The sequence below is a fragment of the Lathyrus oleraceus genome, chromosome 6 (genome assembly GCF_024323335.1).
Source record: "Lathyrus oleraceus cultivar Zhongwan6 chromosome 6, CAAS_Psat_ZW6_1.0, whole genome shotgun sequence".
NCBI lineage: Eukaryota > Viridiplantae > Streptophyta > Magnoliopsida > Fabales > Fabaceae > Lathyrus > Lathyrus oleraceus.
The window spans coordinates 282,593,955-282,666,043 of NC_066584.1; the positions used below are offsets into that span (position 1 = coordinate 282,593,955).

The window sequence follows — 72,089 nt, forward strand, 5'->3', positions numbered from 1 at the left end:
TATCTGAGAGAAGAAATCGAACCCTGTTAGACATGGTCCGATCCATGATGAGTCACGCCGATCTTCCAAACTCCTTTTGGGGACATGCACTATTGACAGCAGCTTACACACTTAACCGTGTTCCATCCAAAAAGGTTGAGAAGACACCATATGAGATATGGAGTGGTAAGAAACCACATATGTCTTACATAAAGATTTGGGGTTGCGAGGTTTATGTGAAACGACAAATTTCAACTAAGCTTGAGCCCAAATCTGACAAATGCTTATTTGTGGGGTATCCTAAAGAAACAAGAGGGTATTACTTCTACAATCCTTTTGAGGGCAAAGTGTTTGTCGCTCGAACTGGAGTTTTCCTAGAAAAGGATTTTATTTCCAAAGGAACCAGTGGGAGGAAAGTAGAGCTTGAAGAAATTCAAGAATCACAAAGCATAGATACACCTATGGAGGAATTAGAGCAGGAAACACAAGAAGTTGTGGAAGAGCAACCTGCTCAAGTAGAACAAGACCAGCGTAGGTCAAGCAGGATACGTTAACTACCTGAGAGATATGGATATCTCATAACTGATCAAGGTGATGTATTACTCATGGATCAAGATGAGCCTGTGACCTACCAAGAGGCCATAACTGGTCCCGAGTCTGAGAAGTGGCTAGAAGCCATGAAATCTGAAATGGATTCCATGTAAACAAACCAAGTTTGGACCTTGGTAGAGCCTCCTGTAGGAGTTAACCCTATAGGATGCAAGTGGGTCTTCAAAAGGAAGACTGACATGGATGGTAAGGTATATACCTATAAGGCAAGACTGGTTGCAAAAGGATATAAACAAATTCATGGGATTGACTATGATAAACCTTTTCACCAGTTGCAATGCTTAAATCTGTTCGGATTTACTTGCTATCGTTGCATATCATGATTATGAAATATGGCAGATGGATGTCAAAACTGCTTTCCTTAATGGAAATCTTCTTGAGGATGTCTATATGACACAACCTGAAGGATTTGACATACCAGAGGAAGCCCAAAAGATATGTAAGTTACAAAGACCAATCTATGGATTGAAGCAAGCTTCCAGAAGCTGGAATCTTCGTTTTGATGAAACAGTAAAACAATATGGATTCATCAAGAACGAAGATGAGCCTTGTGTCTACAAGAAGGTTAGTGGGAGCATGATCGTTTTCCTGGTATTATATGTAGATGACATATTACTCATTGGAAACGATATCCCTACCCTACAACAAGTAAAGTCTTGGTTGGGGAAATGCTTTTCTATGAAGGACCTAGGTGAAGCAGCCTATATATTAGGAATCAGAATCTATAGAGATAGATCACAAAAACTGCTTGGCCTAAGTCAGAGTACATACATAGACAAAGTGTTGAGACGCTTTAATATGCATGATTCCAAGAAAGGATTCATACCTATGCAACATGGCCTGTGTCTATCAAAAACACAATCCCCTTTAACTAAGGAAGAAAGGGATCGCATGAATAAGATTCCATATGCATTTGCAATAGGATCTATCGTGTATGCCATGTTATGTACTCGACCAGATGTCTCGTATGCTTTAAGTGCAACGAGTAGGTACCAATCTGATCCTGGTGATGCTCACTGGGTAGCTGTCAAGAATATCCTTAAGTATTTAAGAAGGACTAAGGACTCATTCTTTATATATGGAGGTCAGGAAGAGTTGGTTGTAATTGGATACACCGATGCTAGCTTCCAGACAGATAAGGATGACTTTAGATCGCAATCTGGTTATGTGTTTAAACGGTGGCGCTGTGAGCTGGAAAAGTTCAAAGCAAGATACAGTTGTTGATTCTACAACCGAGGCCGAGTATATTGTTGCCTCAAGTGCAGCAAAGGAAGCTGTTTGGATCAAAAATCTCATTAGTGAACTTGGCATAGTTCCTAACATTGTGGATCCCATTGGTCTCTACTGTGATAACAATGGTGCTATCGCACAAGCCAAGGAGCCTAGATCTCACCAACGATCCAAACACATACTTAGGCGTTATCATCTCATTCAAGAGATAATAGATAGAGGAGATGTGAAAATATGCAGAGTACCTACACTTGACAATATTGCTGACCCACTGACAAAGCCTCTTGCGTAGCAGAAGCATGATGGCCATACTAGATCTATGGGTATTAAGGGTATGCCTGATTGGCTCTAGTGCTAGTGGGAGATTGTTGGTGTAAGCCCTAGAGGCCAATACTTTTGGTACTTGTATCGAATTATTTATTAATAATAAAAGGCTTTTTCTTTATTACGTTTGTTTAATAAAGTCCCTAGAATAGCTAGTCTGTTTAATGTATCAAGTATGACTTAATCATGAGATCACATTAAACATAAGGACACTATTCTTAAAGTATCCGTAGTCGAGCTTTAGTGTGAAGTGGGATAACATTAAAGCATTAAGACTATTATGTTTGTAGACTGATGATCACATCTCATGGATCATGGATAAAGAGTTATCAAGTCTTAAACATAGGTATGAATATTAGGAGTAATATTTATACCGGATTGACCCGCTATGAGAATACTATATAGAAAGTTATGCAAAGTGTCATAAGTTATTCTCATGGTGATAATGGTGTATACCACTCTTCGACCTGAAACCACTATGGACCCTAGATGTAGAGTCGAGTGCTTTATTACTGATCAAACGTTGTCCGTAACTGGATAACCATAAAGACAATTGATCGGTACTCCACGAAGCATGCTGAGGGACATGAGTGACCTAGATGGAATTTGCCCATTCTGTATAACAGGATAAATGTCTATGGGCCCAATATTGAACTGGACAAGGATGACACGGTCTATACCTTGTGTTCAATATAGACATAAGAGCAAAAGGGTAATTATACACATAAGTATTATCACAGAAGGAATTGTCAGATCACATGGCATTTTCGTGTCTTGGGTAGCAGTGATGTGTTGCTAGATACCGCTCACTGTTTATTATGTTAAATACATGATTTAATATAATTGCCAATGCCGCGAAAACCTACAGGGTCACACACAAAGGACAGATTGATGAGAGATAGAGTAACTAAGGAACACCGTAAGGTACGGTGCCCTTAAGTGAATTGTAGAACATCGTAAAGGTACGGTGTACTTAAGTAGAATACGAAATATGGTAAGGTACCACGAGCTTAAGTGATTTTGGGCATATTATAATATATGGGCCAAAATACACTTAAGTGGGCTTTTTAGCTTGAAGCCCACACAAGTGGTTCTATAAATAGAACCCTTGTGCAGAAGCATTCATGGCGGTTGCATTATTTTCGTTTTCTCTCTCTCTCTCTCTCTCTCTCTCTCTCTCTCACTCGAAGCCTTCATTCGTACCAGCTAACACTGAGATTGAAGGAATCCGGTGTGGACTGAGTAGAGACGTTGTCATCGTTCAACGTTCGTGATCGCTCCGTGGATTTACATCAAAGGTTTTGATCGTCATAAGAGATTTGCACCAAAGGTTTCAATCGTCACAAGAGGTAAATATTCTATCACTGATCATGACCATTCGTAAGGATCTTTAAAGGAGAAAATTTTAATTTCCGCTGTGTTTTGGATTGCAATTCTCCTTCAACAAGATGCATCTTCTTTTCGGTAGCCTAACCAATAAGAACTCCATAGTTAAACGTGCTTGACTTGGAGAAGTATTGGGATGGGTGACCTTCTGGGAAGTTTCCAGGAAAGCGTGTGAGTGAGGATAAAACATGCTAAAAAGGCCCGTGTTGGTTTGTGGGGTCAGTCGGTAATCCTGAAAGCAGTTTGAGGTGTTACATTTCGCCTTTGCAACATCTCATGAAGAGTTACAATCTCCGAATTCAAAATTCATGAAGAGTTATCTCATGCATTTATTAGCATTAACTCACTTCCACCATTTGTCATTTTGGAACACACTTGTATTTAATAAATTACAACAATTATAAGAGAAAATATGAGTTTTCTTCAAAACTCATTATATGGTAGCAGAAGAACACACCCCCACCTTGTTGATATCTCGGTATGTGAAGAATTAAAAATAAGTAACCTTGTCATTTAGCTCCTTAATCACCATATTCAACCATCATCTTTCTTAAAAAAAAACTCATACATAAACCACCATATATCTCCAAAACTCACTCTTGTTTTTCTCTAAGAATACACTCAAATAATCTTCCTCTCTACTACTACCAAGTAAAACTCATGTTCACATTTTATGTCAAACCATCTTAGTTTTCATGTGAAACAACAATCTTCTTCTTCATGTGAAGCACACCATAACACACCTCTCATCTCCTTATAACAACCTCACAACACCACCATTTCCTCACTTTTCTCCCACATAAATAAAACAACCACCACCTCACGGAAACTACAACTACTTTTCTCTCTTTCAGGAAAACTACAAACTTCCATTTTCATCATAAAAACTAAAACTTAAACCAACAACACAACAAGCTTCCATCCATTTTCAAAAAGTTCATACAAAAAGGCAAAGTAAAGAGAAGGAAGAGTAAATAACAAAATAAGAGTGTTATCTTCTTCTTGGTGACGAATACAAAAAAAAGTGAAAAAAGACACTGCTCATAATCGATGACCACTGTAACTCGTATGCGTCATTATCATCGTCAATAACTTATTTTACTTTCACACCCTTTTGTGTCACTTGTGTTGTTTTTGAATATTTACCAAGATCTCATTTTATGTATTATCATTTCAAAGGGGATGTGAAATATGTGATCAAAAGAGAGAGTATAAAAAATTGATGATTTTGTTTTTCTCTAAAAATAAATTGAGAGGGATTGAAACATGACAATGAGAGAGTTTCGACGAGAGAAAGAATGAGACTTTTAAGATTGGGGGCACCGTAGCCGCTGTCGGTGGATTGATCGACCGACCGCCCCTTATTTGCGTTTTGTCAACAAGATATTGAGATTGTAGAAATATTGCCTCTTTTTCTTCTTTCAAAAAAACTTGTTTCTGCATTAAAATGAGGGAGGATGTTTTCATGTGATTATTTTTATTTTTACTTTTTCTTTACCCAAGCCATGTGTCCAGTTTGGAGTGGAAGATTTTTTTGGATTTGTTGTTGTTCCGTTCCACTCTCCATCTGTATCTTTCATCTACTGTTAGGCTAGTTTTTTTTTTAATATTTTATTTTTGTTGAGTGTGTTATTTGAATGGGCCTTAGGCCCGTGAACTGGTCTAAATGTCATGCCCCATTATATTTTCACCCTTTAATTTCTTCTTTTGTTTTGCTTTATTAATTATGTAAGTTTTACTATGTTAGTTATTTAAATTAGTAATTATTTAATTAATTAAATGTTTAATCTCTCTCATTTTCAAAATAATCAGTTGATTAATTAAGTGTATAATTTGGTGAATCGATTTAAGGATCAATCTTTAAATTGATGACTTTTTTTTTGAACATTTAATTAATTAATTAATTAATTTCGATTGATGAATGGATAATTTGGTCGCTTGTTTAGGCGATCTCTTTGTGTTAAGTTAATTAGTTAATCTCTTTACCCCATATCCATTTTGCATCTTCTACGTGTTAGATAACTTTGTTGGTGTAAAAAAAATTTGACTGTTGCATTGACTTCATTGCATTGCGTCTTCGGAGTTAAAATCCAATTTAACTTACGAAAATCGCTTAGGCGCATAGATTTTGCTCGAATTCTTATAGAGTGATTAATACATGAGTCTACTTTAAGTTAGCTTAGAGCTAAATTCAGTTGCTTTCAATTTCGGTTAGTTTCCGGTCCTATGGCTTACTTTTGGGCCTTCTTACAGTGAACTCTTTTCTTTTTGCGTGCTTGCATTTACTTGTCTGCATTTCAATTACCCTTAAATCACTTCAAACCATTTTTATAATTAAATTGGAAGAAAAAGACTACCTAGGTGAAAGGTCCAGATGTAGTCCCGGATGCTAGGCCCAAGTTGTAAGAGCTTGCAAGCCATAAATGTTCGTCTTTTTCCTCCAAAACACTCCAATATTCAAATCTTTTCTCAATAAAATATGAAGAAAAAGATTACCCTGGATGGAATATCCAGTCGTAATCCCGAATATTAGGCCCAAGTTGTAAAAGCTTGTAAGCCATATGTATTCGTCTTCTCTTCAAAACGCTCCAATATTCAAATCATTTTCATAAGTGAGTTTGAAGAAAAAGATTGCCCTGGATGGAATATCCAGTCGTAATCTCGAATATTAGGCCCAAGTTGTAAGAGCTTGTAAGCCCTATGTATTCGTCTTCTCTTCAAAAAGTTTCAATATTCAAACCTTTTCTCAATAAAATCTGAAGAAAAAGATTACCTGATGAAATATCCAGTCGTAATCCCGAATATTAGGCCCAACTTGTAAGAGCCTGTAAGCCCTATATATTCGTCTTCTCCTTTTAAACACTTGTAAATATTCAGACTTCTTTTCTTAATAAAATTGGAAGAAAAAGACTACCTGGATGAAATATTCAATTGTAATCCCGAATATTAGGCCCAAGTTGTAAGAGCTTGCAAGCCATAAATATTTGTCTTCTCTTCAAAATACTTGTAAATATTCAAACTTCTTTTCTCAATAAAATTGGAAGAAAAAGATTACCTAGGTGAAAGGTCCAGACGTAATCCCGAGTATTAGATCCAAGTTGTAAGAGCTTGCAAGTCATAAATACTTGTCTTTCAAGCCCCAAAATACATCCAACCAATCAAACTCTCTTTTCTCGCTGCCGTGCGATTCATTCGAAAAGCCTTTATTATAAACAAAAGATATCTCGTCTTAAGATGATGTAAAGCAATGCTTCGTCCACAATTGTTGAGTTGAGATAAGTGACGTTTTTCCGAATATTGATTTGTAAATCCATTTTATGTGTAGTATACGTCCGCTCCTCATCTGTTTTGGGTAAAACAATGTTTCTCGTTGATTAATACAAGATAGCTTTCGCTAAAATCGACCAACAAACAAACATTTTTTTACCCAGAACTACGTAAGCCTTGAGTTCTCTATTGAGATACGTAGGAGCAGGATTGCGAAATCTTGTCAGGCCCATTAGGTTTAGTCCCCTTTGTTGCAAAAATCCAAAAAACATCTTCTCTTTTCTTTTGATCCTATTATTCTTTCCCTCATAATAATTTGAGAAGCCTAACATTTCAAGCTAACACTAACGAGCACAATTAACCTAATGGTTTCCATTGAGTACAACGAACGTGAGATGTGCTAATATCTTCCCCTTGCGTAATCGACTCCCAAACTCTGATTTGGTTGCGACGACCATAATCTTTGTCGTTCTTTCTTGGGTTTTATCGATATTTCCCTTTTCTTTTTTAAGAATAAATATATGTTTGATGACGACTCTGTTTAATTCATCATGCGAGCGTGCGATTGCGCTTCGCTTAAGCCGTGTTCTCATTTTTCAAGGTGCGACACATGTCTACTACAAACTCGACCATATGACTATAATCTCAATCAGAAGCATTATTTAGTTGAATATTTTATTTTAGATAATTCGTCTCTGTGGACGAAATATGTCGATGTTCTGAAGTTGTCTCATAATTAATTTGCACTTTCTTTATTTTTATCTAAATTTTAAAGAATATTATTTATATGTATCTTACAATTATTTTTTCTTATAAAGAAAAAATAATTGTAAACTAGTTTATATATCAACTATTCACACATTATTAAATATCATATAAATTTATATAATATATTTTTCTTTTTATTTATTATTAATTAATATTGTTGTTAAAAATATATATGGACTATATTTATCAAAAAAAATCATAATATATTATTATAATATAAATGTATTAATAATACGTGTCAAAAAAAATCTTAAAATAATTAAAACTTATTATATAAAATAAAAACTAATCAAAATCTACGCATCACAAGAATATCAATCTAGTTACATATCATTTCCCAACCTTCATCTTCAATAATGAGCCAATAAGTTCAAAAAATTACCCATAAAAACTTCTTTGTTGATCTTAGTGAGAAATACCATATGATGACAAAAAAAAACTGCTCATTTAACCCCTACGATCTCAAACCATCAAACCATGAAAATTTTAAGAGTCTTAAAAATCGAATTAACTGAGTCTTTGTATTCCCTCTAATTTCAACTCATACATTATTTTTTCCCTCATATGCTTATTACTTCTCACCTATGATTATGTACTCTAGAGAGGTTACTTTATGAATTAGTCCTTCCATTCTACAATAAATGATGTATTTGAAATAAAAAAAGTTCTAAAATAAATAATTTATTTTAATTTTTAATATATTTCTTTTCAATTTTACTTTATAATTAATATTGTATTATTTTTATAATTTCCAATATATGATAAGGATATTTTAATAAAAATATTATTCTCTTTTTTAATTATTCTTTTTTTTCATCTATAATCAACTCTATCACTTATTATGGAATATCCAAAGAGATTAAAGTGCATTGTGACCGAAAACTTTTTTTACACCATCATCCAATAGAATTATAACGATTTGCTCTGTCATATCAGTATTTTAAAATTAAATATGTGATTTGACGGGATGCATTTCTCTCATTAGGAGTATAAAAATATTCTACACTATCATATTCTTTTTTCCCATATCCAAAATTGGAATCACTCCTTTGATTTTTTATTTAATGTCAATCTAGACAATATTGTATAACGTGTTTATGAAAGATAATTTCTGCACAAGTGTATTTTTAAATTTCTATAGGGTTGGTAAAAATTATATAATTTATAATGAAGAACTCTCATTCAATTTATTTCAATATTGATTAATGCAATATGTAGAATATTTAATACTAACTCCTTCAATACTAACTAATATTATATATAAATTATACAATCAACTTCCGTCAAGTCACTTTATAATATTTTTTTATTTATAAATAATTTAATATTTTAAAATATTTTGATTATATATATATATATATATATATATATATATATATATATATAATATATATATATATATATATATTATATATATATATATATATATATATATATATATATATATATATATATATATATATATTATATATATATATATATATATATATATATATATATATATATATATATATATATATATATATATATAAAATACTTTTTTCAATAATATTACACTAGTATTAAAATCAAATACTCAACACATAAACAAAATCTAAATAAAATAAAAAATATTTGAAAGAAACAAATCTAAATAAATAAAATTATAAAAACTTATTTTATAATCATCAAATTATATAAAAAAATAAAATAAAAGACTATACGACACCGCATAACATAGTTCTTCTTTTCATGATTCAGTTCAATCCAGTTACACATCACTTCGTTAGATCTCAAACGAAAACAAACTTTCTCATTGTTTCGAAGCATCCAAACAAGATCTTTCACATCGTCGCTGATTCTCAGTGAGATCTCAACTTTTTATTTTACTCATCAATGAGTTACCGAAGGTTCGTTGATCCCTTATTTCTCTCGATTTTAATAGTTTACGTTTGTTTATACATTTTTGTGAATTGCAATGCACGAATTTGGCGGTTTTAGATTCATGTCATTTCCTGTTAGGTTGATTTCTCTGCATTTTGTTTCACTTTGACAATTTTGGTGATTGTGAATGTGCTTTTGGTTTGTGATTTGGTTATTTTTAGGTTTGGATGATTATTTGATTTGATTATAAGCTGATTTCGGCTTTAAATAAATTAATATAATCTATTGGGTCCGATTCTCAAATGTACTGAAATTCGATACGTGACCGAGTTCTATAATTTGACATGGTAGGAGGAGAAAGGGGGGGATTGTATCACTGGGAAAGATGTGAAATACTTGCTAACTGATAAATGCTAGTTTTACTGTTTCTGATTAATAAAGAGTGAAGCTTTAATAGGGTGGCAGCAATGTAGTAAAGCACGAGATCTTAAGTATGATTGGTTGGCTTGTGAAAGATTGTAAAACTCAGATTGTTAGCTCAGCACGTAAGATCCTAACGAAGAGAAAAAGGGTTATTTCATACATGTATATACACATACACGTACACAAAAACATCATCATCATAATCATAATACTGGCTCAAAAAATGACCTAGCAGTTTTTTTCTTTTTCTTTTTTACGATCTTGGCCACACAGGCAACGCAAACGATCTTTCTTTGATCGTAGCACTCTCAGGCATCCTTAGCATGTAAGACCTTATGATTTTACGGCCTAACACTCTATCTTGACTGCATTGGTGGCAAGACCGGTTTTTGAAAGTTGGAGATATTTGAGTTCAAAGAAAGGAAGGATAACATTCTGAAAAGTGAAATCTTATCATCTGGAGGAGTTTGTAGAGGAAAATTCATTTTATTTGCTTAATGATAGCTTAAATTGTATTTTTTTTTGCCATGTTATGAATGAGCTATGGTCTTGAGGCTATCAATGTTACTACTTACTACACCTTTTCATCAAATAGTAGATACCAAATATACATGTTTTATATAAAAGATATTAAATTATTCCACGAAATAAAATGTTTTTTTCTTTTTTTTCTTTTCCGGAGAGCAGAGAGCTTTCAGCGTGATGCAATTTTTTTAAATGTCTTGATGTTAGTTTCCTCAGTGCCTTTTTATTCAGTTTTTATCTTTAACTTGTTGCTGATGTTGACTCTAGATGTATTAAACGATAATAGAATTACATAAAAAAATGTTTCAAGTTGAAAATCAGGATAAACATTTGATGTCAAATTTCTTATTAGATACTTCATTAATCATGCTTTATGTCTTGTTTTTATATACTTGGCTATTCATTTTTTAAGTCTTGGTTTTATATCCTTAAACCTTTTTGCGTAGTTATTTAAATCTCATATTGTTACTGTTTTGTTTTCTGCAAACTTTGTTTATCTTGAGTCTTGACACATTTACAAAGGAATTATTGCTTAAGGGAATCTGTAGAATCTATTATCTGGAGGAGTTAGTAGAGGAAAATTCATTGGTCTAGTCTGTCAGTAACAGGTTATAGAAAATTGTATGTGCAAATATGGTGTGTGCTGTCATATGCCATGCAAAGAGTTTTATTTCCTAACTTTCAGGCCTATATGGAGTAAACTGCGAGATTATTTTTTTGTTTAGTAAATTTTACTTCACCACAAGAGAAACGTTTTAGTATTGCTACTGCATCTTACTTTTTTGTCCTAGTAAATCTGCCTGTTGCAAATCCAGAACTCACTTTATTCAAAATTCTTATAATGACTATTTCTATCATCATTATCATCAATAATTCATTGTGGTTTTTTAATTCAAGCCAGCATCAGCATGATTGACTATTGAAATTAGATAGCTTCTTTTCTTATACGGAATTCAAACCATTGATAACCTGTCTGCGTTAAAAGTGTACAGATGATTTTTACTATTTTTGCAATTGTCTTTGCCATCTTGTAGAAGTTTTCACTTTTTATTCTAGTTATTTTTTCCGAAAAATGGTGATCTCTTCTTCTATATAAACTCTTCATCTGCTTGATTTTCAAATACAGAGACAATAGGTCGTCCAGATCATCACTTTTAGATGGTCTTGATACTCTAGAGGAGGGTGGTTTAAGGGCTTCTTCTTCTTACTCACCTGAAATAAAAGAGCACGATAATGATACAGCCATGGATACTCTCCACGACAGAGTTTCTTTTCTAAAGCAAGTAAGATTTGTTTATTTAAATATAAATTCTCTTGTATATATCAATCAATTTCTTCTTTTAACATCGGACTTTATGAATTATTGCTTATTAAATCTACAATGCTCTTTTTTTGACGGTAATTGTATCTATAACATGAAATGTTCTGTTGGTGTTGGAATTATTATTGCCATGAGGAGGTCGAGACTTATAATATTTACTTAATCAACAGTTAACAGGTGATATACATGAGGAGGTCGAGAGTCATAACAGCATGCTCGATCGGGTGGTATGTAAATTACATATTTTGCCTGTTTCTGTGAAAAACTTTCTTTCCTATGTTCTGATTAGATTCCTTTGTAAATCAGGGTAACAAAATGGATGGATCAAGGGGTATGATGTTGGGAACCATGGATAGATTCAAGAAGGTAACATTTTTATCTTTTAATGCACCTCATTTTGTCTGCTTTTACTCATCACATTATTGGAAAAATGATTTAGTGTATAGAAACTGAATTCTGTAGGTTTTTGAGAAGAAATCGACAAGGAAAACATGCTCACTTGTGGGATATTTCACAGTTGGTTTCATATTCGTATACTATCTTATTAGGTAAAAATGATTCGATATTCTATTCACTTTTTGCTCTGACTTGACTGAAGTGAATATCAATAAAAACATAGGTTAGATTCGATGTTTACAATGCACTGATGCAAACTCACATGTGCTTTGCAGGATGCTTGGATATTTTACACTAGGATGAAGCCTGTTATGTTAAGCTAGCTAGAATATGGGATGGATGTTTCAAGTAAAATTTTGTTCTTGTGCTATAAAATGCTTGAACCATTGACTTGTGGTTTGAAAACTCAGTTGTGAATTGTGATATTTGAAACTTACTGCATATATGAAAGCTTAACAAAAGTATATTGTTTAATTCCTCTCCTGTCCTGGTCATGTATCATTTTTTTTTCCACAAGGGACACTACAGCTTTGAATTCGTTTATTATATAAATTTCTAGAAATATGAAATCGTATATTTATTGGGTGAGCATAATGAAACCAAGACTTACCAAATAGGATGCCAATTTTCATCCTTATGTTGTGATCCTCACTGCACCATTAAGAGACCAACGGGCAGGGAATTTTTTTTCTGCTGGGGAGAGTCTACCTGAGAGAAGTTTGGAGACAGAGATCATACCTCTTGCCCCTTAAGAAAATTTTTACTACCTCGTACCCCTAAAGTTATACTTATACCCATATATTTTTTTAAAATATCAATTTTATCCTTGTTTGTTTTTAATCAATTTACTGTTTCACTTTTAACTATTTAATTGAGACTTTTGAAAATTGCATCCTTCTATCGGAACAAATTGGAAAAGACTCCTAGAATGTATTTTTTTTTAATCAGAATACTTTGTGGAAGACATCTGGTTTAGTGTGAAACGTGTTCCGGAACACTTACTTGAAGAGTTCCGATTTAGTTTTTAAAAAGTACCGTTTCAGAAAATTCAACCTATGTGTTCTGGTTAACACATTAATATATATCAGAACTCTTTTCTAAAGATTTTCAGTGTGTTATTTATGTGTTTCAGAATTCTTTTATGAAATCTTCTTGTATGGATTGTTAATTTTTTTTGGACAATTTTTTATTGTGGAGGTAGGTAGATTATTTTCTAAGTATGTGTAGATACTTTTGGTGTTTTTTCAACTACTCAAAGATTTGGTATACGAGAAGTGGTGATAAGGTGGAATAAAGAGATTGAAATCCATAATAAAGTAATTGTTATTATCACACGTTCAGATATTGAAATAGGCAAGAGAGAGAAGTAACAAATTACTATTTGGTCGTAAACAGGAACTAACACCTCTCTTGGTTCATCACGATGGGGCGGGACCAAACGAGGATGCGAAACACAATAATACCACTTCAGGTATTCATCATCTATATCAGATGGAGTGGTGACCAATATTGTCGGACGAATCACAACAATAACGCTCTGATGGTAACCAATTCACTCAATATCAATATCATAACCCATCATACAATTAGGAGGTTGGGGTGGAGCATACTGCCTATTTCCCAAACTGACGTATATATTTGTTAGGCAAGTATGAAACAATTATGTTACCCCACTTCATACACCCCCTATACAGACATAACTCATCAAACTGACGTCATACTCTATGATCCTCGAATGGAAGCCATATGACTTCGGCAAGTGTCAGCTCGTCCAATATAGGCCGCAAGTCATCCATCTTCAGGACTCCTTGCTTATAGGATCATCTCATTGCTCGAGGAAGACCAAAATTATCATCTAGTTTTCAATTCTCTCATCTTTTTCCAACTGTTGGAAAGTACTCGTGAGTACATCACTGTTATAATATAAAAACATAATAAACAAAATAAATTAAATTAGTATACTAAATAAAATTAATTAACATATAATAAACAAAATTAAATGCAGCTGCTTATAGGATATCCATCGAGCTACTTGCAACTGAACACAGAAGCATCTCCGAGGTATCTGTAAAAGGTAACTAATGCAGCTGCTTCCCAACTTTATTCCGAACATCTCTCTAAGTCCGTAAATAGTAAGAGGTATCGTGCCTTGACAAGCGTAAAAGTATTGTCGGCAAAAATCGTTAAATCCACCGACATCAACAAATACGCTCTAGTCGCATATGCCTAGCTAGAAGCAGCTCTAGGCGCTATGAATAAATCGTATAACCACTCCAACTTATAGTAAGAACCCCTGCTGCTACGAACATGTGTTTGTTCCCCACTTTGTGATACTCATAAGTAATCAATAAGTTCAACAACAACCTCTTTAGTGACATCTTGAGGGCTCCAGAACACACCCCTGATGGGCAAGTGAAGCAGACAAGAGACGTCATTCAGAGTAATGCGCATCTCACCAAACGACATATGAAATGAAGATGTCTCAAGATGTCATCTCTCCACAAATATGGATACCAGGTTTGTGTCCATCTTCGTAAAACTGGTTCTCTGAAGTGAAGATAATCCAAACCTAGAAACCCAACTTTCCATCTGTTGTGGAAGAGCTTGTGGAACCCTCGATGTCAGCTTAAGCCCGTGTCCAACAACTTTCAACTCTTTCTTCAGACCTCTCTCCTGAAAACAATTAAAACACATATTATAAAACACAGTATAAAATATTCAAATATTATTCAATATCAAATATATGTCGTTTACTTACCTCACTGAATCATAAATGTCGAGCAACATGATGCTCGTACTTTACCAAAAGAGATGTATCGCACGACCCTCCTGGAAAGTCAATCAACTCTGCTGTGGATGTAGATGCACCCCGTCCTAAACTACAATCTGGAATCCTACTGTCCTTGCCTCATCTTCGAGCCACTATAAAAAAAATTAAAATTAAAAAAAAAAGAAGCACCGAAACACTTCTTAAATGAGTTCTGGTGTGAAAACCAAACCACAAATCTAGAACAATTTTAAGAAGATTTCTGGTGAAAATAATGCAAAACCGGAAGTCTTTTAAGAAGAGTTCCGATTTAAAGTTTGAAAATCGGAAGTCTTTTAAGAAGAGTTCCGGTTCAACATTTGAAAACTGGAGCGAACTGGAACACTTACTAAATGTGTTCCGGTATGTTAACTGTGAACTAGAAGACTTACTTTATGAGTTCCAGTTTGCAATGAAGAATGTGATGTTTCGGAAGTCTCGAAGCGAAAGTGAAGTAAACAATGGAAATTTCAAAAATATAGCTTATTTATATGAGGGCGTTTTGGTCCAAAAAGTTATAATGTAGGGGTATATGGATAATTGATGGGGTATTGTTGGATAGGATTTCGACACATATAAATGTTAGGAATTGGTCATAGGATTCAAATAAATATTTTGAAGAAGAATATATTGACTTCGACAACAGATTAATGAGAGTATTTCGACGAAGGAGGTTGTGCTCTAGGACTTAGAAATATTTTGGTCTAGACTGGAGTTCGACGAAGCTTACCTGGAGTAGCGTTCGATGCAGTATAATTCAAATTTGAGGTTGATAGCTATTTCTTGCCCTTATCCGTTTCTTGAAGACGCGTGGAGAGCTTTGAGCAGTGGAATTCATGTAAATCGAAGACGTGGCATCTTCTGGAGAAAAGCCCGTTGAATAACGGTTATTTTCAATATAATATAAGTATGAGACTTAGCCATTAGGAAAGAGGAGTTCAACCTTGTACAAAAACTCTAAATTTACTCAAAGTACCTGTGCGTGAGAAAGAGTGTTCCTGAGTGAAAATATACGTGTGAATAGCAGATTTTATACTTTTAACCAAGTCATTTAAGATTGTGTCATTTATATTTGCTACAATTTACTTTGAAGACAATTTTAATATTTAAGATTTCGTCATTTATTTTGAAGTCATTTATTTTGCAAGCCTTTACTTCTGCATTTTGTTAAAGAATTGCAACATTCCCTTTAATAACTTTGAAAACATTGTCGAAATGATCATAATTAACAAACCTAAAAACTAAATAACAACACATTTCCTAGGATTAATCTAGTCGATCCTGTAGGTAGCCAAATATATTGAAATTTGGAAGAGTAGCGCTTGTTTACCAATTTCGGCGGTAAACAAATTGGCACGCCCAATGAAACTGGTGTTGTTAGATATAATTTGTAAAAAATATTTAGAAGTTCTTCAATACTGGTTTCCTTTAACTTCGTTGCATGAGATTAAGGAGTGGTAAAATAACCACTAATAACAAAGCGATACAAAAAAGGGGATACGTAAGAAGGATGGCGAATCCGCCAAATAATAATGGAGAAACTATGACCGCAATATCTGTGTTAGAAACAATACCATCCACGGAGAGTACGACTGCCATATCGTCGAGTGCTCATAGTTGACCAATTTTATCTTCTGTGAGGACACAGGGTCAACAGATGACCCCTCATCCAGTAGGATCTATTGCATTCAGGCCCTATGTAATTGGATTTAAATGCATTTGAACGGTCGCAAACAACCATATGGCATGCCAACTTCGATGATGGAAAATTTGCACAACGCGACGTCAACATTGGCTGACCCATTGGTGAACACGTTCTCTCCCTTACAAGGGTCCGGGTCAGTTGTTAATAATACAGGTCGAATTAACCAACCCCCAGGGGTGGGATTTCCTACCCAACAAATGCCTAATTTTACTATAAACTCTACAGCAGATGGACGAAAGTAACCGTGAGATGATCCATATGCTTTCCCAACAAATGGGCACAATATTCAATCACTTGATTCAAAACACCACTAAAACAAACCAACAAATGGCGGCACAGATGATGCGAATTGCAAATTTCTTTGGAGTTTTACAAGCGCCTCGATAACTTCGAAGGGAACATGTATTGGAAAACCAAGGAGAAATCCTTGAAGAGGACCATACCATTAACTAAGCCCATTGAAATGCACCCCAGATAGACGTGGCAGATCAGGGGGTTGGAGTCGAACCCCCCAGGAACGAACAACAAGTGCTGGGAGAAAGGGAGCCAAGGGTGGTAATGGTCAATAGGAATTAAGACGCTGACGAGGTCATACATCAGGTTCGATATGATGGTATGGAAGGAAATAACAATTTGGTTCCCATGATCGAAAGGATTATGGCGCGAAATGGGGTGAATGTTGGCCTTTATAGGCCAAATTATAGTTCCACATTATCTGAGTATATCTTACAAACTGAATTTCCTAGGGGATTAAAAGTCCTAAAATTTATAAAATTTTGAGGAGATACTAGTGAATCGACTACCGAACATATGCCGAGATATCTAACCGAAGCAGGAGACCTTGCAAATAATGAAATTTTAAGGATTAAATACTTCTCTAGTCCGCTCACTAAAAATGCCTTCACATGGTTCACTACACTCCCAGCGAGTTCGATTCATGATTGGACTCGTCTAGAAAGATTGTTCCATGAACAATTTTACATGGGGCAATCGAAGATCATCCTGAAAGAATTGGCTAGTATTAAGCGTAAATTTTCTGAGCCAATTGACGACAATCTTAATAGGTTCCTTTTCCTAAAGACAAGGTGTTTCACATAGGTTCCTGAACATGAATTAGTCGAAATGGCCGCTGATGGTTTAGATTATTCCATTAGAAAGAAATTAGACACCAAATATTTGAGGGATATGACCCAGTTGGTCGATAGAGTTCGACAGGTAGAACGTTTGAAGACTGAAAAAGACATAGCAACTAAGAATAATAGGAGAGAAAGGGTTGTGTATGTCGACATAGATGAAGATGATCAGGAAACGTATAGTGATCCTTTAGGTTTCGACGAAAGCGAAATCGACTTGGCCGAACTAAAACAAGGGCCACCCTATTCTTGCACCTTCAAATGGGAAAAATTCCATCGAACCAGAAAAGAATGATAAATTCCCTAAGAAGACATACACCTTCGACGTCACCAAGTGTGACGAAATTTTTGACTTGCTAGTCAAAAATGGCCAAATGATAATGCCTTCTGATGCTAAAATACCTCCGTTAGAAAAACGAAAGAAATGAGGTTTCTGTAAATATCACAATTTTCTAGGCCATACAACCTCACAATGTTTTCTATTTAGGGGTTAGGTGAAAAATGCTATTAAGGACGGAAGTCTGAGATTTGGGGACAAGACGAAGTCCTAGATGAAGATCGACTCAGACCCCCTCCAGGTGGAAGATGCCCTATATACTGAACCGACCATTATTAACATGGTCGAAGCATCTGAAGGTTGTAACAAAAATACCAAGATGGTCGAAACCACTGAGGGTTTCAAGCAGGAGAATGACAAGACTGAGGCTACCGAGGGCCTTAGGATAAAAGCAGAGAAGCTGAAGATCATGATGACACCAATCTCGAAGTCAACATGGTCGTAATTCATGCAGAAAAATAAATCATCGTCAGAAACTCGTAATATAATAATAAACATAATTAAAAAAGAATGAATCCAACTAATTTTACCTCTCCTTCCCAGATATGTCTAGCAGTATGGTCCGAGTAAAGAGGAAGCAATGAAAACTCTAACGGACCCTCTCCAAATACCTGGAGTGACACTGACTTATCGGTCTAAGGTGGCACTGACTCAATAACTTTAGGTCCCTTCGATGCCTGGGATGGCACTAGTGCCTCATGTTCTCCAGTGACTCGGGCACATCTAGCGTTTGAATAGGTGGAACTTATCGCCTACGGGAAGATGGAGGCAGTGATATGTCACTAGGTGACATCAATCTCCTACGGAAGAAGAAGTTGAAGATATATGAGCCTCAAAAGCCGACGTCTCCGCATGAACCGGACTAGAGGGAACATGGGCCTCAAAAACCTAACTTTTTTCCCTTTGAACATATGCATGCCGTGCAATCCTCCCGTGTCTCAGTCTATCGTCTCTATCAGACATGATGTCTGTAAGTAAATCAGCCAAGTGCCACTGTCACTGAATTACTCTAGCAACCCTACAAGTAAGAAAAGAAAAAAAAGCAGACTGATAAATTACGGAGATGCATCTCCGGTTCTTGGGAGTCCAAACGTTGAAAAATTATGGAGATGCATCTCCAGAATTTTCTGCAACTTTTAACTTTGTCAATGGCGCTAATGCAGACCATCAAACCCCCAAAAATAATGCATTGATCGTCACTTTTAACTATCAAACAATCATTATGTATAAACTATCAAACATGTATAAACTATCTATTTCATAACCTAATCATCAACTTCTACATATTTATAAAAAAATTAAAAAAAGTTTAGAAAAATCCAATACTTACAAATTGTAATTTTACTTTAGTGTTGAATGAACTCTTTGATGTACTTGATGTTGATGGAAGAAGCTTTGAACTTCGTTGATTGATTTTTGAGAGAATATGAGTTGAGAGAGTTTGAGAAATGTTTAGATTAAGTCAGCATTCTATAAACTCATAACGCGTCTGAAGATGCATTTCTGAAATCTGAGGATAAAGTGTATGATTTCGTACCATATTATCATTTCTCTAATGTTTAACGTTTAACTTTTTAAAATCTAAAACACAGATTTGTTCATCGTTCAATTTTTTAAAATCTAAAACACAGATTTGTCATCTTAATGTTTAATGTTTAACATTCAATTTTTTAAAAGACAAAAAAAACAATGTATTTTCAAAAAATGAGTTATAAAATAACTAGTAATTAAAAAATTATATGCAAAGTAATAGTTCAAGAATAAGCATTTTCAAATAAAGTAGACAATAATTAGTTATAAACTTATAATAATCCTAAGATTGAGTATGACCGAAAGAAACATCAATAATAGTAAGCCCTAAACAGTCCAACCAAAGATATAACACCTATAAATGTTCTATAATTAGCTAAGTTATATGCAGTAAGTTTCAAAGATCACAATCGAATGGTGTATGAAAGCCTCTTGCCTCTTAGAGACTCAAAGAAAGAAGTATGAGTAGGTCTCTTGACTTCACTCTCTTCCACTGATACTAAGGACCACTCTCACCAACCAACATGCTAACCAAGCCTTAATAATCTACCTAGATAGACACATGAGACTTTATTATTATACAAGTGACACTACAATGAACAATCTGCCCATCCATTGATGTCGTATCGACTCGACCACCATTCCATTGTAGGTCACCCAACCCAAATAGGGGTCCAATATCCAAGCCAACAACATATTCCTATGAGTGCCTAAAATAATTACATAACTCCATGTAAAAATTAAATTGATGAAATATTAGACATTTGTCTAATATTAATCCTTCTCATCAGGTGATATTAACCAGTGCCATCGGAACACTGGTTACGAATTTTAAATATAAAAAATATATTATATGTTTAATGTATTGAATAAGTACAATTTTATTTAAAAAAGTTAATTATTTTTGTTTTTAATGTATTAAATATACATATATTTTTTTTAAAATAAATTATTTTTTAATCTCTTAAAGAATATTTAACTTATCTTTTTATCCTCTTAACGAGTGCCTCCGTATTATCTATGTAACATGTTTTTAGAAAACTATCTCAGTTAAGTCAAATCAACTATTTTATAAAATCTATTAAGTCAATTAAGTTGATAAAACTGTGCAAAGACATTAGAAAATTTGCGGCATCTCACTAGTTCACCTTTAAAAAGTGAATTCCAATCACTAAGTTATTTGATAAAAAAAACTACCTTATTGTTGGAATTACACCAAACCAATGGATAATTCCTAAGTCAATCTTGATGAACAAGATGATTGTGTTGCAATATCGGTGTCGCATCCTGCGAAAAATCAACCGGCGAGCCTAAAATAAAAAACACACAGAGCCGCCACTAAACGTTATTTATCCCAAGATAGGGAAAGGAAACGCTCAGAGAAACCTGGAAAGACATGGTCTCGCGACCAAGAGAATGGGTTCGGGAGTCGGTTACGCAAGGGGAAGGTATTAGCACCCCTCACGTCCGTCGTACTCGACGGGATCCACGTCCTAGAATAAAGAAAAGGTTGCTAAACATCACACACACACACGGGGAACGCAGGTAGGGTTAAGAGAAGGGAGCTCGATAAGGTATCGCACCTTAGGCCTACATATCTTGTCTGGAACAAGAATCAGAGCCACTGTAGTTCGGCTTACGCACGCCAAACAATACAAAACATACAAACAAGCAAGGGTGGCAAACATGGAGCCCGACAACCACTAGATGGAATTACGTCGGCATCCGAACCAAAACACGCTCAAAAGGGCAAACGTGGAGCCCGACAGCCAATCCTGGGCTTACGTCGGCATCCGAACCCAAACACACAGTCAAATAACAAGTAAACACACGCAAAAAAGAAAAAGGTTGCCCGGAGTGGTCTCGCACGACCACCTGCCTACATACCTCGTCTGGAACGAGGATCAGGGCGATGTAGTTCCCCTGAAAGGGACTAAATTGCTAACCAGAAACCGGGGAAAGATACACAACTAGGGAGCTGAGACTCGAGCCTAATGTTGTCATGCATCGTTAACCCTAAGTTCGGTTTTCTATCCTACTTGCATAAGCAAACTAACCTAACCAGGAAAGAAGCTAGCACACAAGCATACAATCATATATCATCAAACGAGAACAGGTATCTCAAACAAGCATGTCAATCAGATATCCACATAACACGCACTATAGCCAAACAAGGGGGCTCAATCAATCAGGTTTGACTGCCTAAGCAATCGTCTGTACAGGCTGTGTTTGCTCTTAACCTTGCCATTACGAGGCTAAGGTGAAGCAGATGAAAGGATGAAGTGAGGATCAGACCTCACAGCTCTTATCCCTAACCAGGGAGAGCTGACAAATGAGCATGGGTCCAGAATAGGGGAACCCTTCTATACTCGATGACTCTGACACAATGTGCACTGCACAAGATCTTGGGCTTTTGATCTCAATGCTACAACCATGTAATGGGAGCAAGGAGAAGACTCACTGAATAGTGGGGGACAGGTTGCTTGTCCCTACCTTCCACCAATTGCCTTCTTTGAAGGACTTTTCCTGCTTGGGCTTGAAAAATAAACATACACAAGCATTGCCTCTTAAGGAGGACTTCAGACAATTTGCCCGGCCCGGTAACAGCCGGGTCTCCAGACTACATGAAGTAAGAAGGTTATACCTCAAATGCAAGTTGCTTAAGCAAAGCAAAGCAATAGTTCACAAGGAACTGAGCAACTAAAGTACCTGGAAACAATCAAACTCAATCAGTAATCAATCAGACAAACTATACGGCAAACAATCAAACAGTTTAAACAATACAACACAAAGCAAGCTCAAGGCTTAAGCCCAAGCTCCAACACCTACAAAAAAATGTTATGTTAGTGTACAAACATCCACAACATCAATCAAAATTGGATTTGGATCATTCTCCATGTACATTATGCTTTTGATCCTGAAAAATCAAGCAAATATTAGCAACTAGACCACTAGGCCAAGCCTAGGGTCCAAAAGCAAGAAAAAAATTAAAACAGCAAGGTATCCACCATCCAACATCAAATTAACATCAAACAAGAGCAAACATCATTGGTCTCATGTTTATATCATCCATCAAGTTCAATTCATGCACAAAACAATCCATATTGGTTCAAATGAAGCACCAAATATACAAACAGAAGTATTGCATTCAAAGCCATGCCAAAACACATCAAAAAAATCTCAAATTAAATACACCTAAACAGGGGTCAATCAAGGTCTACCATGTCAAATTTGAGCTTAATTGGGCAAATGGAACCATGTCAATGAAAATCAACAAAAACAGACACAATTTCATGCTCCAATTCACACCATCAATGCATACATCCACTTCAAAAATTCATATCTCATTGAAAACAAAAAAGAAATGGATGAGACCAAAACAAGGAGGTCCTAAAATGTGTCTAGTTCATGCATATCAAATTTCATGGCCATACAATACAATGTGAGCATTTCCCAATCATTCTACCAACCTATGTCATATGAGCTTGCACAAATGATCTCCAGAAATGAAAAATCATGATCAAATAGAAAATGCAGTGAAAAATTCTACAAACATTCATACAACATCACGACATGCTAACTAACCATCATGCAAAATTTCAGCCAATTCTAACATGTATAGGTCACTCAAAAAAATCCTGCAAGTTGACATAATGAGGTGTGACACAAATTGTCACACCTAAGTTCCAGAATTTGCTGCTCTCTAACCAGGTATCCAAAATTCATGAAATTTACATATAAATAATCCTCAATGAGTCAAGAACCACCACAAAAATTTTCAAGAATTTATTCTACATTATGAGCATTTCATGATCAAATTACAAACATGTATCAAAATGTGACATACATCGGAAAACCCTAGGTCAAATAAAATATTCCCCAAGCACAACTTTGACCAATAGGTCAAAAAAAACCTACACAAACCAAGGAAGCTATAGAAAAAATTTCCATATTTTTTGGATTTTTTACTATTTTTTATGAATTTTTTAAGGTGTTGGTGAACATTTTTTAATAATTAAAATGAATTAACTTAAATTAACAAAAATGAAATTTCAGTGGCATTATGGTAATTTTTTTTGCGCGGCGGGAAACAGCAAATTTGAAAATTCAAATGGATTTCAAGATCAAACACGGTTTTCATCTCCTTCTTCGTCCAGAAATTGCCCAGATTTTCCAGAAACGGATGAACACGAAACATCAACCAAAACGAGTAAATGGATACTCGTTGGAAAGGTCTTTGAACCTAGATTACGAATCTCCACTTAATTTCTTCCAATTCTTCCTAGGTTCTACGGATCGAGCATGTTAGGGTTTCGAATCCAATGTTCAATTCAAGATATCTCATGCTACGGTTCACTACTTGCAAAACTAAACACATATCCATGATCTATGATGAACAGGCTTCACAACGCATATAATAATTGCACATTTCATGAGATTCGAAAAAACTCCAACCTGTAATGGCAGTGCTAAAACCAGCGTCCTTTGCTCTCAATTCCTTGAAACAGCAAGAGTAGAGGGATGAGGAAGATGATAAGTGGTGCTATCCGCAACTGCCTTTGCTCCTATCGTCCATAATTCGATTTTGCCATTGTTGAGGTAATTTTGGACAGTTGAGAATCCGAGCCTAATTCCTTCCAATGTGCCAAAACAGATGGTGTAGATGATGCAAGGGTTCCAAATCAAAAAGAATCACCAAAAACGGTTGAGAATTGAGGATGAAACTTGAGATTGAAGCTTGTTGTGTTCTTGAGGGTTTGGAGAGAATGTGAGAGATCTAGATCCAATCTTGGGAAAAGTGTTTTTCTGTTATGATTAGGCAAGGATTTAGAATATATATGTGTGCTTAATTGATCACTAATCATGTAATTAACCAATTTGGCATAATTAGTGATAATGTAATTTTTGCAAATGAGGGCAAAATAGCCAATTCACAATGACAGCACATGCCAGCTCAAAATTGGTTCCAACATGTCCAAAACACCATATGTGAAGTGTAGAAACAATTCCCATTGCAATTGGTTGCTTAAATCTCATTTTCACTATGTGTTTGCAAAATGTCCATTTTTGTCATTTCCATTTTTCAAGACAAAACTCAAACCTTGTGCATTAACCATGAAATGAATATTCAAACACACTTAAAATGCCATTCCTGAGGTGTTGGAAAAAGTCCTATTCAAAAATTCCCAATATTTTGACTTTTGGACAATTTTGCCCCTGGTCCAATTCAGCTGTCCAGTTGAAAAGTGACTTTTTGCCTTGGCCATTTTTGAACAAATCCAATGATGCACCCTCAAAGTACATGTCAAATGGAGTTTGTGCATATAAAGAACTTGCAATTTGGACAAAGTATGTGGTAGTTATGGCCTCCTGATTACGGGTTTTTTTGAAATTCACTGAGCCATATTTTGCAAACCGTACATTGGATTTTCAAGTTCTTGGACTTTTTGGAAAGGTGAGAACAAGATCTACATCTGTCATGTTGAACAATTTTTCATTTGAAGCTTCCTTGGACTTCTGTTTTTGAGGTCAAAACTTTCCACTTTTGGAAACTTCTATTACAAGTCAGTTGCTATTTTTGGCAGTTTTTGTCCTGACTTGATTTTCTTCATTCTTAAGCTTTGAGATGTCAAATATCACTTGTTCCAACATGAATGAAGTGTATCCAACTCATTTCCACCTCCACATCCATCAGATCAAGCACAGTTGACCACAGTTGACTTTTCATCTGATAGATGAATTTGGCAATGCATTGACCAATTTAAGCCCCAATCTCCAACTGAAATGGCTCAAGGGTGACACCCTAGCCTCAATAATCACCATATAATCACAAAATGATCCTCATCTCCATCTCAAACACCATCTCCTGATTAAACCCTGATTGGCCCAATACAACTGATTAGGGTTGACCAGTGGTCAAAACCCTAATCTCAAGGAATCTTCTTCAACCTCCTGATGACATCCAACCATGGTGATGATGATGTATCGATTCAATCAACATGAAGACCAATACCCTTGGGAGTCACAAAACCCTAATTCACAGCTCAATCCTCAGATGGCCCATGATCAATCAGTACAACCCTAGGCTTGCATTTTCTGACTTCCTCATCTTCTGATCAAGACTTGGGAAGATAGCTTGCACTATGTAACCACATGTTATGCAATATGAAATGCCTAATGTCCTAAAATGAAATACAAATATGTTGATGCTAGTCCCAAGAGAGGAGGGCAAATTTTGAGGTGTTACAGCTGCCCCTATTCAATCCACTGTGAACCTGTCGATACGAAATAGCCTCGGCTTTCGGATGATCAGGATGAAAAGTGATTGAATACCAAGAACAGACGAACAATTTGCACTCTGATGGGATAATAATTAACAACGCCTGTCAGCATCGGCGAAGAAACAAACTTTGAACAAAAATCCGTCTGGTACGGAGAAAATCGGTCTGAACACCGCACATCCCCTCGGGAGTATTATTCTTTCTTCTTATTCTTTTCTTGAACCCCGAAATTTTCTTTATCTTTTTTCATTTTCTTGAACCCCGAAACTTTCTCCGCGCAAACGATCCTCGGATCTCTGCATTTGAACCCCGGAACTTTTGATAATTCTTGGTCTGAAAACCCCTTCGGTCTGAACACCGGGACATCGGCCTGATCGCCACTTCGGTCTGGATACCGCCTCGGTCTGAACTCCGGGAAATTGGCCTGATCGCCACTTCGGTCTGGATACCGCCTCGGTCTGAACTCCGGAAAACTGGCCTGAATACCACAAGTACATCAACCTGATCGTCGGAAACTTCTTCGATCTGAGAATCGGAAACTGGGCCTGAATACCACAAGTACATCAACCTGATCGTCGGAAACTTCTTCGATCTGAGAATCGGAAACCGGGCCTGAATACCACAAGTACATCAACCTGATCGTCGGAAACTTCTTCGATCTGAGAATCGGAAACCGGGCCTGAATACCACAAGTACATCAACCTGATCGTCGGAAACTTCTTCGATCTGAGAATCGGAAACTGGGCCTGAACGCCACTTCGGTCTGGATACCACAAGTACATCAACCTGATCGTCGGAAACTTCTTCGATCTGAGAATCGGAAACTGGGCCTGAACGCCACTTCGGTCTGGATACCGCCTCGGTCTGAACTCCGGAAAACTGCTAATCGCGTAACGTCCTCTGATTTTATTTCCCTCTCCGCCCGACGGAAACATTTCCTCCAATATCGCACTACTGGGGAACATTGCTGATCTGACGTTCTGATGCTAGACTCCTCAGAATAACACCTTTATCTTTCAGCAAGACCACCCCTCAAACGGTAACCACGGTTTGGGACTAGCTTATGCTTGCAATGATGCATGATTGATTTTTCTGCGTAATGCTCCATAAACATGGAAATGCTACGCGATTATTTATTTTTCCTATGCAATATGCCATGTTATTTTTTCATGATGAATGCATAAAAAGAAATATCCCCCTCTGGGGAATCCTCTGGGGGACACGAGACTCTCTGCTGAGGCTCTCGTCACTGCTCCGATTTCCACCCTGCCGGGGAATAGTACTGCTGCTGGGAGAATGCCACCCTTGCTGGGGAATACCTCCTTTGCACCCAACCCTCTCGAGGACCTGCTGGGGCAGAAGAACCATCATCGCGCTCTGTGGGGATACCACAATCTCTTTGTCTTGCTGGGGATACACGTCCCAACTCTGCTTTGGGAACCCTCACCGATACTCCCGCTGAGGAAATGAGCAATCTTCAACCTACCGGGGATGACCATCCAGACCATGCTAGGAGAAACGACTGCTACTCCGCTGGGGATTACCCATGCAATCCATAGGTAGAATCGGCTCAGCTGGGGATGCAGAAACCCGTCCGCCACGGGAATTTGTTCAATCCTCCGGTAAGATGAACACTGCTGGAGATATATTTCTTTGGAAAAGACCCGCTCCACTCGGGGGTAGCAACCTTCAGACCTGACTGCTGAGGAAACACCATTATAAACCTGCCAGGTATAACCACACTGACTCGGCTGGGGAGCTAGTCCTACGATTCTGCTTGGGGACTTAGCTGGGAAATAAGAATTCCCGGACTCATCCGGACCTTTTCTGCTCCATCATCTTGTATTTCAAGCCGCTTCGTGCTCGACGAGAACGTACTCCTGGGAATTATACAGAAATTTCAATTTTCTGACTTTGAAGAGTCTTCTTGATTAATTTCAATGGTCGTCGGACGTCTCTCGTCGTCTCTCCACCGTTCCTCCTTCTTCCCTGATCGAACTCCGCGGGGAACTGCATACTTTCAAGTCTTCCGATTTTGAAGAGTCTTCTTGATTATCATCAAGGATCGTCGTACGCCTCAACGCCTTCGTCATTTTTCATACACTCGTCCCTGACCGGACTCTCTGGGGATTTCTCTTGTCAAAGCTTCCACATCACAACCTGCAAGTGAGTGAAAAGTATCTACAGTTCCTGCAAAACAGATCGTTAGATAAAACCGTGCCCCAGGCGCGTCAAGATTTCAACATTTGGGTCACTCAACCTTCCAAATAAGATTTCAAGCTTCAATCTTATAAACATGCATTGGAAGGAAACCTGTATGTTTTAAAAATGCAAGATTCTTTATCAAAAATATCTGGACGTTTTCGCAATCAAAGCGGTAATGAAAAACAAAAACAAAATTATTTGACTGAATATGCATTTTATTGATTGGAAAAGTGTGGCTCAAATGAGCAATACAAAAGGAAGCAATTCCTGAAAAGAGGTAATTGCGCTCAAAAGGAAAAATCTATCCTAATGGCAATGTGAAACCCGTGATCTCATCAAGTTCCAACTCGGTTACACCCCATATGTCCTCAGACTCTCCATGCTTTCTGCCTTCTGAACAAGACAACTCTGACTGATCCCTACCGGGTATTATCCATGATGCCTTAACCAAAGCGCAAACGATCATGCTAGACGCAGTTGTTCGTTTCAATCCCTCTTTTGCCTGGACCGCCCTTTCGGGTTTTCAGTCCACCGGGATACCCATTTTTGCCCAAGTCGCCTTCTCAGGTTTTCGACTTGCCGGGTGTACATTTTCTTCATTTTATATCCCTAACTTTTGCCCGAACCTTTTTTCTGTTTTTGGTTCGCCGGGATGCCCATTTTTGCCTGGACTATTTTGTTCTTTTCGTCCAGCGGGTCAATTATACGAAGTATTTTTTAACTGCGTCCGCATTCACAGGGGATGGAAAATCCTCGCCATCCATGGTCGTTAACAACAAGGCTCCGCCAGAGAAAACCTTCTTGACCACGAATGGACCTTCATAATTCGGTGTCCATTTGCCCCTACGATCGTTTTGAGGAGGAAGGATCCTTTTCAGCACCATATCACCTACGTGATACACCCGAGGTCGCACCTTCTTGTCAAAAGCACGCTTCATCCTCTGCTGGTACAACTGCCCATGACAGATGGCTGCTAGCCTCTTTTCCTCTATCAGGCTCAACTCTTCGTACCGGGTCCTTACCCATTCAGCCTCTTGCAATTTTACGTCCATCAGGACTCTCAAAGAGGGAATCTGAACCTCGACAGGTAGTACAACCTCCATCCCATATACCAACGAGAACGGAGTTGCCCCAGTAGATGTGCGTACCGACGTTCGATACCCATGCAATGCGAACGGCAACATCTCATGCCAATCCTTGTAGGTTACCACCATTTTCTGCACAATCTTCTTTATATTCTTGTTGGCTGCCTCAACCGCCCCATTCATCTTCGGACGATAGGGAGAAGAATTGTGATGCTCAATTTTGAATTCCCGGCACAACTCTGCCATCATCTTATTATTCAAATTAGAACCATTATCAGTAATGATTCTTTCGGGAACTCCATATCGGCAAATGATGTCTCTCTTGAGAAATCTAGCAACAACCTGCTTCGTCACATTCGTATAAGAGGCTGCTTCTACCCACTTGGTGAAGTAATCAATAGCCACTAATATGAATCTGTGCCCATTCGAAGCCGTAGGCTCTATCTTTCCAATCATATCAATGCCCCACATAGCAAACGGCCATGGAGACGACATTAAGCTCAACGGATTTGGAGGCACGTGCACCTTATCAGCATAAATCTGGCATTTATGACACTTCCGCACGAAATTAAAACATTGGGCCTCCATTGTCATCCAATAATAACCTGCTCTCAGCAGCTTCTTCACCATTGCATTCCCACTGGCATGGGTACCGAACGATCCCTCATGAACCTCTTTCATCAATTAGCTTGCTTCTGCATCATCAACACATCTGAGCAAGACCCAATCAAAATTCCGCTTATACAAAACCCCATCCTTATTCAGGTAGAACACCATGGCTAACCTCCGCAGAGTCTTTCTATCTTTCTTCGATGCTCCCTCAGGATACTCTTGAGTCTCTAGATAGCGCTTGATATCATAATACCACGGTTTCTCATCATCAGAGGCCGTATCAACAGCAAACACATAAGCCGGTCTATCCAGACGTCCCACTTCAACATGGGGGAACTGATTCCACCTCTGCACCTTAATCAAGGCGGCCAGAGTAGCCAAAGCATCTGCCAAAGGATTCTCCTCTCTAGGCACATGATGCAACTTCACCTCGGTGAAAAACGTCAACAATCTCCTCGTATAATCTCGATACGGAACCAAATGAGATTGATGCGTATACCATTTCCCGTTAACCTGATTTATCACCAGAGCTGAATCTCCATATATCACAAGGTTCTTGATTCTCAAATCAATAGCCTCCTCAATACCCAATATGCAAGCTTCATATTCAGCTACGTTGTTGGTACACTCAAATGTTAGCCGGGCAGCAAAAGGAATATGGGATCCTTTCGGCGTAACCAAAACAGCACCAACACCGCTTCCGTTCACGTTAACGGCCCCATCAAACATCAGAATCCATTCGGATTCAGGGTCAGGCCCCTCCTCCGGGATCGGTTCCTCGCAATCTTTCGATTTGAGAAACATGATGTCCTCATCAGGGAATTCAAACTTCATCGGTTGATAATCATCAATGGGTTGCTGGGCGAGGTAATCAGACAATACACTCCCCTTGATCGCTTTCTGAGAGGTGTACTGTATATCATATTCTGTCAAAATCATTTGCCACCTCGCAACCCGTCCGGTCAATGCTGGCTTCTCAAAAATGTACTTGATTGGATCCATCTTGGAAATCAATAAAGTGGTATGAACCAGCATGTACTGCCTTAGTCGGCGAGCAGCCCAGACCAAAGCACAGCAAGTTTTCTCGAGCAGTGAATATCTTGTTTCACAGTCGGTAAACTTTTTGCTAAGGTAGTATATGGCATGCTCTTTTCGACCAGACTCGTCATGCTGCCCCAATACACACCCCATAGACCCCTCGAGGACTGTCAGGTACAGAATTAACGGTCTCCCCTCCACAGGAGGCATCAGAATCGGAGGCTCCTGCAAATACTCTTTTATTTTTTCAAACGCCGCTTGGCAATCATCATTCCACCTAACCGTTTGATCTTTTCTCAACAATTTGAATATCGGTTCACACGTGGCTGTTAAGTGAGATATGAACCGTGAAATGTAGTTCAATCTACCTAAGAAACCACGAACCTCCTTCTCTGTTCTCGGTTCAGGCATTTCTTTTATTGCTTTCACTTTTGCAGGATCAACCTCGATTCCTTTTTCGCTCACAATGAACCCCAGCAATTTACCGGACCGCACTCCGAACGTGCACTTATTCGGATTCAACCTCAGTCTGAACTGTCTCAACCGGTCAAACAGCTTGGCCAGATCTACCAAATGCCCCTCTTCTGTTTGGGACTTTGCTATCATGTCATCAACATAGCATTCAATTTCATGATGAATCATATCATGAAACAAAGTCACCATGGCCCTCTGATAAGTGGCACCGGCGTTCTTGAGACCGAATGGCATTACCTTGTAACAAAAGGTGCCCCACGGTGTGATGAACGTTGTTTTCTCCATATCATCTGGCGACATTTTGATTTGATTATAGCCAGAAAAGCCATCCATGAAGGAAAACACCGAGAATTGAGCTGTATTATCTACCAACACATCAATGTGAGGTAATGGAAAATCATCCTTCGGACTAGCTCTGTTCAGATCTCGGTAGTCCACACACATTCTCACCTTCCCATCTTTCTTCGGGACTGGCACAATGTTCGCAACCCATGGCGGATAGTTAGTGACAGCAAGGAAACCAGCATCCCACTGCTTCTGCACTTCCTCTTTAATTTTCATCGCCATATCAGGTCGAGTTCTGCGCAACTTCTGCTTCACTGGAGGACAATCTGTTCTCAACGGTAGCTTGTGCACAACAATATCGGTATCCAACCCTGGCATATCTTGATAAGACCAGGCAAAGATGTCGACATATTCTTTCAACAATGCCACCATTCTGCTCTTGACACTTTCCTCCAAAGCAGCCCCGATTTTCACTTCCTTCTTAGCCTCGTCGGTACCCAGATTTACAACCTCTATCTGTTCTTCATGCGGTTGAATCACCTTCTCCTCTTGTTTTAACAATCTGGCTAATTCCCCTGGCAGTTCACAATCTTCTTCGTCTTCTTCTTCAGCAAGATAGATTGGATTGTCGAAGTCATACAAGGGTGTAACAGGATTGTTATCAATGAGATCCGGAGAGGAATCGCATCTGCATGAATGTTGATTCATGCACTGCTTTAGAACCGGTGTGAGAAATCGAAAAAGAAAAATGAAAACATTGCCATTTTTATTTCGTTTTTATTTTTTAAACTGCAAAAATAAATGAAAAACAGGGAACACCGCTTTTGACTAAAAAACATCCTTTTATTAATGATGCAAAATCTTACAAATTTATGAACATGAGGAGGCCCTTACAATGGACCATTACGTGTCGGGCAACACGTATGGTTTGCATGCAAATAAGAAAGAAAACAAGAAAAATATTACTCTTCGAGGAGAGTGACCCGGATGATTTCTTCGGCCTTCCAGTTGTGGATTTCCATCCCTGGTTCGCACGGCGTTATCCACCGGTCCATGTCACAGTCGCTGTCAGTATCTTCACCCATCATGCAGATGTGGTCCGGATCCAGCATTCCGGCACTCGTGAAAGTTACAGACGTACGACCCCCTCTTCCTCGTCCCAAGCCTCGGCCCGGTTGATATCCAACCCCAAAACGGTCTTTTTTCTCAGGGACCTCCATTATTCTGCCCCAGCCTGGAGCCTCTCCGCTTTTGACTACCTCAGCAGCCTGCTTATAAGAAGCGATGGACGGTTTCTCTTCCTCTTGCTTGGCGAACAGGGCATTCTCCACCTTAACAGTTTCAAATGACTGGCTAGGCGTCTCCCATATTTCGCCGTCCATCTCAACATATTTGAAAGAAGACAGGTGGCTGACAAAGATGTCCTCCTCTCCACAAACAGTAACGACCTGGCCTCCCCAAACATATTTCAGCTTTTGGTGCAAAGTCGACGTAACTGCTCCCGCAGCATGAATCCATGGGCGACCCAACAAGCAACTGTAAGCTGGTTGGATGTCCATAACATAGAAGGTTGACTTAAACACCTCCGGGCCAATCTTTACTGGTAACTCCACCTCCCCGAATACGGCTCGCTTTGACCCATCAAAAGCCCGCACAATTAAATCAGTCGGGGTCAAAATCAGCCCATCACAATTAAGCTTTGCCAGGGCCTTCTTAGGCAACACATTCAAAGAGGAGCCGGTATCAACCAGCACATGCGAAAGCACGGCTCCTTTGCATTCCATTGCAATGTGTAAAGCCCGGTTGTGATTCCTGCCGTCCACTGTCAGGTCCATATCCGTGAAACCCAGCCCATGGCTGGCATGAACATTAGATACCACGGTCTCCAGCTGATTGATGGTGATCTCTTGAGGAACATACGCCTTCTTCAAAATCTTCAATAAGGCCTCCCTATGCCCCTCTGAGCTCAGCAACAATGAAAGAATGGAGATTTTGGACGGAGTCTGCTGCAAATGATCCACCAACTTATACTCCGACTTCTTGATTATTCTCAGAAACTCTTCAGCTTCATCATTAAATTTGTTATCCGACCCCGCAGGCACCGGTGTCATCACAGGAGTACTACCGTTATCTGCCACAGCTTTACCCTTTGCCCTGGCTAAAGCCTCGGCCTTTTCTTTTTTCTCTTTTTCTTCCTCTCCCCTCCTCAATGCATCTGGAGCAAACAATCTTCCACTGCGCGTGAAACCGCTGGGACCGGCATTATCCACCCTTAGCACGGTGGTCTCGCTAGCAGTCTGTTCTTCAACCTTCTCACCGTTACAGTAGACCTCTCCCCCATAATGCCATGGCACGGCATCATCTTTGTCATATGGAATTGGCCCAGGTACCGTGATGGTAACTGGAGCCTCCTCCACCAGGTTAGACAAATCCACCGGATCATAGTATATAGTTATGGTGGAGACCTCTTCCTTCTTTCCTTCAGTCCTCTCGACCACAATCTCACCACCGTCCATCAGACCCTGGACATGCTTCCTCAGAAGCTCACAACCGTTCGTAGAAATAGTGCACTCAGCACACTCAAACCCACAGCCCGGGTAAACCCCATTCTTCAGCAACCGCCTCTTGACCTCAGCCAAAGGCGTCTTCAACTGATCGACCTCAGACAGCCCCACTCTATCTTCCCCAGAAATAGCATTTACTCCCCTCTGACCATGCGCAGGCATGGGATTTGCATTTACGTTGGGAGAAGGCGCAAAGTTGATTGCCTTGGAATCCACTAGGTCCTGGACTACGTGCTTAAAAGCTTTGCAGTCCTCAACATTATGCCCGGGCGCACCCGAGTGGAATTCGCACTTAGCATTTTCATTGTAACTGGGCGGCCTCTGATCAGGTCTCAAAGGCGCCAGCGTCCTCAGTTGCACCAGCCCGAGATCCAGAAGCTTCTTCAACAGAAACGAATAAGTCACCGGAGGCCTGTCGAATTGTCTATCATTTGCTCTGCCCCTGACCTGGTATCCAGCCCTCTGGGGCCTCTGTTGGAACGGTTGTCTTTGTTGCTGCTGTTGTTGTTGCGGTTGTGCTGACTGAGACTCAGCAGGAATTGTTACTGCAGCATTGTGCTGGAAGTAACGGTCCCTACTGGGTCCGCGCTGTGTATAAACTGCACTGGTGTCTCCTTCCTTCTTTCTCTGACCGTTATTACCGAACGATTTCTTCGTTCCTGAAGAAGACGCAGATGCACCACCCTGGATTTTACCCAGCTTCAACCAACTTTCGATTCTTTCTCCTGCCACCACAATGTCAGAGAAATTGGTGACAGGGCAACCCACCATTCTTTCTGCAAACGGCCCCTGCAGGGTCCCCATGAACAAATCGGACATCTCTCTGTCCACCAGAGGAGGTTGCACCCTTGCAGCCAGTTCTCTCCACCTCTGCGCATACTCCTTGAATCCTTCGTTATGCTTTTGAGACATACCCTGCAGTTGGGTACGACTCGGAGCCATATCAGCATTAAATTGGTATTGCTTAAAGAAAGCATCTCCCAAATCTTGCCAGCTTTTGATATCGGACGATCTCAACTTGGTGTACCATTCCAAGGAGCCTCCAGACAGGCTGTCCTGGAAAAAGTACATCCACAGTTTTTGATCCGCGGTGTATGCCGAGATTTTGCGGACAAATGCCTGGAGATGAGTTTCCGGGCAAGAACTGCCATTGTATTTGTCGAACGCAGGCGCCTTGAACTTCTGAGGAATGACAATCCCCTCCACCAATCCCATGTTGGACATGTTAACCACCCCTGGCGTGGCATAACTTTCAAGCACTTTTATCTTCTCAGCCAGCAGCTGGATTTCCTTGTTCTGTGGAGGAACGTTGTAAGGCACAAACGGCTCATTCTGTATCGAGAATTGATCCGCCTCTCTATCCTCTTCCTGATCATCATCAAAGCCATAAAACGGAGGCACAAAGTTGTCTTTCATATTCTGACTAGGCCCAGGTTGACCAGCAGCACCAGCATTATTCACCAGACCAACTGTTGTCCTCTTTCCACCATCACGAGATCCCTGCCCCTGGTTGGAGACTCCATCCAGGTTGACCCCACTGCTCACAGCAGAAACCCGCTCGAGTTTCTCAACCTTATCTGCGAGAGCCTTCTGACCAATGGCAAAACCTTGCATTATATTGATCAGTTCGTTCATTTTCTCCTTCAATTCCAGCATATCAGCACTGGGAAGCTCCATGAGTCTGGGAGTGTTTCTTCTTGTGTAATATCTGTGAGGGCGAGTTGAGTGCAGGGGTACTACTCTTCGAGCGCGAGCAATGGTTCCTGTTTACAAACAAGCACGTTAGTAATAGTCACCTGCAAAATAAAACACAAGTTATCATGATTAATGCATGTATGCAGTGTCTATCCATATGAAGGACACTTTGTCTCTCGACCCTGGCATCATCGAGACAAATAATAAGCCGACATTAACATTCTGATTAGCAGTGTTTGATTTTGTTGTGCAGATCGGAGATATGTGATTTAGCAAGAATACCCCCAACCATGTGTGTGCTTGTGTAAGTGCATACGGTAAAGCAAATAAAGCTTGTCACCCAATCACTGAATAGAAACCATCATTACATAACCAAAAAGTGCACAATCGGTGCAATAGTCATACATCAGATCAAATATCAAATACAATCCTCCAGAATAGAAAAGAAATACAGACAAAGTGAATTCCGTCAACAAGCCTGACGGTAATTCAACACAAATGAAAGATCTAGCTAGATGAGGGTCCCACAGATGGCCCTATCTCCTCTTCCATCCTCGCGAACTCTGCGGCGAACCTGAGCTCGGTATTCTCCTGCTGTAGTCTTCCAACTTCCTTCTGATGAATCTTCATCTGCCTGAAGTAGTGGTCTCTCTCAGCCATATAGTGATCTCTCTCTGCAATGATCTTTAGCTTCTCTGACTCCTTGACTTGCAGCTTTGCCTCCCACTCAGCAATGAGACCCCTGACTCTGTCATCTCTCTGATCCTTCACTATGATTTGCCTTCTCTTCTCATCTTCGATGACTTTTGATGCTCTGAACAGCTTCTCCTTTGTGATGTCATGTTCCCTGTTGGACGATGCTAAAGCTTGGCTGATCTTCCCATAGTAGGCTGTATCCATCTCGAAGCGTTTGGCCTCCAAAGCATGTCGCTTGTCTTGATCTTCCATCTTCACTTTGATTTCCTGATTAGCTGCCTGAAAATGAGCAACACTTCTCTCCAACTCCGCTTTCTCTGCAAGTAACTGATCTCTGGCCCTCTTCATCTCAAGGAACTCCTCCATGCTGACAGAAGAACTTGGACCCTCAATCCTAGGACACACTGAGTCACCTCCAGGGAACGGTAGAAATGTAGACTCAATCCTCTTCCGCAACCAATCCTCAAATAGTGGAAAATACCGGCAGTTGACTTTGCCGTAAGGAACCTTACCCCTCCTCTGGATATCTCGCCATTCGTCCAATACCTGCCTCAACTTGGTCTGGTTACCATCAATCGGGAAATAGAAGGACTCCTGAATCTCTCGCCCGAGAGGAGGACCCTCTATAGCAAACCCCATCTGTCTCCGGAGAAGCATCGGGTTGTAATTAATGCAACCCTGAACTCCCACTAAAGGCACATTAGGTAAACTCCCGCAACTGCAGATGAAGTCCCGACCAGCTAAACCATTATGAGTCCAAGCAATATCATCAGCCCGCAGACCCATCAATCGAAAGGACCACTTCACACTAGGATCAATCTGAACAAAGGCACCTCGGGAAGGCAAATATCCCATGAACCACCTAAAGAGTAGCTGAGAGCAGCATCTGACCAGACCACCACGCCTCTTCTCATTCCTGTTATGCACTGAGTAGTATACATCTCCAATCAGGGTAGGAATAGGGTTTCTCTGCATAAACAACCTGATAGCATTACGGTCCACGAAATTCTTCTGGTTAGGAAACAGAACAATCCCATAAATGCTCACAGCAATCAGAGCACAAACCGTCTTCCAGTTACCCACAGCAGCATGTTCCTTGGCATTAGCCTCCAAGAAACTCAAATGAAATCCAGGTAACTTTCCCTTCTCCTTCCAACCTTCCTTGACCATTTCCGGACTCAAATAAAGAGCACGTGAAATCCCAAGGACATCCGGCTCCGCCCTAGTGACATGAAAAGGAATCTGATCACGGATCTGAATACCCAGGATGCTGACATAATCCTCCATCAGAGGTCCCAACAGATAGTCTGGAAAAACGAAACACCTCAACCCAGGGTCATAGAACTGAAGAAGAGTGTGGATGGCGCTCCTGTCGCAGTCAGTGAGTCTGAAAACCATCTTCAGAATACCGCCGTATGACTCTCTAAACATTCCCACATGGTCAGGAGTAATCAATGCTATCATATCCTTGAGCACACCAATCTCTGGATCAAAGAAACTGTAAGCAATGTTGTTCTTCAAACCGGTCCTCATATTGGAGCAGAAAATCTCTCAACCAGAATCTCGATCAAAAGTGTCCCTGCATATGGGTAAACATGGGTTAGATGCAATTAATGCAAAATGTAATGATGCTGATGAATGAATGCAATGCGTTGCCATCCTCCAAGCCATCTGATCATTTGCACTGAATCTGGGCTCTGAACTGATCATAACCATCTGAGGAATGTACAATCCCAATTCTGACCCACGGGTTCCGAAATAAACGGAAGACAGATACATCATCATCACCATCATCACCAAACCATATCCGAGTAGACACATCACCCTTATCTGAATCGGCCCGGGGAACCTGAAATAAACGGATCCCCACTGATAAAATATCTCGGCCCGGGGAATCCGAAATAAACGGATCCCCACTGATAAGTCACGGACAGCACTCCGGCGTCACGACAATAAATGACCATAAATCCGACTTATAATTATGTCTCTGAATCACAGATCAAAAGTCACCATCTGGAGGCTATCTGAACAAACATCTGACAGAACAACCCTCCCCTCACAGGTAAGTTCTAATCAAGTCATCCTAAGGCGGATAATGGTCTCGACAATCGGGCGGAGATACTCAATGGGTTTGCCCTTGCGGGTGTGCCATTGTAGCTCCCTTAAGATCGTCTAAACCAAAGATCCGGGAAATGATCGGTCACCAGAGTCAACAACTCAAATGGAGTGACTCAAACAAAGCGGAATATCCACAGAGATGAGCACTATCAAGTGAGCCTCGTCCGGCTTGTGGCACATCACGCCGCCAGGCACATGTTGACTTAACATGAAAGAGGCAACGTGAGACCACACTAGTCCTAGGTGTATACTCGGGCCTGGGTTTTAGCCCCACTCAGAACACCCACCCCACACAACAGAACCACCTGCAGAGGACAGCAACAACATGATAGTATGATGCATGCAAACATTTAATGCAAATATATACACACTGGTTAGAATAATAAATGCAATAAATAACACAAACAAGCAACCTAAACTAATCCTAGAACGCTAGGAAGGACTCGCTTAGGGACGATGGACCAGCATAGGTCTACATCGCAAGTCCCCAGCAGAGTCGCCAGCTGTCGCATCCTGCGAAAAATCAACCGGCGAGCCTAAAATAAAAAACACACAGAGCCGCCACTAAACGTTATTTATCCCAAGATAGGGAAAGGAAACGCTCAGAGAAACCTGGAAAGACATGGTCTCGCGACCAAGAGAATGGGTTCGGGAGTCGGTTACGCAAGGGGAAGGTATTAGCACCCCTCACGTCCGTCGTACTCGACGGGATCCACGTCCTAGAATAAAGAAAAGGTTGCTAAACATCACACACACACACGGGGAACGCAGGTAGGGTTAAGAGAAGGGAGCTCGATAAGGTATCGCACCTTAGGCCTACATATCTTGTCTGGAACAAGAATCAGAGCCACTGTAGTTCGGCTTACGCACGCCAAACAATACAAAACATACAAACAAGCAAGGGTGGCAAACATGGAGCCCGACAACCACTAGATGGAATTACGTCGGCATCCGAACCAAAACACGCTCAAAAGGGCAAACGTGGAGCCCGACAGCCAATCCTGGGCTTACGTCGGCATCCGAACCCAAACACACAGTCAAATAACAAGTAAACACACGCAAAAAAGAAAAAGGTTGCCCGGAGTGGTCTCGCACGACCACCTGCCTACATACCTCGTCTGGAACGAGGATCAGGGCGATGTAGTTCCCCTGAAAGGGACTAAATTGCTAACCAGAAACCGGGGAAAGATACACAACTAGGGAGCTGAGACTCGAGCCTAATGTTGTCATGCATCGTTAACCCTAAGTTCGGTTTTCTATCCTACTTGCATAAGCAAACTAACCTAACCAGGAAAGAAGCTAGCACACAAGCATACAATCATATATCATCAAACGAGAACAGGTATCTCAAACAAGCATGTCAATCAGATATCCACATAACACGCACTATAGCCAAACAAGGGGGCTCAATCAATCAGGTTTGACTGCCTAAGCAATCGTCTGTACAGGCTGTGTTTGCTCTTAACCTTGCCATTACGAGGCTAAGGTGAAGCAGATGAAAGGATGAAGTGAGGATCAGACCTCACAGCTCTTATCCCTAACCAGGGAGAGCTGACAAATGAGCATGGGTCCAGAATAGGGGAACCCTTCTATACTCGATGACTCTGACACAATGTGCACTGCACAAGATCTTGGGCTTTTGATCTCAATGCTACAACCATGTAATGGGAGCAAGGAGAAGACTCACTGAATAGTGGGGGACAGGTTGCTTGTCCCTACCTTCCACCAATTGCCTTCTTTGAAGGACTTTTCCTGCTTGGGCTTGAAAAATAAACATACACAAGCATTGCCTCTTAAGGAGGACTTCAGACAATTTGCCCGGCCCGGTAACAGCCGGGTCTCCAGACTACATGAAGTAAGAAGGTTATACCTCAAATGCAAGTTGCTTAAGCAAAGCAAAGCAATAGTTCACAAGGAACTGAGCAACTAAAGTACCTGGAAACAATCAAACTCAATCAGTAATCAATCAGACAAACTATACGGCAAACAATCAAACAGTTTAAACAATACAACACAAAGCAAGCTCAAGGCTTAAGCCCAAGCTCCAACACCTACAAAAAAATGTTATGTTAGTGTACAAACATCCACAACATCAATCAAAATTGGATTTGGATCATTCTCCATGTACATTATGCTTTTGATCCTGAAAAATCAAGCAAATATTAGCAACTAGACCACTAGGCCAAGCCTAGGGTCCAAAAGCAAGAAAAAAATTAAAACAGCAAGGTATCCACCATCCAACATCAAATTAACATCAAACAAGAGCAAACATCATTGGTCTCATGTTTATATCATCCATCAAGTTCAATTCATGCACAAAACAATCCATATTGGTTCAAATGAAGCACCAAATATACAAACAGAAGTATTGCATTCAAAGCCATGCCAAAACACATCAAAAAAATCTCAAATTAAATACACCTAAACAGGGGTCAATCAAGGTCTACCATGTCAAATTTGAGCTTAATTGGGCAAATGGAACCATGTCAATGAAAATCAACAAAAACAGACACAATTTCATGCTCCAATTCACACCATCAATGCATACATCCACTTCAAAAATTCATATCTCATTGAAAACAAAAAAGAAATGGATGAGACCAAAACAAGGAGGTCCTAAAATGTGTCTAGTTCATGCATATCAAATTTCATGGCCATACAATACAATGTGAGCATTTCCCAATCATTCTACCAACCTATGTCATATGAGCTTGCACAAATGATCTCCAGAAATGAAAAATCATGATCAAATAGAAAATGCAGTGAAAAATTCTACAAACATTCATACAACATCACGACATGCTAACTAACCATCATGCAAAATTTCAGCCAATTCTAACATGTATAGGTCACTCAAAAAAATCCTGCAAGTTGACATAATGAGGTGTGACACAAATTGTCACACCTAAGTTCCAGAATTTGCTGCTCTCTAACCAGGTATCCAAAATTCATGAAATTTACATATAAATAATCCTCAATGAGTCAAGAACCACCACAAAAATTTTCAAGAATTTATTCTACATTATGAGCATTTCATGATCAAATTACAAACATGTATCAAAATGTGACATACATCGGAAAACCCTAGGTCAAATAAAATATTCCCCAAGCACAACTTTGACCAATAGGTCAAAAAAAACCTACACAAACCAAGGAAGCTATAGAAAAAATTTCCATATTTTTTGGATTTTTTACTATTTTTTATGAATTTTTTAAGGTGTTGGTGAACATTTTTTAATAATTAAAATGAATTAACTTAAATTAACAAAAATGAAATTTCAGTGGCATTATGGTAATTTTTTTTGCGCGGCGGGAAACAGCAAATTTGAAAATTCAAATGGATTTCAAGATCAAACACGGTTTTCATCTCCTTCTTCGTCCAGAAATTGCCCAGATTTTCCAGAAACGGATGAACACGAAACATCAACCAAAACGAGTAAATGGATACTCGTTGGAAAGGTCTTTGAACCTAGATTACGAATCTCCACTTAATTTCTTCCAATTCTTCCTAGGTTCTACGGATCGAGCATGTTAGGGTTTCGAATCCAATGTTCAATTCAAGATATCTCATGCTACGGTTCACTACTTGCAAAACTAAACACATATCCATGATCTATGATGAACAGGCTTCACAACGCATATAATAATTGCACATTTCATGAGATTCGAAAAAACTCCAACCTGTAATGGCAGTGCTAAAACCAGCGTCCTTTGCTCTCAATTCCTTGAAACAGCAAGAGTAGAGGGATGAGGAAGATGATAAGTGGTGCTATCCGCAACTGCCTTTGCTCCTATCGTCCATAATTCGATTTTGCCATTGTTGAGGTAATTTTGGACAGTTGAGAATCCGAGCCTAATTCCTTCCAATGTGCCAAAACAGATGGTGTAGATGATGCAAGGGTTCCAAATCAAAAAGAATCACCAAAAACGGTTGAGAATTGAGGATGAAACTTGAGATTGAAGCTTGTTGTGTTCTTGAGGGTTTGGAGAGAATGTGAGAGATCTAGATCCAATCTTGGGAAAAGTGTTTTTCTGTTATGATTAGGCAAGGATTTAGAATATATATGTGTGCTTAATTGATCACTAATCATGTAATTAACCAATTTGGCATAATTAGTGATAATGTAATTTTTGCAAATGAGGGCAAAATAGCCAATTCACAATGACAGCACATGCCAGCTCAAAATTGGTTCCAACATGTCCAAAACACCATATGTGAAGTGTAGAAACAATTCCCATTGCAATTGGTTGCTTAAATCTCATTTTCACTATGTGTTTGCAAAATGTCCATTTTTGTCATTTCCATTTTTCAAGACAAAACTCAAACCTTGTGCATTAACCATGAAATGAATATTCAAACACACTTAAAATGCCATTCCTGAGGTGTTGGAAAAAGTCCTATTCAAAAATTCCCAATATTTTGACTTTTGGACAATTTTGCCCCTGGTCCAATTCAGCTGTCCAGTTGAAAAGTGACTTTTTGCCTTGGCCATTTTTGAACAAATCCAATGATGCACCCTCAAAGTACATGTCAAATGGAGTTTGTGCATATAAAGAACTTGCAATTTGGACAAAGTATGTGGTAGTTATGGCCTCCTGATTACGGGTTTTTTTGAAATTCACTGAGCCATATTTTGCAAACCGTACATTGGATTTTCAAGTTCTTGGACTTTTTGGAAAGGTGAGAACAAGATCTACATCTGTCATGTTGAACAATTTTTCATTTGAAGCTTCCTTGGACTTCTGTTTTTGAGGTCAAAACTTTCCACTTTTGGAAACTTCTATTACAAGTCAGTTGCTATTTTTGGCAGTTTTTGTCCTGACTTGATTTTCTTCATTCTTAAGCTTTGAGATGTCAAATATCACTTGTTCCAACATGAATGAAGTGTATCCAACTCATTTCCACCTCCACATCCATCAGATCAAGCACAGTTGACCACAGTTGACTTTTCATCTGATAGATGAATTTGGCAATGCATTGACCAATTTAAGCCCCAATCTCCAACTGAAATGGCTCAAGGGTGACACCCTAGCCTCAATAATCACCATATAATCACAAAATGATCCTCATCTCCATCTCAAACACCATCTCCTGATTAAACCCTGATTGGCCCAATACAACTGATTAGGGTTGACCAGTGGTCAAAACCCTAATCTCAAGGAATCTTCTTCAACCTCCTGATGACATCCAACCATGGTGATGATGATGTATCGATTCAATCAACATGAAGACCAATACCCTTGGGAGTCACAAAACCCTAATTCACAGCTCAATCCTCAGATGGCCCATGATCAATCAGTACAACCCTAGGCTTGTATTTTCTGACTTCCTCATCTTCTGATCAAGACTTGGGAAGATAGCTTGCACTATGTAACCACATGTTATGCAATATGAAATGCCTAATGTCCTAAAATGAAATACAAATATGTTGATGCTAGTCCCAAGAGAGGAGGGCAAATTTTGAGGTGTTACAATCGGTAATGAGAGAAGAAATAAAAGATGAATTGGAGAAGAAAAGGGAAGAAGAAGACAAATTTCTGCAGAGTTTCTCCCTGCTCTCAAACTGAGATTTTCTATTTAACTATGCAACTACACTTCTCTTCTCTACACATTACAATAATATGGTTTCTCCCTATTTATAGGTTGTTTCACACCAAGCAAACCCTAATTGACTATTAAAACAAACAAATAAAGGCAAGTCTAAAATTCTGTCGAGACATATTTCGACATTTACACATTTGGACACTTCCTTACTTCTGTCGAGCAACATGCTTCGACACAAGGAATTACATTCTCAACACATCACATAATTCATTGTGTCTAAACAATCTACATTCATCATAGATCTTAACTTCTTGAACACTTTGACTTGCACTCCATTCATCATAATGTTTGCAATCCAATTCTCAGTTCTGCAGTGTTCCAAGTTTAGCTTCCCACCTGCCAACTGCTCTCGAAGATAATAGAACCTCATTTTGATGTGTTTGCTTCTTCTATGTGCTATCGGATTCTTCTCCACATTGGCAGCATATATGTTGTCGATCTTCATGGTAATCGCTCCATGATCCTTCACTTTAATCTCTTTGACCAAATTCACCATCCACCTTACATGACATGGACAAAGAGAAACAGCTTTGTACTCTACTTCACACGACGACAATGCTACTAATGGTTTCTTTCTTGAACTCCAAGCATCTGGTACACCACCTAGTATAAACACATAGCTAGATATGAATTTTCTATCCTCAGTATCACTACACCAACTTGAGTCGGTGAAACCCGCTAGCTTGCATTCTTTTCCTTTTTTAGCTGTAGGAAACAAAATTCCATAGTCGAGAGTTCCCTTTAGATTTCTTAGTATCCTCTTCATTGCTGCTAGGTGTGATACCTTTGACTTCTGCATGAATCTACTCACTATAACTACATTGTATGCTAGACCAAAACTTGTGTGACAAAGGTATCGAAATGATCCAATGAGTCTCCTGTACTGCGTTGGATCGACATCATCTTTATCTGATTCTTTCAATAGTTACAATCTAATCTCAGCTGGAGTCGAAGTTTGGTTGAAATCTTGCATCTCAAATCTCTTGAGTATTTCGCCTGCATATATTCTTTGGTGCATCATCAAACCTCTACTTCTCATGTAGAATTCGACACCAAGGAAGTATGAGATATTTCCCAAGTCTGACATTTCAAACTCCTCACTTAAGTAATGTTTGAAATCTTTGATCTCGTTCTTGCAACTTCCTGTTATCAACAGGTCATCGACATAGAGACATAGTATAAGCAATTCACTATTTCTTCTTATTACATATAATCCATGTTCAGTTGTTCACTTCACAAGTTTCTTCTCCCTTAGAAAGCTATCTATCTTCTTGTTCTAAGTTCTTGGAGCTTGCTTAAGTCCATACAGAGCTTTATGTAGTTTGTATACCTTACTTTCTTCTCCTTGTTTCACAAACTCAACTCGTTGTGACACATAAACTTCTTCATCTAAGGGGCTATTCATGAATTCACATTTCACATCCATTTGACATATGTGTCAGTTGTTCATGTTTGCTAGACTAAGAACCAACCTGATTGTTTCGATCCTAGCAACAGAAGAAAAAACCTCATCGAAGTCGATTCCTTCCTTTTAAAGAAATCCTTTTACCATGAGTCCTGCCTTGTGTCGAGTTACTTCTCTTTTGGGATACAACTTTACATTGTAAACCCACTTCACATCGACCATCTTCTTGTCTTGAGGAAATTTGACAAGTAACCAAGTGTTGTTGACTTCGATGGACTTTAGTTTCTCATTAATTACTTTCATCCACTTCGAATCCTTCAATGTCTCAACTGCATTGGCTGGTTCGACATATGCATAGAACCATAGTCTACCATCTCACCTTCATCATCGACCACATCATGTGATGTAATCACACATTTTTGTAACCTTACAGGCATGTGTCTGGTTCTTTGAGGCCTGCTTGTGCTTGCTTGACCTATGTCTTCTTCTTGTTGAACTTCTCTTTCAACTTCAATTGCTAGTTCTTCACATAAGATTCTCACTGAATCTTTCTTGACATTTTTAGTCCAATCCCATTCCTTAAGCTCATCTATGATCATGTACCTGTTGATCACTACTTACTTGTTCACTGGGTCGAACAACTTGTATCCTCTAGTCGAATGATATCCTATTAGGATCATTTGACTCGACTTGTCATCAAGTTTTCTTCTCAACTGATTAACACATGTCTATATGCGATAGATCCAAATACCTTCAGATGACTCAAGCTAGGCTTGACACTAGACCAATATTTCTCCGCTGTGATTCCTTCTAGCTTCTTTGTCGGATATCTATTCAAATTATATGTTGCAGTCGACATAACTTTTCCCCATAATTCTTTGGGTAGATGCTTTCCTTTCAACATACTTCTCACCATATTCATGATGGTTCTATTCTTCCTTTCTACAGTTTCATTCTGCTGTGGTGTGTAGGGTGCCACCACCTCATGCATAATCCATTCTTTCTCACATAATATGTCGAAGTCTTTCAACACATATTCTCCACCACCACCAATCCTTGAAAATCTTGAGCTTTCAACCATAAATTTAAACTTGAAAAATACCTCAATCACTTCACTTTTCTTCTTGATTAGGTAAGTCCATAATTTTTGACTGAAATCATATATGAAAGTGACAAAGTATCTGTGACCTCCAATCAAATCCACCTGGATAGATCCACTAACATCAACGTATATGACTTCAAGTATTGTCTTCGACTTGCTTCCTGCATCCTTGCTGAAGTTGTTCTTGTGCTGCTTCGCCTGCACACATTCCTCACACACTTCATTTGGAATGTCGATTTCTGGTAACTCTAAAACCATATTTCTTCTTTTCATATCTCTGATGCCTTTGAAATTGAGATGGCCAAGTCTATAGTGCCATATCCATTCATCCATGCTAACTGAAGTTGCAAGGAACTTGTGCTCCATCACGTTAAGTTCAATCTTCAAAGTTATATTTTAAGACATATGATCCTTCAAGATTAGCCTTTCACCTGAGTCGAGAACTCTCGTCATCTTGTTTTCAATCGACACTTTGTAGTTCTTTTCAATCAACTGTCATATACTGAGAAGATTACTTTTCAAGTCTGGTGTGTACAGTACATTGGAAATTACTGACGTTTTTCCATCTTTCCTCATAATCCGAACATCACCAATACCTTCAGCTGCTAGATAATTGTCATTTGAAAATTTTACCATGTTCTTCATTGAGGGTTTTATGTTGACAAACCAATCTTTAATACCAATCATGTGTGATGAGCATCCTGAGTCCAAGTACCATTGATCTTGAATTCTTTCTTCAATTCTTGTTGTGACCATCAACAACATCTCTTCTTCTTCATGTTTTGCAAACTTTGTATCATTTTCTTGATTCTTTTGGTTTTCAGGACAATCACTAGAGTAATAACCATACTTCTAACAATTGAAACACTGAATGTGACTTTTGTCAGGTTTTCGACAACCAATCTACCTCTACCTGTATCACCACCTCTTTGGTACGAGGACTTTCTCTGGTTTGACCAACCTCCTTCTTGCCGATTTCGACCAGTCGAATTGTTGTAGTCTCATCTACTTTTGTTGTCGAACCACTTCCTTTTACCTTTCTTTTCTCTTATTGATTGCGCATGCAAAGCCACATCACTCTTCGACTTGCCTGCAACTCTTTCAGTCATTCTTTGTTAATGAGATTCAAACTTCCCTTGAATCTCTTCCTTTGTCAATGTTGACAAATCTTTCGACTCTTCTACGACTACTACCACGTGGTCGAACTTTGGAGCCAATGACTTCAAGATATTTGCAACAACTGATCTTGATATCAACACTTCTCCACATACCTTGATTTGATTCACCAGTTTTGTAACCCTAGTAAAAAATCAGTTATGCTTTCATTGTCTTCCATCTGAAGCAATTCATACGTTCTTTTGTGAGTTTGTAACCTCACATCTTTCACATTCTCAGCGTCTCCAAATGATATCTCAAGAATTTCTCATACTTCTTTTGCTGATTCAACATCACTGAAATTTTCGAAATTATCTGCATCAACGCATTAATGAATCATAAAGAGAGCTTTATAATCTTTCTTCTTCAATTCTTTATGTGCATCATTTTCTTCATCCGTCGCGTTTTCTGCAAGAAACATCACTCCCACCTTCACAAGATCCGAAAGATCTTGATAGCATAAAATAATCTTTATCTCCTTGCACCAATTCTCGTAATTATGCTTCCAAGAATCGCTTAGTCAACGCTCTAGATACCAGATGTTAGAATTACATCAAATCTGTGGAGAATTCCTAAGTCAATCTTGATGAACAACATGACTCTGCTGCACTATCGATAATGAGAGAAGAAAGAAAAGATGAATTGGAGAAGAAAAGGGAAATTAGGGTTTTAGAAAAGGGAAGAAAAAGTCGAAATTCTGCAGAGTTTTTCTCTGCTCTCAAACTGAGATTTTCTATTCAACTGTGCAACTACACTCCTCTTCTCTAAACATTATAATAATAGGGTTTCTCTCTATTTATAGGTTGAAGTTACCTAGCAAACCCTAACTAACCTAACTAACTGTTAAAACAAACAAATAAAGTTAAGTCTGAAATTCTGTCGAGACATATTTCAACATTTATACATTTCGACACATCCTTGTTTCTGTCAAGCAACATGTTTCGACACAAGGAATTACATTTTCTAACACTTATAATTAACTACTTATAATGAGTTTTAGTATAAAAAAACTACCTAAATAACATTTGTAAATTTGAAACTCTTATAAATCAACTCAGTTGATAGTTGTACAGAGACATCATAGGTAGGGATCGAAAAAACCTTAAATTTATTTAAACATAAACCCTATTAATTATGATTAATGTTTATACTTGATTGATGCCATCTAAAAAGAGAAAAATCAATTGTTCATTCAATTTTCCTAAAATTCATTTTCAAAGCAATTCTAACATGCAAAAACCACCCTCTCCCACGCGTAGAATCCATTGCAGCATGTTGTTCATATCATCATGTTATAAAATCATAATCACCACGGCTGGTTTTATTTAATTGCATTTTATAAAATCATTTGAAACTTGTTTGAATGGTAAAGATTATTTTATATGAGAGTTAATTAATAATAAGAATAGTATAAAACATGACTCTAAGTTATTTAATATTATTATAAAAATTACATATTCAAAATTTTAAATAATCTAAAAGTAGTACATTTTCCATATAAATTACGCAGGCATCTAATAAAATTTTTTAAATTTGCTAAATAATATAAATATTTCAAAAATAAAAGTGTGTTCATTAGTTGATTCCATATTCTTTTTCTCATATAAAAATATATTAGATGTATATTTTAATAGTCAATATTTATATAAATTTTAAATAAATTAAAATATTGCAATGAAGTAAAAAAATAGTTGTAAAAGTAAAATATCTAAAATAATATTTTAAAAATAATTATCTAAATAAAATTTTCATTATTTTTTTTATAAATTTTCTTCACACAAATATATAACACTATAATTTTTTTTTTAATATTAAAATTGAAACAATCAGACACTTAATCATCATCACAATCCTTCTCCCTTCTCCATTATGCATTTGCAACCAAACTCTAATCTCCAAACAAGTTCGGTTTCACTTTGCCATGAGAACGCATGAACAAAATCAAACCATAAAGTACAAACGTGATTGCATTTTTTATTAGAATAATCTAACGTGCAAGTGATGTGCAAACATTCATCCTTTTTTTCAACATAGAACTTGCACATGACATGAGAGATACCTTTTACATTTTTTCTATTAGCAACCTCTCTTACAAGGAGAAAAACCCTTAATGTTAATTAAAAAGATAAATACAAAATAACATTTACAATTCATCATGATTAACCCACAAGCCAACATCTCTTTTCGGGTCTCACAATTCAATAACCAAGCTACATTTTGTCTATTGTCATGCTTGTGTAGTAAAGAAGTTGTTTTTGAAAGGCATGGAAATGGTTTGATGAATTCTTAACTAAAGTTGAGTGAGGATGGAATTTTCTAAAAGACTCTATAAGACTTGGGAAAGAAAAAAAACTCTCATCCCTTATTTCTCAAGTAATTTTTTTTATTATAGCTCTTATAATCATGTTTCATTTTGAATTTCTTTTAGTGTTTAATTTAAGAAGTACCATATGTAGTTTTTTTTATAGCATTGCCTCTATTTTACACATCTACAAAATTACCATGAACAATGAAAAATTTATCTTTTCAAAGTTTATAGTTTAAAGAGTAAGGAGGAGATGACATCCCTAATGATGGAGATGACAAAGACCTATCCCTTTTGGTTATCACCTTCTGTCTCATATAATGAGAAGAATATAGTAGCAATAGGCGTATTGTCGAGTGCCAAGTCGAGAATTTCAAATCCTCGGACAAAATCTCAACTATTCGTATGAATTTGAGAGGGAAAAATTATTGGCCTTTAGGAGGTTGGCTTTGAAAGTATAGAGTTACTCTATTGTAGAAATAGAAGTTTTTAAAGTATAGAGTAACTCTATACACAAAGAAGAATGAAACAATACCCTATACTTCAAAGAGCCTTAAGTGCAAATGTGAAAAATTAAACAACTATCTTAAGAAATGCATAAAAATAAAGTAAAATAAAGAAGATAAAATACGTTAAATAGATTGATTGATGAGACGTCCTATAAAATTTATAAAGTGTTGTATTTATAGAAAAAACTATCCTACTATACATAATATTGTGACCGACAAAAAATGTTGTCTCATTCAACTATTATCGAGGATAGTGCATGATTATTCACTTTGTTTTTGAGATAGGCAGGTCCCCATATTTGACATTGTCTTTTGATTCTCAACATGTTTGGTTGACCTCTTCCTTAAATGCAAAATCTTCTCTGCTCGTAGTTCCACAAACTTCTCCCTCTTCGTTAAACTTCTCCCTCTTCGCTTAATAACACTATGATTTTGGAATGTGTCTGTAAAACTTAATTATCCAGTATGTTTGTTTGACTAAACATAGAGTTTTGACGACCACAATATGTTTCAATAGATTTGAGAAATATATCGTTGGCTCATAATAGTCTCCATTTGTACTCGAATTATCTTATAATCTCCTTACTCGCATAGTCATATCTCAATTGAAGGTTCACCATCTAACTCAAAAATTATCGCTTAATTCTGATTGACATTTTAATTATTATTTTAGGTGTAAACAAAACTTCAATTTTTTTTTTATATTTTAAATTTATATTAAGATACTCATTTTAGTATTTCCAAAAAATCTCATAACCTTGATACATACTCTTACTAATACCATAACTCTATCTAAGCAAATGTTTTGTTGATGAAATTGTGAGCATAGCATCCATAATAAGAATATAACAAACATCAAGTATAGTGTCAATTTAATCACCAATTATAATGGACCAAAATTATAATCTGTAGATACATCGTTGCCACAATCGAAGCACCACTATATATTATCAGAAGAAATACAGTAGAAAAGTAATTAGAGACAAAGGAACCATAAAACTACAACTATACCACTGCCTGACTCCATCCTGCATGCCTGTGTTTTCCTATCTAAACAATCATTGTTTTGTTTTTCAAATCTTATTTATCAAAAAGAGTTTGAATAGTAAAGTTACAAAGCAACCCTTGGCCTTCAGAAACTTTTGTCAACAATTAGGGTTCCAAGTTTGTGATTGCCTCTTCATGAAAGTGCAACAAGTGCTGTTTTCTTCTCTTCATTCTTGAAAGTGCAACTCAGAGAGAGTTTACCAACTACGAAAAGAGAGAAGATAAATATGAAGTGAGAGAGATTTGTTTATATATATATAAGTGATTCATTTTTGTCCGTGCGGCATGTTTCGGCAAACCAAATGCGTGTTTTGGCCGGTGATCACCCTTTCTTGACTTATGCTTTGTCCACATTTCCTCGATAAGATACAAAGCTCTCCATTTTTCTCTTATTGTACCATTATTTTCTTTGGTTTCACATGCTATCTTTTGTGATGAGAGTAATGTTTAAAACTCGGATTAATGTTTAGTGCTAACTCCGTAATCATTAATCTCTCTACAACATGATGCTGATTGATTTGTTTATGCAGTTTTTAGCCGGTCATATCTTACAAAAAAATAATGTCTAATACAACATCATCCAAATAATGTCTATTTACTAGTCTTTTTAGGTTTACTATCTAAGGTTGAACTATTATTATAGGTAAGTTTGCTGATATTTTAAGGTTTGATTGGATTACGGTTTCTTTAGATTAAACTTATTTAAAATTTTTAATATTAAAGTAAATTATTATAAATAAATGAGATAAAGTTAAAGAACTATATAATTGTTCCAACATAGATCGAGGCAAGAGTAGAACCAACTCGTTAGCATGATGAGTTATAGACTAAATTTATCACTAGATTTAATCGGTCTTGGCCCAAACTTGATTCAATGAGAAGGAGTCAAATATAGTTATAAAATCCGATGAACAAAGATATTTATGACGAAAATGGCGTCAGGATAATGATGTCAAAAAGATAAAATATCGATTTTAATATCGGGTGTTAAGCACAGGGTTATATGACATGTGGAGCTAACATAGACGTAGTATAGAACACACTTGATCAAGGTGGAAAACTAAAGCAGTGCGACCAAAAAACATAGCAAGTTATATATTGATATTTGTTATTCTGGACGACTATGATTGGAGCGGAGGGAGGAGAGTCTTTAGAAACCATAATAAGACCTCTATATAAAGGACCACAGATGTCAAATCAAGATACATTCTTGAAAATGTTAAAACATGACTCTTTGCCTCAGTCATTCATTGACTTGCCAAAGTTCTTTGAAGGTACCACCTCCATCACTCCTCCAAACTGGAAAGGAACTCTTAAAGATGAAGCTTTACTAGACACTATCATCTTATTGATTTCCAACTCATTGTTGGTATATTTTGGTTCATACATGATTATTGGTTTCGTCCATGGGAATTGATGTATAAATCATTCTGTTTTCTTTAACGGTAAGATGACACTTTGTGGTGGCACACGAGGTCCCAACAATTGCCTCCATACTAGGTGGATGTTTGACCGATGGAAATACGTGCCCACCGTGGGAGGAAGCACCGAACCACCTCACCACTGATGGGAAGATTTATTGGTAAACTAACTCTTTACCAAGACAATAGACAACTCCCTTCAAAGTTTCGTTGTTGAAAATTTCCACTCATGTTATTTTATCTCACTAGAAAGTGCACTTCTAAAAAACACTTGCACCAGCGAGAGGCCTCGTCTTCTCTCTTTTTACGACGAAGAACTGACACTATAAGAAAAAGCTTGTTCAGATAGGGGAATTTTCTAGGGGAATCGCCCCTCACTAAATGCACATGTTTTGTGAGGCGACACCCCTTGCAAATGACAACATAAAAAACAAAATTAAAAAAAAAACTGTGTGGGGATACCCTCACAAAAAAAAGGAGGGATTTTAAAATTTTAAGATTTAGGATTGCAAGGGACATCCGCTAGCAGACGGTTGACCATTGAAAAAAATGTCATTGACCATTGCAATTTGTGAGGGTCTGCCTCTAGTAAAAAGGAACCGTTGTTACAGCGTGGGGAGCCCCCTCGCAACTGTCAAAGGCAATGTCCCATCCAGTTTATTCGTGCCAGTAGAGCCAGAAGCATTAACTATTGGTAGTTGCATTTTGCGAGGGGCTATCCCTAGCAAGAAGTAATCGTTGCTAGCGTGTGAGGAGCCCCATTTTTATTTACTGAGCCAACGTCCCATCACCGCTTTCACGTGCCAGTCCAGTCAGAAACTTTAATTAGTGTTAGGTGATTTTGCGAGGGTCTGCCCCAAGCCAAATGTGGATGTTATGCAGCATGGGGAGCCCCCACTCAGATTTCCCCATTAAATCACCACTTCAACCATTTCTCTCCTAGTTCCCTACTTTGTTCCCACTGTGCTAGGGGTTATGCCCCTCACAAAAAGAAAAACATATAATCATTTGCGAGGGGATTATCCCCTCACTAATGTCAGACATATTGTGTTAGGGGAAATGTCCCTCATAAAAAGCAAAACATAAATGTGTTTTCTAGGGGTTTATCCCATAGCAAAATACTGACACGTTTTTGCCACTAGTTTGCTCCTACGCCAGTAGTGCAGCAAGCTGAAGTTTATTGATGATATTTTGTGCGGGGCTTATCCCTTAGCCAATTTTGTGAGGGGCTTACCATCTAACAAATAATTTGCGATGCCATGTTTAGCTACGGGCCACCTCCCCTCACAAAATTTTGTTTTGTGAAGGGTTTTTTGCATTAGTGAGGGGTTTTACCCCTAGTTAAAACGTATTTTTTTTGTAGTGTGATCAATAGTGTCCCAAATCATCACATGCATATTATCATCAAGGTGGCAATGGTTGGCTGTGATGTTTAACACATATTGTTGGATCAGGTAGGTTCATGCTATATCATGTATGATGAGGCCTACCGAAAGATGAATTTATATCCCATCATACACCATAATATGAAGGAAACATTTAAGGCTTTGATGAACAATCACAAGATACCTCAAATACGAAGAAATCTTAGTGGCGTCTGGATAAGCTACAGGTTGAGAATAATTAGGATAAAATTATAAAATCATAGTGTGCGACTCCATCTGCAAGTGTGTCCTCAGACACCCTTCATTGGCGGCCTTAGATGTTGTTGCTTCAACTGTTAAATTGAAGATTAAATCCATACTTTGGAGTAACAAATTTTGGTGTTATAAGTTGACTTAGGTTCATCCCATACTTGTTTTCTTGATATCCCCACGAAGCAAACAAACATGGAGGAGTTTCATGACCTATATGAAGAGCTCGAAAGAGCACTAGAACTAGATTCTTGGATAAAAGATATTTTTTTGGATGAATCCCAAGAAGATGACAAGGTAAAGGCACCCAAAACCTAAAAAAAGGTGGAGATACCTGAACCAGTTAGAGAATTCACTTCCATTTACGAGATGAGATTTATAAAAAAACACAAGGATAAAGGCCGACCACAAAAACCCGTGTACGGGGCGTTCCCGAAATGTTTGTAAAGGAACCATAATATGTTTCTATGGTAAGTTGATGCTTCTCGGTAAGTGTACCGATAATGTCAAAGTAATAAAAAGATCGAAATCAACAAAATGTGTGCAATGTATAGAAAACTAGTCAAAGGGGGGGGGTCGAGTTTCAGTGGGAAAAGTAAATAAATGAGTAAATAATATCACGAAAGCGGTCGATTTGTGTTCTAGAATCCTTTATTCCTCTATTATTAATGTTTGATGCCTTGTATGAATGGTCTTATTACTACAACACCACATAGAGTTAACAAAACCGTTATAGCCGATCCCTCACGAAATAACTCACTAACCACTACTCGGAGTTTTCTATCCCTAGTCCGCCAGCGTAAGCAGGGTTAGACGATGTATAGAACGTTAATTCTTTATGCCACTACCCGAGGTCTCATATTCCTATTCAACAAGCATAAGTACAACAATTTCCCCAAATCCAACACATAGGCTAATGATCAGTATTCATTATGGCTCAGAATCAAATTAAAAGAGTATCCCACATAAAAATTAAGAATAATAATAAATTAAATGGAATTATAGATCAAAGGTTCATAGAATAATCAAATCAAGATAGAATCCAACAATATATAAATAGGTTCATCATAACACAACCTAACCTAGAGGAACTTAGCTACTCATAATGTAATTAACAATATCATAATTGATAGATGAAAATAACATATGAAATCTCTTGAAGTAATGGCCTCCAATGGTTTTAAATGCTCTAAAAATCACCACTTGTGCTCTCAAAATCATGCCTTGATCTCCCAATTTCGTAACCCTTGTGAAAGTGAGGAAAATCCCCTTTTAAAGGCGTAAGAATGGACTAGAACGCATTAGAAAAGCCCATAAAAGTACCTATCACACGCGTGATACCTTGCAACACGTGCGCGATGCAGCCTTTATGTTACTATCACGCTCGCAATGATGCGCGTGATTATTCTAGTGGTTGCACACTTTCCCCCCCTTTTCACTCAAATTTTCACTAAGTCCACAATTTTCACACTTAGCTAATTTTTCCTCATTCTTAGGCCATTCTTCTTCATTTTAGATAAAATTTCACTTGTTTTACTCTGATTCTTCGACTAAATATATGCAATGACAGACTGTCATCACAACCCCAAATTTGAACTATTGCTTGTCGTCAAGTAACTCGCCTACAACTGTACATTTCAACAGACAACAAGTCGCACAATAACCATCGAACATCACCAAATTAAATATTTCTTTTACCTGACCATTATTCTAGCTTCCAACTTCTATCCGGTGAATTCGAAAAACATCCTCAACATTGACGAGTACTTAACCTGTCTCTCAACTCACTATGGCTCACTCAATGGATATGGTGATCTCTCAATCAACATGCAAAATCAATTATACTTTGCTTGATTATATTCTAATAGAGTTCATCATAGAAATTTTGGACTTCTTTTAAGATATGTTGATTATATTCTCATTTTTTTTAAGAAATGTCATTTTCCACTTCTTTTTTCACAGTTTTTTTTGAAATTTTGGACCATATTCTACAGTACCCCAACTCCAAACTTAAAATTTGCTCATTTCCAAGAGCAATCCCAAACTTAATCTCTTTCATATACTTTAGGAACTATACTTATACCTAACTCCAAAGAGAGGGTGGAAAGAAAAGATATTTCAAGTCATATGGCTAAAATATTTAGGCTATGTCACCGGAAGAAAGGCTAAGGGTTAAAGTGGTTAGCAATGGATATACCTATTACTACAAGGTGGTTTAAAAAGGCTCGAAGTTATAAAAACTATCTTAATGTGTGTCAGTCAAACCAGATAACTTAATAAAAAATAGATCAAACCAGATAAAATAGTAATGCATAGATACACTCATAAAGAAAGAAAAATGAACAATGGAAATATTTGGCTCAAACCTTACTAGATTAGGTATTTGTAGGTTGGGTACAAGTCCATTGAATCTTTTCTCATACTTCGCCTTCAATTTGTTAATTGTTATTGTGATGATCAAGTTTTGTTTGGATCATATATTTAATGCTAAAGTGTTAAACTTACAAATTTGAAAAAAAAGCTACAAACTTGTTTATTAAAGACAATATAGATCTTCATGTCAGGGTTACGCTTAAGTAACAGATTCCTCTTGAGGATGGTCTTGAATAAAAATAAAGTAAATTTTTCAAAACAGAAACGGATTAAAAATGATGGTTTGCCTCCCATCCGACGCTTCTTTTCCGTAATTAGCTTGACGTCCCAAGCTTAAAACATGCCAGGCGCAAGGGATACCCTCACGACGGTGAAAACTCCTTTTTTCATTCTTTTGTGAACTCCACTACCTTTTTCTTACAAATGGTAGCTTGTCTCTAGATCCTCCACATATGGTGTCCATTCATATGCATTAAACACCACCTTTTCCTTATTGAACTTCAAAATTAGTTCACCTGTCTCCACATCTATTTTTGCCTTCCTAGTTGCCAAGAATGGCACTCGAGAATTACTGATCCTTCTAAATCATTTTTCATGTCGATCACCATAAAGTTGGAAGGGAAGGTCAAACCATCAACATCAACTAACACATCTTGTACAATACCAAGCAGATGTATCACAGATGGATCGACTAAAGTGAATGTCATGTTGCTCGGTATAATCCCTCTATTTTCAATTCCTTAAATTTTCTCAACGATATTCCATTAATGCTTGATCCTAAGTAACATAAAGCATGTGGGGTTTTGAAACACCAATGGTGCAAGTTATTTTGAACTCCCCTGGATCCTTCATCTTTGGCGGCACTTACGGCAATTCCCCCATCTCCTCTTTCTCTGTCATGTTGACCTATTCTTGAGTCAACTTCTGCTTTCCACCTTTCAGCAATGCCTGCATAAACTTAGAAAACTTGGGAATTAATTCTAAAATTTCATGAAAAGAGATACTTACCTGAAGTTGTGTCAACACTTCTTTAAAATTTTCAAACATTCCAGCCTCATCCTCATGTATCGATTTCTTCTTAATGATGGGATATGGTGATTTTATGTAATCTGGTAAAGGTGGGGTTGGTTCATTCAAGATTTGCTTCTTTGATCTCTTCCAAGGAGAGTTTTTGTCTATAAGTTGATCAATGGTGACTCCTCTTTCCTCTCTGTCACCTTGATTTCCACTCTCCTCCTTTTCAATTCCACCTTAATTTTTCTCAATGTCGTCTTCTTTAACTCTTCCAACTTCACCCTTTTCAGTAACTACCCCAAAATTCGTTTTCACAACCTTGCATGTTTCATTCTTAGGATTATCAATAGTGTTACCGGTGAATCCCCCACTCGAGCTTGACAAAGCAGCTATTTGTATGGATAATTGACCAATTTTTGTCTCCAAATTCTAGATTGACGCATCATGGTTTCTACTCATAATTTCATGGTTCTTATTTACCTGATAAAAGCTATTTTGATTGACCTTAATGAAATTTTGCAAGGTCTCTTCCAATTGTGATGACTTCCTTTGAAACAGACCTTGTTGGCTTTGTTGCATCCCTTGGTTAGCATTTGAATTTTGATTATTATTCCAACGAAAATTTGGGTGATCTTTCCAATCTGGATTGTATGTGTTGGAATACGGGTTGTTCTTTTGAAAATTAGCAAATTGGACCTCCTCACTTGTCCCTTCCAATGAAAACCTTCCATTCGCATGTTCTCCTCCACAGAAATCACACCTAAGTGCTTGTAGTTGGATCACATTAGCTTTAACTAAGCTGCTTTCAACTAGCTTTTTTTAACAATGCAATCTGAGCTAAAAGAGCAGTATGGGTATCAATATCTAACATACCTTTAGGCGTGCCCACAATTTCCATCTTGATCGACCTTTCACTCTTGGAATAAGGTCTTTTACTTATGGTTCAGTCATTTGTCGTATAGTACCTCCCGTTGAAGCATCCAATAACATGCGAGTTTGACTCTTGAGACCTTTGATGAATTTTTGCATCTGCTCTATATTATTCATGTTGTGATTCGGGCATCCGTGTAACAAAACTTTGAATCTTTCCCAAGAGTCATAAAGTAACTAAGTTTCTTGCTGCTAAAAATTCACAATTTTTGCTCGGCGCTTGGTAGACTGAGTAGTAGTGAAAAATATTTCCAGGAATTTATCCTCAAATTCCTTCCAAGTTCGGATTGTTCCACTTGGAAGGCAAAGTAACCAATCTTTCGCCCTTCCAATTAGTGAGAACCCAAAAAACCTTAATTCAGCATGGTCTTTAGTAACATCAGTTGGTTTGCACATTGTAGTTGTTCATAGAAGCATGCAAGATGTGCCCATGGGTCTCTAATCGCGTTCCCGTTGAACGGATTTTATCTCAAACCTGAAAGTACATACTATTTAATGTCAAAGTTAGCAGGGTCTGCCGGTATAAACTCTCTTGAAACATATCCTTCATCGGTTCGTTTACAGTAATCTGCCATAGTTAGAGGTTGCGCAACTGCCATTATGAATTCTTCTTCAGAGTCAGAATAACTTGATAGTTGCTCTTATTTTGGTATACCGCCGTCCATAGTTGTTTCTCTAACTGCCTTTATGAGAGCACATGCGGTTCTTTCAATTTATGAATCCAACGATATTAATATTGATCCTAAACTGCGCATACACAAATAGAAAATACCTCAGTAGCACTATGATAAACAATAAAATAAAACAAAAGTTAAAAAGACAAAAAATAAAAAAAAAAAATTGCACAAACGCCGCCTTGTTGAAAAATCAACAGTCCCCGACAGCGGCACTAAAAACTTGATGACTTTTCGGCAAGTGTACTGATAATGTCGGAGTAATGAAAATATCTAATCCACATGGACCGCCTTCAAGTAAGACAAAATGTGTGCAATGTATAGAAAAATAGAAAAAGGGGGGGTTCGAGTTTCATTATGAAAAGTAAATAAACGAGTAAACAATATCACGATAGCGGTCAGGTTGTGTTCTAGATTCCCCTATTCCTCTATTGTTTATGTTTAATGCCTTATATGAATGGTCTTATCACTATAACATCACAATAAATTAACAAAACCGTTATAGCCGATCCCCCACAAAATAACTCACTACCCACTACTTAGAGCTTTCTATCCCTAGTCCTCCAACGTAAGCAGGGTTAGACGATGTATAGAACGTTAGTTTTCTATGCCACTACTCGGGGTCTCCTATTCCTATTCAACCAACATAAGCACAACAATTGCCCTATGTCCAACAAATAGACTAATGACCAGTATTCCCTATGTGCCCAAAATCATATTAAAAGAGTATCTCACATAAAAAGCATTAAGAACAATAAGCAATTGCATAACATTATAGATTATAAAGATTCATACAATAGTCAAATCAACATAGAATCCAAGAATATAGAAATAGGTTCATCATAACACAACCTAAACTAGAGGAGCTTAGCTACTCATAATGCAATTAATAATACAACAATTGATAAATGACAATAACATATGAAATCCCTTGAAGTAATGGCCTCAAATGACTTCAAATGCTCTAAAAATCACCACTTGTGCTCTCAAAATCGTGCCTTGATCTCCCAATTCCGTAACCCTTGTGAAAGTGCAAAAAATCCCCTTTTAAAGGCGTCAGAATGGACCAAAACGCATCATAAAAATCTAGAAAAAGTACCTCTCGTGCACGTGATAACTTGCATCGCGCGCGATGCGGCCTTTATGTCACTATCGCGCGTGATGTTGCGTGTGACTATTCTAGTGGATACATGCTTTTGCTCTCCTTTTCACTCATGTTTTCAATAAGTCCATAATTTTCACACGTAGCTAATTTTGCCTCATTCTTTGGTCATTCTTATTCATTTTAGCTAAACTTTCACTTATTTTGCACCGATTATTTGATTAAATATATGCAATGACGGACTGTCATCATAAGAAAATGAAATTCCAAGTCTAATCCCATATATAACACGCCTTACCTTAGCCCTCAGAGACGACATCCCTTACGTGTGAAAGCTTAAGCGAAAATAGTAACCCAAAAAGGCTAAAGCCACTAAGGTCGAATTCCTAACTGAGGCATGATAAACAACTTGGATGTCCAAAATAGTCTTATTGAGGAAAGATAACAAGAAGTGGAACATGTGTATATATTATTCAGAATATAAATAAGGCATGCCCGAAAGCCTCTTATCCACTTCCTAGCATTAATAAGCTCATTGATAGCTAATCAGGATTAAAGCTCTTATCCTTTATGGATGCATACTATGGATACAATCAGATACCAATTAAATCTCTCAATTATAGTAACACATCCTTCATGACAAATGAAGGGAATTTTGTCTACAAAGTAATCCCTTATGCCTTAAGAACTCTAGAGCAGTATACTAGCTAATGAGGAACAAGGTATTCAAAAATCAGATAAGGGATATGCTAGAAGTGTACATAGACGACATGATCGTCAAGTCTAAAGAAAAAGTAGAACACATGACCCACCTGGAATCCATATTTAGGGAGGTGAGAACATATGAGACTCATTTGTACCTTGAGAAATGCACTATCAGAGCAAGGTCTCGGAAGTTCGTGGTATATTAGCTCATAGAAAGAGGAATTGAGGTAAACCCAATCAATTTTCAAGTGGTGGTTCATATAGTGGTCTATAAGACCAAAAAGAGGATCCATAAGCTAAACGACAAGCTTATCACCTTATCTCAATTTATCTCTGGATAAATTCATCTTGAATTATTGATTTTCAAACTTTTAAGAAAATAAGAAACACTCAAAATGGACCCCTGAATGAGACATAGAATCCTCAAAAACTTAAAGAGGTGTTGTCACAACCACCCTTCCTAGTATTACCTAAGGAAGGAGAAATTCATTCGTCTACATTTGTATTCCTCAAAGTAGTAGGAATCGTCTTGTTAAGATAAACAGATTTTTCATAAGATCCAGTTTATTTCATTAGGAAAGTTTTGCAAGGCTCAAGAGCTCATTACTAGAATGTAGAAAAAATTGTACTAATGCTCTTAACAACAACTATAAAATGAAGACACTATTTCCTTACCCATACTATGTGGTGAGAATCGATTATCCCATTAGATAGATACTCCACAAGCCAGACCGAGCGGGGAGAATGACGAAATGAGTCGTAGAGCTATCAGAGTTTGATATCACTAACCAATAAAATCACTTAAAGCTCAAGTGTTAGTAGAATTTGTAGTAGAAACCATCATATAGAAATTAAATGTTTCAACCATATGGAATGTGTTCTTAGAAATATCATCTAACACAAATGGAACTCACGCAAGTCTTTTTGAAAACGAGCATGTCGTTAGGCTAGGGTTACTATAATACTTGAAACCCCTACCCACTTAAACAACCAAATAGAATACGATGCATGCTTGGTTAGGTGTCGATTTACATCCAAGATAATGGACGAGGTAATAATAATTAAGTTGGATATACAACTACTCACGTAATAGTTCTGAGGCAAGAATTAGGAAAAAGACAACATAATGCAACAATATTTGACAATGGTAAAATCCACCATGGAGAAATTATAAGAGGAAGAGATCCATCACATCCCAAAATAAGAAAACGGTCAAGCGGTCCTCATATCAAAGTTCGCCAGCTCTAAAGCAGAAAACCGCAATAAAATGTTCATACATGATATTTTATAAAATCCAAGTATAAATGAAGAATCCAACACATTAAAAAGGACCAGTTGCCCTTAAGCTAGATGACACTAATATTTAGGTACATAAGTAAGTTCTGATGTTAGAAAGCAAAGACAATCAAATGTAAAGATCATCATCAAAAGGAATTGAAGATGTGAAAGCTCACCTGATCCAGTATTTTATTTTATTTATCTGTTTTGGATCATTAGTATGTTAATTAATAAAGAGTGACTTTCAAGATACTAAGGCAATGCGTGCACTCACTAAAAATAATTTTAAAAATATCATATGTTTCAAAATCCTTCCTAAAACCCTTTCTAGCCTCTGACTTGTCGATTAGGAAGCTTTCTAAATAATTAGGAAGACAAAATATCACTCTCTAATATATTAGAACTTGTATCTAATCAATTAAGGAGAGACATTCTCATGTAATTGATTAGAAACTCTTTTAGACAATTATTATTTGATACTTTCTAAGTTATTTCCTTATTTACTAGGTCTGGTTGATTAGCTCCGCAAACTAATTGATTAAAGAGTCGCCATAATCCATGGATTATTTTCTTTTTGAATCAATTTTTTCTCCTATATAAAGAAGTCTTATGCACTCTTCAAAAATATGAAAATATAATATAATAGTCTCCTTTCTAACTCACTTTTCTTTATATTACATTTATACAATTTTCATTATCTTAGTGTTGAGAGAATGAATTTGAAATTCTGGCGTAGTCAGAATTCAGATGTTCTACTCCAAGTCATGACATCTGATCCAACATTGTAACTAACATAGCAAGACAGTTAACACATTAAACCCTGTACTAACACACGCTTTCACAGATGTCACGACATCTCCTTCTATGTCACCCTAGAATGAAGGAACCCCTAGTCCTGTGCATCAGGTATACAACCTCAGCAGAGATCAATCATCGTTCTCACTTCTGTTGTTTTCCTACACAGTTATCTGCACGATGTCTTAATATTGATCATCTGTTACATTATTCCAGTTTGCTTGCCTTTTACTTGTATTTCCTGAAATAAAGGTTGAATTCATTAATCTAATTACCACTTATTAGATTGCTAACAAATTGGCTATTTGTTAGGTTCATTAATTGTAGGATAGTAGTTGGTTTCCTGGATTTTAGCTCAGTTGTTGGATTCCTAAAGAATTGCCTGAGAAAAATACTGAAACAGAAAAACTAATCATCCTACACTTTAGCACATGCTGTCAGGCATGAATGTCACAACATTCAGTTTGATAGACAGAACATATACATCATGCTGATTCTGTTATGTTCTTGAGAAACAGACTGTGCTAAATTTGTTGTACTGTAAAAGTCCAACCAGTCTCTAGTTCAGTATCAGCCTACATGAACAACTGTCTAGACATCCAGTTTGACAGTTTCACAATGATCCTTTGGCCAGGTCTGTTTTCCACTTGAAAACCAGACTTAAATATATACTGAACTGAAGCATAAAAACCAACCTGCCTATTATTCAGTATATGTTGTCAATGATGAATGTCACGACATTCTGATTGACATACACCTAGAAGGCTATGTATCAGGTCTGTTATTATCTTGGTAGGCAGACTGAGATACAAGCTTAGTTATGGCATACAGGATTATAACATATGCAGAAGGAAAACAAACACAGGAAATTGTTAACCCAGTTTAGTCCAACATGACCTACGTCTGGGGGCTACCAAGCCAGGAAGAAGATCCACTATCAGCAGTATTAATTCAGAGTTAAACTCCCCCGTTTACAACTCTTCACTTAATCTCTACCCAATGCAATCTATACCTAGGAACTCCTAGATAGAAACCTCCAGTTTCCATTCCTATCACTACAAATACAATGTAATGTTAAACCAACTTGAACTTGCTTCACAGCTTCATTCAAGAACATAATCACTCTTGCCTATAGGCTTTGAATTACAAGTACTCTCAGCTTTTACCATTGAGAAACACATGGTAACCTTCCCACAGATTGTGAGGTTTACCTCACACACACCCCTAAATTTTCATTCTATGAGGCTTACAAAGACTAGGTTACAATATGCTATTTATAACCTAATCACCCAACTGGATTTGGGCCTTCAGAAATCGCAGCAAACTTGTTCTTTGCTGTTACAAAGTCAGCAGAAACTTTCTGCTACAATCAAGGTCTTCAATCCTAAAATCTCTCCATATATATCTCCTTATTTTGAGCCTATATATATTCTGATTGAGTCTTTAAGACCTCCACATGGGAGTTAGGATATTCACCAAATATCCTTACTAATCCCAGAATATATACTGAATTAATTAATTCAGTTTTCTACACATGTACGATGTCACAGGCATGATGTCGTGACATCGTACATGACATGTTGGTCCATATGTTGAACTTCTTCAACCCAACATATTAAAACAACAGAGATGATTACATTATTTGTTTTACAAAATTAATGCCAATCCTAAGGTATTAACAATCTTCACCTTTGGCAAATTTTAGCTAAAACAAATAAACATTGCACTGGACAAAACATCCCAATATGGGTATGCTCTTCATCTCTGTCATTGACTCCACCACCACAAACACCAAAGTTGGTGTACATGAGGAAGTAGAGGTACAAGAATCAGTTGTACCAGAACCCTTCCCCTCAACAGGTCTGTTTTCCACTTGAAAACCAGACTTAAATATATACTGAACTGAAGCATAAAAACCAACCTGCCTATTATTCAGTATATGCTGTCAATGATGAATGTCACGACATTCTGATTGACATACACCTAGAAGGCTATGTATCAGGTCTGTTATTATCTTGGTAGGCAGACTGAGATACAAGCTTAGTTATGGCATACAGGATTATAACATATGCAGAAGGAAAACAAACACAGGAAATTGTTAACCCAGTTCAGTCCAACATGACCTACGTCTGGGGGCTACCAAGCCAGGAAGAAGATCCACTATCAGCAGTATTAATTCAGAGTTAAACTCCCCCGTTTACAACTCTTCACTTAATCCCTACCCAATGCAATCTATACCTAGGAACTCCTAGATAGAAACCTCCAGTTTCCATTCCTATCACTACAAATACAATGTAATGTTAAACTAACTTGAACTTGCTTCACAGCTTCATTCAAGAACATAATCACTCTTGCCTACAGGCTTTGAGTTACAAATACTCTCAGCTTTTACCACTGAGAAACACATGGTAACCTTCCCACAGATTGGGAGGTTTACCTCACACACACCCCTAAATTTTCATTCTATGAGGCTTACAAAGACTAGGTTACAATATGCTATTTATAACCTAATCACCCAACTGGATTTGGGCCTTTAGAAATCGCAGCAAACTTGTTCTTTGCTGTTACAAAGTCAGCAGAAACTTTCTGCTACAATCAAGGTCTTCAATCCTAAAATCTCTCCATATATATCTCCTTATTTTGAGCCTATATATATTCTGATTGAGTCTTTAAGACCTCCACATGGGTGTTAGGATATTCACCAAATATCCTTACTAATCCCAGAATATATACTGAATTAATTAATTCAGTTTTCTACACATGTACGATGTCACAGGCATGATGTCGTGACATCGTACATGACATGTTGGTCCAGATGTTGAACTTCTTCAACCCAACATATTAAAACAACAGAGATGATTACATTATTTGTTTTACAAAATTAATGCCAATCCTAAGGTATTAACAGAATTGCTTAAAGTAGAGCTTTGTAATTTTGTTGTGATGATCAAATTATGTTGTAGTTGTAGCTAAAGAGATTAGTTATCTTGTAACATTGTAATAAGGATATGGGTTGAACCTATAGTAAAAGGAAAAGCTTTTAATGAGGGTAAACTCTTAGATACGGGATTAGCCCGTGTGATTTATGGTTGAACCTGTATAAATCCTGTTGTGATCTCTCTGTCTCTTATCTTTTTTATTTATGATTTTAATATTTCTCTTTTATTTCTCCACATTTTAGTGGGAAATTCATGATCATCAAGCTATTGACAAGCTAGAGATCAAATAACAAGAGTCTCCACCGCGCTTTTATTGTTTCCAAGGGAAAAGGGAAAAAGTACGAACAAAACCCAAAAGTAAGAAGTTTTAAAATCAAAACTAATAAAAAGTCAGAGATCACAGGTAAGGGGGTTGGTTACACAGAGGGAAGGTGTTAGCACCCAAAGTGTCCTAGGTACTCCTAGGGAGTCCTTTTTATGTGCATATGTATTTTGTACAAAGTGATGTTTACAAACAAATAGAATATGGGGATAAGAAAAGAATTCATTAATTATATTTTTGTGTTTGAAAAGACCTTCGGTCTTGTGCCTACGTACCAACATAAAAATGAGGGATCAAAACCTCGTAGTTCGTGATACAAATTTCAAAATGGATGCATTGATTTTAACAAAATTTAAGTTTGAAAGGCACAAAGGCCTAAAATGGTTTGAATGAGTTAGTTCTTTTTGGATTTTTGAAAGTTTAAGTCAATGTATAATTAAGTTTATTTACAAGTTTGATTTAAGAAAAGAAGTTTGAAAATGCAATGGCGTAAGGCCAAAGTTTCTATCTTTTTGTAAAGTGGTCAAAGTTTAGAACAAAAGTAGTTCACACAAAGAAGGTTTTGAAAATGGAGGGAGAGATTTTGAAATTAAAGAAGTGGGGAAAAGATGAAGAGACTATCCTATGTACAAAATTAAAAGTTTAGAGTTGAAAAGATCTGACCAAGTGGTAGCAATCCAATAGACAAGAATGTCAATAGAAACCCAAAATTCCCTTGGACTTTTAGAATCAAGCAACACTCAAATGCACAATTATATCATATTGAAGAGCAAGACATCAAATAAAGATGGCCACATCCAAGCTTATCCCTTCCATGATCTTCTTCAAAATAGCCCATGCAACAGATGAATTCCACAAGTCACAGGTTCAAAATGACAGCTTCACAATGATCATGTTGCAGATGAACTCAGAAGTCTTCAAAGATGCATCAGATGAATTCAAATTTGCAAGCACTTGGTTCTTCAACAAGTTGGCATTGGCCAAGTCCTTTAGCATAGGAAGGTTGCCTAGATTCTAAGTCCACTTGTCCAAGATCAAGCCAACAGTCCACTTGTCCAAGATCAAGCCAACAGTCCACTCAAAAGTTTTGTAGGGTTTTTGTTATTATTATGTACATTAATGGTCAAGGACCACACAAACAAGCAAAGTATACACAAACAAAATATATCACACAATATGGTCCAAATGAACAAAGTGAAAATTGCATTAACATAAACAATTAGAATGATATGAACAATGGCAAATGAAATAGAGTGCTAAAAGTAAATTGCATTAAAGTAAAAGCTTGAAATTAAAAGTTAGTGGTTAATAGGTTAAAAGTTAGTATTGTTGCTTTTGCTTTTTATTTCAAGATATTCTTTGGAGAATACTCAACCCACTTATCACAAGTGTGAATCCTTGAGCCAAAACATCTTCCAAAGGAAGGAAAGAATGCCAAGTTTCCACACAATACCATGAAAGAGGGGAGACTTACAATCTCACTAACTAGAATGCTTATGCCTTTCATGTCACAAATTTAGCGCTATGTTAAGGAATCGTAATTGGACTTATGTAGAAGTCACAACTATTTGAGGTCGGGCAATAGAATTTTGGTGTTAATGCATGTTAGAGACATAGTATAATGGACTATGCTCATGAAACATACCACACACAAAAATAATATGAAAAAGGTGTGGCCTAATCTCATCCATACTCATGTCAATTTTTCAATCAACTAGCATTAGGACTTTGAGATGTCACAGACCAAATGGAATGAATGAGTGAAGAAAGGGAATAAGATGACGTGGGAAGAGAATGCATGAAATCACAAATTGGTCAAAGGAGGACTTTTACCAAATTAATATCATCCATTCATTTTGGGAGATGGAGTGTACATTTCATCAATCCCCTAAATCCAATGATATTAATTTGACAAAGTAAATCAACTTTGACCAAGGTCCAACAACAAGAGTCAAACATAAATAAGTCATCACAATTGGTCAACAAATTTATTTGGCATTTTATTCAAATTAAAAATATTAAAATAGTGCATTTAAATTAAATATGGTTTGTCAAATTCCTAAAATCTCATCAAAACACCAAAGAAATGGCCATGAGATTATTCATAGGTCAAACAAGGTCAAAGGGCCTTGGAGAAAAAATTTCATAATTTTTGGACACTTAAAAATATTTTTAAACAATTAAAAATAAATGCAAAATCAATTAATTCATGAAAAATATTAATAATGATCCAAAAAATAATTTTAATTCAGAATATGAAAGAGAAAAATATTTGAATTTTTTTGGTGAAAGTCCCATATGTTTTGAATCAATATTGAATTTAATATGAATTATTGAAAATAAAGCAAATAAAATGAAAATTCAAAAAATCAAAAATACGTGGACCATCTGATCTCCCTCATTAATTGAGGTGGCAGATCAGATGGTCCCTAGCGTGCGTTCCATGTGGTCACTAGTCAACTGCGCTGCACATGTGGTAATCAAAACCAACGCCTAAGATTAAAACAAAATGAATGGATCATGTGGTTCAGAGACTTGCTAACGCATCGCCGGAGCCAGAGCTCCGGTCTTCTTCTTTGGTGGACCTCACCAGACTGGTCCACCATCAACCATCTCAAAAATTAAAAACAAGGACATAATTTCAAAGTAAAAATGGCATTGAGCTCGAATCTGGCCTCAATTCACTCTAACTCTAAGTATATTGAGAGATACATGGAGTTGAAATTTGAGGGTACCTGAACTGAGTTGCTTCGATTTGGCCTCAAAGCAACTCAATCTTCTTGCCTACATTGGTAGGACTTCAGACAACTAAAGAATCAATAGAATTGAGCAAGAATTTGAGAGAATCGAAGAGTTCAAAATTTCTAAAAAATACCTCTAAGACCCCAATTTTGTCCCTAAGATCTCTCATGGCATCATATCATATCATCACATTGCCTCAAGGATCATTGTGGACTTTGCCTCCTTCCCTGTGGTTGGACTATCTTTTTAGGGTGATTTCTTGATCACCAAGCATGTTTTGCATTTGTATATCATTTGCTTTTCTTTTATCACTAACCAAAAGTACAAAAATATGTCATCTAACCTTTGTCTTGCAGATGAAGCAATCACAGGTTAAAGCAGTTAAAGGCAGTCATTGAGCTAGATGGTGGCCATTCTTGAGAATTTGGACCCCACAATCATTGTCAAGAGTTAATATGAGCTATGATATCATTTTGAAGCAAAATCCCAAGTGGTAGAGGCTTGAATTTCATCAGAACATTGTCAGGTCATCTGAAGACCTAGAAAGTCAACAGCAAAGTCAACTGTGGATTTGGAGGGGGGAAGTGATTAGAAATACTTCATTCATGTTCAAACAAGTCTCATTTAACATTTCAAACATCAACATTGAAGAAAATAAAGTCAGGTCAAAACTTTCCAAAAATAGAAAGTGACCTATAATTCAAACTTGCCAAAAATGGAAAGGTTTTAACCTAACTTCAACTTCAAATTACATCATCAAGAAAGCTTAAAATTGAATTATGTCGAACATGAAAGTTGTAGATCTTTCTCTCCCATTTCCAAAAAGTCCAAGATCATCAATTTCTCATGTGTGGTTAAGGAGATATGATCAAAACATGGCAAACTATGCATGGAACTTCAAATGGGCATAACTTCTCAACCAAAACTCCAAATTGGATGGCTCTTTTTGCATTGTTCTTCTTTTGACCTCTAAATTCCAAAACATGCATTGCATTGCACAAATTATCATCACATGAGCATTTTCCAATTCACTTGATTTTTGGAGGGAAGTTATGAAGTTTAAATTTGGTGCATTGTTTAAGCATTTTATCACTGCCATTGGCTCAAAAACAGAATTTTGAGTGAAAATGAATATAATTTTTGTGCACTATTCACATGCATTTTCATGCATAAGGGTGAAAACCAAATTTGCACTTACACTCCATTTTTGTTAATTACACTTACCATTGGCCTAAACCTGATTAAGGGATGATTAACATGACCTATATAAGCTAAAACTCTAACTGTTTTTCGGAGGGACCATTCATTATTTCAGATCTAGATCTCAAACTCCAAATTTTTCTCTCAATTTTTTCTTGCGAATTCTTCACATTCAAGCACTTCCTCTTGATTGATTCTTGTTCCTGAAGAGTTCATAAGGAGATTTGCACGTGGAATCAGTAGAAATAGAGCTGCATTGAAGCATTTTCCAAGCTTGAAGCAACAATGGTGAATCAAGATTCTGGAAAAATCATGCACAATTGAGCTGCATTTTCTTCTCCAATCACTTGTACAAGCATTATAGAAGAACTGTTGAGCATCACAAGGCCTTGAACTACACGAATTCCAGATCTGCACTTCAAGAGGTTACAAATCAATCCTCTTAATTCTCAAAATTCTTGTGATATATTTGTAGATCTTGTTGTTGTGGTCATGCTGAGCTTCGAACCATGAAATTTCGTGCAATATTGAATGAGTTAGGGTTGTTTAAAGTTTTGTGCATGAATGTTCTTGGCTTCGATTTGCTCATGATAGTTGGAATTAGGCTAAACCATGCATGGATTTGTAACCTAGGATGAAAGATCTACATGTTGATATGTTCATTTGTGAATTCTGGGAATTTTGTTCTTGAGGCCTTGTAACTGTTCATGAACGCGATGAAGAAGATGATGATTTGGCTTTGGCAACGTTTTTTGATTCATTAGGCCACGCTTTCTGCATGCTGCATGTGTTAGTCTAGGGTTGCAATGCCATTGGTCCACGTCGCTTCCACATATCACTTTGTTTGGCTCACAGCGTTTTGCCTTGCCACATAGGATTAATGAAACGTAGAGTTTCATATGAGCGCGCCTGGCAATTTCAAATTGTGACTGTGTTCGATTCCTGGCCGTTCCACATTTTCAAATGCTTCATATGATTTTCCATTTCCCTCCTATTTCATATCCATGCTTCACATGTTGATTTTTATTTATTTTTTCATCATCTTTAAAAATTCATATCTAATTGAAAATTAATCTAAAAATTATGAGGTTTTTTGCATTGCATTCCTTATCTTGTCTATTATTTTTTGATCATTTTTTCCAAAATTGTGCTTGGCTGGATTTCATTTTGTGCTAGG

The 72,089-nt window shown here is 37.5% G+C and overlaps 2 protein-coding genes across 2 annotated transcripts; one reads left to right on the forward strand and one right to left on the reverse strand.

Annotated features, from left to right (window-relative positions):
• Nucleotides 1-9,274: 9,274 nt before the first annotated feature.
• LOC127096739 (bet1-like SNARE 1-2) lies at nt 9,275-12,565 on the forward strand. Its single transcript, XM_051035289.1, has 6 exons — nt 9,275-9,452; nt 11,501-11,657; nt 11,866-11,922; nt 12,002-12,061; nt 12,158-12,243; nt 12,367-12,565. Exons 1-6 carry the CDS (start codon nt 9,439-9,441, stop codon nt 12,392-12,394), a joined length of 402 nt encoding a protein of 133 aa, XP_050891246.1. The 5' UTR covers nt 9,275-9,438; the 3' UTR covers nt 12,395-12,565.
• Nucleotides 12,566-44,450: 31,885 nt separating this feature from the next.
• On the reverse strand, nt 44,451-45,026 carry LOC127095190 (secreted RxLR effector protein 161-like). The gene has a single exon (XM_051033916.1). It carries the CDS (start codon nt 45,024-45,026, stop codon nt 44,451-44,453), a length of 576 nt encoding a protein of 191 aa, XP_050889873.1.
• Nucleotides 45,027-72,089: the final 27,063 nt, after the last annotated feature.

What these genes read in the sequence shown, in the direction of transcription:
- LOC127096739 (XM_051035289.1), top strand. An exon ending in GAGTTTCTTTTCTAAAGCAA is followed by an intron (nt 11,658 to 11,865) that starts GTAAGATTTGTT and finishes CTTAATCAACAG; the next exon opens with TTAACAGGTGATATACATGA. An exon ending in TTCGTATACTATCTTATTAG is followed by an intron (nt 12,244 to 12,366) that starts GTAAAAATGATT and finishes TGTGCTTTGCAG; the next exon opens with GATGCTTGGATATTTTACAC.
- LOC127095190 (XM_051033916.1), bottom strand. Translation starts at nt 45,026, where the DNA reads ATGAAGAGGATACTAAGAAATCTAAAGGGAACTCTCGACTATGGAATT.